The following is a 72,089-nucleotide window of genomic DNA, read 5'->3' as shown; positions in this document are numbered from 1 at the left end:
ACATATACAGCAGTGCTGATTGCATTGGGGTTCCTAACTATTTTTAAATACTTGCTTATAGTCCTTTTGGACCTAATTTTCATTGTCATTGATGGGGAGAAAAAAAAAACAGTTTTATGCATTTAAATGGCTGTACCACCAGAGCCTGGACTTCAGAGTATGCAAAGGTATGCACACAACTAAGTCATACATATTTTTACACAAATTGCAGAGATGCATTATTTGCAGGAGAGGAAGATTCAGAACATAAGAACATAGGAACATAAGAACATGCCATACTGGGTCAGACCAAGGGTCCATCAAGCCCAGTATCCTGTTTCCAACAGTGGCCAATCCAGGCCATAAGAACCTGGCAAGTACCCAAAACTTAAGTCTATTCCATGCTACTGTTGCCAGTAATAGCAGTGGCTATTTTCCAAGTCAACTTAATTAATAGCAGGTAATGGACTTCTCCTCCAAGAACTTATCCAATCATTTTTTAAACACAGCTATACTAACTGCACTAACCACATCTTCTGGCAGCAAATTCCAGAGTTTAATTGTGCGTTGAGTGAAAAATAACTTTCTCCGATTAGTTTTAAATGTGCCATACGCGCGTACCCCCCAAAAACCTGCCCCAAGCTCCCCCTACGCGCGCTGAGCCTATGTTGAATAGGCTCAGCAGCACGCGCAAGCCCCAGGACGTGTGTAAGTCCCGGGGCTTCCCTGGGGGGGTGTCAGGGGCATGTCGTGGTATCACATCATCAGGCGGCATTCTGGGGCGGAGCCATGGGCGTGGTTATGGCCCGGATGCGTTTCGGGGGTGTGGCAGGTGTAACTTTTATGATAAAGGTGGGGGGGGTTTAGATGTGGCTGGGGGGATGGGTTAGGTAGGGGAAGGGAGGGGAAGGTGGGGGGCACCAGAAAGAAAGTTCCCTCCAAGGCCGCTGCAATTTCGGAGTGGCCTCGGAGGGAACGGAGGCAGGCTGTGCGGCTCGCCGCACACAGGCTGCCAATTTTGCGCAGCCTTGCGCGCATCGACCCCGGATTTTAAAAGATACATGCGGCTACACACATATCTATTAAAATCCGGCGTACTCTTGTTTGAGCCGGGTGCGCGAACAAAAGTACGCGTGGGCGTACTTTTTTAAAATCTACCTCTAATTACCTCACGTAAAGTTTAACTTCCTTTTTGGAGGGGCTTATTTTAATATGCACATGCTTTTTAAAATCAAAAAGTATGCAGGCAAGTTCCAATTTCACCGTCTCTGCATTTTGTGGAAAAGTACATGTACAGAGTTACACGTCTTCTTTCATGTGACCTGAGCACAATAATTGCCATACTGTGTCAGACTAAAGTCCATGAAGCCTAGCATCCTGTCTCCGACAGTGGCCAATCCAAATCCCATAAAGCAGTACAGCCGTGTATGTGCATAGTACTTGGCCCAATGAGCGTCAAAGGCTTTGAAAATTCAGCCCTTATTGTACTCATTCTCTAATGATTGTTCAACCCTTGTCCTTGTTTCTTCTTGTGGTGAAACAGAGTTCACAGATGACACCAGAAAATCGGACCCTAGTGACTGAGTTTATCTTGCTGGGATTCTCCAACTTGTCACTGCCATTTCAACATTTTCTGTTCTCTCTGTTTCTGATGCTCTACATCCTCACCGTGCTGGGGAATGCGTTCATCTTTATGATTATTGCAGTGGATCCTCACCTCCATACTCCCATGTACTTCTTCCTCAGGAACCTGTCCTTCCTAGAAATCTGCTTAATCACCACCACCGTTCCCAAGATGCTGCTGATCCTGATATTCGAGGACAGGAGTATATCAGTGCTGGGCTGTGCCTTGCAATTGGCTTTCTTTCTATTCTTAGGTCTTGTGGAGTGTTTTTTTCTGACTGCCATGGCTTATGATCGCTATGTGGCCATCTGCAAGCCTTTGCATTACACAATAGGGATGTGAATCGTTTTTCAACGATTAAAATTATCGTCCGATAATGTTTATATCGTCTTAAATCGTTATAGAACACGATACAATAGAAATTCTAACGATTTATCGTTAAAAATCGTTAAATCGTGTTAGTGCGCACTAACTCCCCGTTAGTGCGCACTAACTCGATTTAGTGCGCACTAACTGAAAATGATACAAATAAACACTTTCCAGGTCACTGAAGGTCAGTTAGGAATGAATATGTGTTCCTATTGGCTGGCTGCCCTCTTATCTATTGATATTACCAAGGTTACCACTGAGGTGATGGTTGGGGGGATGGGAAATGGAACTGGAAACTAACGAACACCAACAGAAAATGAAACAAAGTGTTCACACTTCCCAGGTCAGTAAAGGTCACTTAGGAATGAATATGTATGTATGTATTCCTATTGGCTGGCTGTGCTCTTATCTATTGATGTTACCAATATGGTTGGGGGGATGTGAAATGGAAACAGTTGGAAGCTTGACAAAAAAAGTAATGTAATGATCAGCACTCACGTGACTAGAACTTGTTTGTTTATTATTTTTGTTAGCAGGCACCTGAAATGCTAGTGCATGTTGAATTTGCCAATCACTGTGCATTTTAGAAAGGTGGTCCTGGCTGGAACTGTACACAGTTCAAATATATGTAATTGATTGTTGGTAAGTGTATTTTTTAAGTAGCCACACTGGCACCAGTATGTTTACTTTTCCTCCTACTTAACTCACTAGCTCAGCTTTGTAAGAAGGGCTTCTCTGCTTGTGTGTTGTTTTTGTTTGGTGTGAGGAGAGCAGAAACATCAGATCTTTATTCAATCTACTACAGTCATCTCTTACAGTGCCCTATCCCTATTAATACCAGGAGTGTTGTGATCTTCCTGCACACAGTGCCCTAACCCTGATACCAGTCTGAGACAGCTCCCTCCCTGCATTACTAGTGAGAGGCTGGCTTCACAGACAGGGGGGAGCTGCCTGACCCTCACTCCTGACTTCCCCCATGTCCCAGCTAGTGAATGGTGTGTGGGTGAGGGGGGGGGAGGATGGTGAAGTCTGAGACAGCTCCCTCCCTGCATTACTAGTGAGAGGCTGGCTTCACAGACAGGGGGGAGCTGCCTGACCCTCACTCCTGACTTCCCCCATGTCCCAGCTAGTGAATGGTGTGTGGGTGAGGGGGGGGGGGGAGGATGGTGAAGTCTGAGACAGCTCCCTCCCTGCATTACTAGTGAGAGGCTGGCTTCGCAGACAGGGGGGAGCTGCCTGACCCTCACTCCTGACTTCCCCCATGTCCCAGCTAGTGAATGGTGTGTGGGTGAGGGGGGGGGGGGAGGATGGTGAAGTCTGAGACAGCTCCCTCCCTGCATTACTAGTGAGAGGCTGGCTTCACAGACAGGGGGGAGCTGCCTGACCCTCACTCCTGACTTCCCCCATGTCCCAGCTAGTGAATGGTGTGTGGGTGAGGGGGGGGGGGGGGAGGATGGTGAAGTCTGAGACAGCTCCCTCCCTGCATTACTAGTGAGAGGCTGGCTTCACAGACAGGGGGGAGCTGCCTGACCCTCACTCCTGACTTCCCCCATGTCCCAGCTAGTGAATGGTGTGTGGGTGAGGGGGGGGGGGGAGGATGGTGAAGTCTGAGACAGCTCCCTCCCTGCATTACTAGTGAGAGGCTGGCTTCACAGACAGGGGGGAGCTGCCTGACCCTCACTCCTGACTTCCCCCATGTCCCAGCTAGTGAATGGTGTGTGGGTGAGGGGGTGGGGGAGGATGGTGAAGTCTGAGACAGCTCCCTCCCTGCATTACTAGTGAGAGGCTGGCTTCGCAGACAGGGGGGAGCTGCCTGACCCTCACTCCTGACTTCCCCCATGTCCCAGCTAGTGAATGGTGTGTGGGTGAGGGGGGGGGGGAGGATGGTGAAGTCTGAGACAGCTCCCTCCCTGCATTACTAGTGAGAGGCTGGCTTCACAGACAGGGGGGAGCTGCCTGACCCTCACTCCTGACTTCCCCCATGTCCCAGCTAGTGAATGGTGTGTGGGTGAGGGGGGGGGGGAGGATGGTGAAGTCTGAGACAGCTCCCTCCCTGCATTACTAGTGAGAGGCTGGCTTCGCAGACAGGGGGGAGCTGCCTGACCCTCACTCCTGACTTCCCCCATGTCCCAGCTAGTGAATGGTGTGTGGGTGAGGGGGGGGGGGGAGGATGGTGAAGTCTGAGACAGCTCCCTCCCTGCATTACTAGTGAGAGGCTGGCTTCACAGACAGGGGGGAGCTGCCTGACCCTCACTCCTGACTTCCCCCATGTCCCAGCTAGTGAATGGTGTGTGGGTGAGGGGGGGGGGAGGATGGTGAAGTCTGAGACAGCTCCCTCCCTGCATTACTAGTGAGAGGCTGGCTTCACAGACAGGGGGGAGCTGCCTGTCCCTCACTCCTGACTTCCCCCATGTCCCAGCTAGTGAATGGTGTGTGGGTGAGGGGGGGGGGGTGGATGGTGAAGTCTGAGACAGCTCCCTCCCTGCATTACTAGTGAGAGGCTGGCTTCACAGACAGGGGGGAGCTGCCTGACCCTCACTCCTGACTTCCCCCATGTCCCAGCTAGTGAATGGTGTGTGGGTAAGGGGGGGGGGGGGGAGGATGGTGAAGTCTGAGACAGCTCCCTCCCTGCATTACTAGTGAGAGGCTGGCTTCACAGACAGGGGGGAGCTGCCTGACCCTCACTCCTCCGGGGTATTGTGATCTTCCTGCACACAGTGCCCTATCCCTGATACCAGGGGTGTTGTGATCTTCCTGCATGCAGTGCCCTATCCCTATTAATACCAGGAGTGTTGTGATCTTCCTGCATGCAGTGCCCTATCCCTGATATCGGGATGTGTGCAAGAAGATCACAACACCCCCGGTATCAGGAATAGGGCACTGTGTGCAGGAAGATCACAACACCCCCAGTATCAGGAATAGGGCACTGTGTGCAGGAAGATCACAACACCCCTGGTATTAGGGATAGGGCACTGTGTGCAGGAAGATCACAACACTCCTGGTATTAATAGGGATAGGGCACTGTGTGCAGGAAGATCACAATACCCCTGGTATCAGGGTTAGGGCACAAGTTCTAGTCACATTGACTGATCACATTACTTGTTTTGTCAAGCTACCAACTGTTTCCATTTCCCATCCCCCATATACTGTCAGTAGGAAACTTGGTAACATGAATAAATAAGAGGGCAGCCAATAGGAATACATATTCATTCCTAAACTGACCTTAACTGACCTGAAAAGTGTCAAATTGTATCATTTTCAGTTAGTGCGCACTAACTCCCAGTTAGTGCGCACTAACTCCCATTAGTGCGCACTAACTCGAGTTAGTGCGCACTAATCGGAAAAAAACGATTTTTAACGATTTTTTAACTAAAAAATCGTGCCTAAGACGATTTTCTTGCCCTGCCACACGATTTCTATCGTTAAGACGATATGGAAAACGATTCACATCCCTAGATGGAACCACGAATTTTGCTTTCTATCAGAAAATTCTAAAGGAGAATGTCAGGGCATCCATCCATGAACACAAGCTAAGATAAATGTGGGTCATGCAACAAGACAACAACCCTAAACATTCAAGTAAATCTCCTACAGAATGGCTGAAGAGGAAGAGATTTTGTGTTTTGGATTGGCCAAGTGAAAGTCCTACCATAAACACTATTGAAGTGTTAAGGCAAGAGCTGAAGCGAGCTATTCATACATGGCAGCCCTCACATGACACAGAGTAGAAACAGTTTTGCATGGAACAATGGACTACAATTTCTCAAGGGTGATATGAGAAGCAGATCAACAGTAACAGAATACATTTAATTGAAGTTATTGCTGCTCGAGAAGGTGTCACCAGTTACTGAATGAAGATCACATACAGTATTTTTTCACACGAGGTGATGCCCATGCTAAATCCCATAATCTACAGCCTCCAAAACAAGGAGGTGAAAGGAGCTCTGAGAAGGAGAATCAGCAGAAACCTGTTCACGATGAAGATAAAGCATTAGAGGGTTAAGGAGGCTGTCTTGATTATTATATATATGATGATCTGGGAAACTGTTTAGACAACATCACTGTGGTGTGACTTTCCTTCAATTTACAGTCAATGCACTGCAAAGTCCACAGCAACTTTAATAATACCAGAGGTCATAGCTATGTGTTATAGCCTCCCTGAAACTTCAACAGAGACAAATAAAGAAATAACAAAAAAAGATTGTATATGATCTTATTTTAAAAGCAAAATCTGTCATTTATAGTTTGTATTAACCCAAGTAATTAAATGTAAAGACATTCTGTTCTTAATGCATTTAAAGTTTTACACTTTATTGAACATCTTGGGCATGCATCAAAAACCTTTTGTGCACACCTTTGAATTTATTATTGCCAGTTATGGAACCTCCGATATATTGACACTTCTAGGGGCTTTTATTTATTTATTTAAAATATATATATACTGCATAAGCAGTAAAGTACAATAAAAGTGGTTTACAAAAGTAACACACATGACAAACTAACATCAAAATCCCATATAACACCAATACAACTCGGAAATAAAAAAAAACAACAACAACAACCTCCAAACCACACTTCCAAATTTCTCATTCTCCCTCAGCTATGCATTCCAACAACCAAGCAAAGAGAAACCACACATGCAAAACATTCTCACTGAAAGCAGCCACATACTTTTTTTCTGCTATTACTGCCAGTAAGGAAGGGGGCAAAATAGCGTGTATACTTTTTAAAATGGCAAAAGAAATACTACCACAATTACGTAACCTGGAAACTAAAAATACGGGCTTGAAGGATTTGAGAAATCCAATAATGCAGCAGGCAAGAGAAAGATGCAAGTGAACTCGCCTGTAGACAATAGCTACATAGCAAATTGCAAATGGCAGCCAGGAGAAACGTGACAACACCCAGGACAGAAAGGAATGTAACTGTACAATGCAGCCAGAAAATGCAATCCTTTAGTTTCCAGACAGGAAGACTGCCTGAAGATCTTGACAAATTCTATTCTTCCCTAAAGCATCTGAAGAAGAAACCTGCATGTAGTCTTGGAAGTCCATGCATGATGTGGTCTTTGGATGATTTTTACTTGGCTCCTGAAAAGGTATTAGAGTCTTCAGAGAATCCAGTTATCTCTAGCTCTGTACCCTCTGTCAACCTCTTCAGATGAATGACACCATAAAAGCCCAGAATCATTTTTCTTTAATCATAAGCCATAACATTCTTGACGTATTCAGGTTCTTCCACTTCTTAGTCATTCTTTGCCTTGCTTGGCAATGCTTTTGCTGTTTATGGTGGGAAAGCAAACAGCCCAAAGTTGATAATACAATATCACTGATAAGGCGGTACATGCAGTAGGTCATGATAGGATGTGCATTGGAAAGGATTTCAACAAATCTTATGTGGGTGGAGTTGGCATGCTGTCAACATTATGTCCCTTTAGCAATGCAGGCAAGGAAATAAAAGTTTTTATGACATATATTGCATTGAAACCAAAAATAGAATGTCCAGGTTTATTAGGATAAAGTTGATATATTATCCTTTTTCATTTTGAAAGTAGAAAGAGATAGAATGATTTCCATAGTAGGTCCTAAACTCTAATTCTCTGCCTGAGGCCTTGTGTATTTTACCAGACTGAAGGAGATTCAAACAGGAACTAAAAACATGGCTGTTCAGGAATGCAAATAATTTAACTTAGAGACATTGAAATATACAGAACCACAAAAACAAGAAGGACAAAAGTTATCATGTGAACCCTGAAGAATAAATTCAAATTCAAATTCAAATTCAAATTCAACGACTACCTATTCGATACAAAACCTGACATTTGTGCTATCACAGAAACCTGGTTAAAACCTTCCGACACAGCGCTAATCAATCAACTACCCATACAGGATTACGATGTTCTCTCTATTCCCAGACCCAAAAAAAGAGGAGGTGGACTTCTCCTCGCAGCCAAAAAAACACTGGGTCTGACTTTGCAGACTTCCAATAACATATCAAAGATTGAATTTGCCCTATTCAACTCAAAACATCTGACGATCGGCCTAATCTATGCTCCCCCCGGAATACTGGAAGCTGACCCATCCCCCATCATAGAACTTACAGCAAAACACCTAAATTACAGAAAACCTACCATCCTCATGGGAGATTTTAATCTGCACGTAGATATTCAACCTCATTCTACCAACTGTAAAACTCTTCTCTCCTCTCTCAACAATATGGGTTTCAGACAAATAGTGACTGAACCAACACACAAAGCAGGCCATACACTGGACCTTATCTTCATAAATGAAGGTATCACAACCCACACCACTCCAACTTGCACTCCAATACCTTGGTCAGACCATAGAATTATATCATCAGTTTTAAAAATTAAAGATCTTCCACCACAATCCATACTACCAATAACTATATCACTTAGGAAACAGTGCTCTGGAGACCAACTCAGTGAACACTTGGCCAAGGAACTTGAGCACCTTGACCTATCCGACATAAACTCAGCAACTTCATCATGGACCAACATCACTAAAAAGGTTGCAGATCAAATTTGCCCCATGACAATTAAATCTATAAATCCAAATAAAGACAACAGGAGACCCTGGTTCACACAGGAGCTAAAAAATCTTAAACACGAACTGAGATGCAAGGAACAAAATTGGCGAAAAAACCCATCTTCAACCACCCTCCTCACCTACAAATCATGCCTTAACTCTTACAGAAACAACATCAACACAACAAAGAGACTATTCTTCTCCAAAAAAAATCCACCACCTCATTTTTGATTCAAGAGCTCTTTTCTCCTATGTATCAACCCTCACAAAACCCCCGGCACCCATCATTCCAGACGATCAAGCACTCAATAAAGCAAACGAACTGGCAGACTTCTTCGACAACAAAATCACCTCACTCCTAGCCCCCCTCAAGGGACCATCTACACATCCAAAACACGTAATCAACCTCACCCCTCAATCTTCGAGTTCACCCGCTCAACAAACACCACTCTCAACCACTCAACAACCTCCACTCCCAACAGATCAACAACCATCGCACCCAAATGTCAATCATCACAACACTTCACTAACAGTGCTCAACACTTTTGAGCTCACATCCACTCTAGAAATAGAGAACATTCTCAAGAAGATAAAACCATCCTCCCATCCATCAGACCATATTCCATCCAACAAACTTAGTCTTATCACCAACACCATAGCCAAACCTTTAGCAGACATTATTAACTGCTCTTTCAACCAAGGACATGTCCCGAACCAACTCAAGTTAGCCATGCTCAAGCCGCTCCTCAAAAAACCCAACTTACCCACCTCAGACCCAGCTAACTTTAGACCCATAGCAAACCTCCCTTTGATTGCCAAAGTTATGGAGAAAGTTGTTAACAAACAACTTACAGAATATCTTGACGAAAACAATATCCTCACCTCAAACCAATTTGGCTTTCGTAAGACTATGAATACCGAATCATTATTAACATCATTATCAGACACTATTATTTTCAACCTAGAAAAGGGCCAACCTTGCCTTCTCGCTCTCCTGGATCTCTCATCAGCGTTTGATACTGTTAACCACTCATGCCTCTTGCAACGCCTAATAGACATCGGTATTACAGGAGTAGCTTTTAACTGGTTCAAATCATTTTTGGAGAACAGATCATACAAGGTCAAGATAAATAACAAAGAGTCCCACACCATCGAATCCAAAAGGGGGGTACCACAAGGATCATCCCTCTCCCCGACCCTTTTCAATATTTATCTGCTCCCACTCTGTCAACTTCTTACTAACCTTAAGCTAAGACATTACCTATACGCGGATGATATTCAAATCCTCATCCCTATAGAAGATTCCCTACACAAAGCCATATCATTCTGGAATAAATGTCTGTTAGCTATCAACAATCTACTCACCAGCATCAACTTGGTTCTAAACAAAAACAAAACTGAAATCCTCATCATTTCACCGGAAAACTATACCCTCTCCCCACTTTCTACCACTAACCAACATCCGGACACCGCAGGGCTCTCCACCTCGCAACAAGTTAGAGACCTGGGAGTCATCTTAGACAGCAAACTCTGCCTCAACAAATTCGTCAACAACACAACAAAAGAATGTTTCTTTAAACTTCAAACATTAAAGAAACTCAAACCTCTCCTCCTTTACAGAGACTTCCGCATGGTCTTACAAGCCATCATTCTCCCAAAGCTGGATTACTGTAACTCCCTCCTCCTAGGCCTTCCAGCATGTACCATCAAACCACTTCAGATGGTCCTGAATGCCTCTGCAAGAATTCTTTCAAATGCTAAAAAAAGAGATCATATCACCCCTATTCTCCACCATCTCCACTGGCTTCCGATTAAATACAGGATCCAGTTCAAATCTTTAATGATGATTCATAAGGCCTTACACAACATCGCACCTCTCAACCTAACATTTCAAATTCGATTACACACATCCGTGAAACCAACCAGAAGCGCCTATCAAAACAGACTAATCACACAACCGGCGAAATCCATTTTGAGGAAACGTGCATTATCCACAGCTGGCCCATCACTTTGGAACTCGCTCCCTCCAGACCTTCGTTTGGAAACATGCCACCCTACATTTAAAAAGAAACTTAAGACTTGGCTGTTCAAACAAGCTTTCCCCTAGAGCCAAGAACACGAAGAAAAGTATTTTCAAGCCCACAACGTTTTTTATTCAGATCTATTATTTTATTCAATCAGAAATTTACACATGCTGAATTCATACATACTACATACATATACTCATATTGACTTCATATTTTTCCATGTTATTCATTGATTTATTAACTGCTTGTTTATTAACGGTTAAATATCATACACTATTTGCTTCAATTAATTTATTCAATGTAAAAACTTTACTTACTTAGATTTGTTCAATGTAAAACTTCTTTTATTATGTTCTATGTTCTATGTAAACCGCTGTATTTTTTTTAGCGATAGTTACTGTTCTTTGTAAACCGGGGTGATATGTATACTATACAGGAACCTCCGGTATATAAATCATTTAAATAAATAAATAAATAAATAAATAAATGATGGAGTGCAAGATCCTCAAAACAACTCACTGACTAAGATGTGAAAACCTTCATTTCATACTTTTATTATCTGAACTCTCTGCCTTTTGTACTAGATAAATACTAATATTTTCTAGAAAACTGGATTTGCTAAATTTGATAGATAAATGCCTGCCTTTGCATACCACCTCTGTAACCAATCCATGTTGTCTGTTAAGTGTGTTATAATTATGAATGTCACTTTGTAAACCATTGTGATCTCTTTATGGAATGACGGTATAGAAAATGTCTAAATAAATAAATAAATAAATAAAGCTTGTGACTATGGATCACAGATCGGTATGAGAAGCACTGGAGGGCTGAGGATGGAAGGTTCATTTAGCCAGATAAAGCAGAAAGATCTTTGTTGATTTCAGTAAATAAATCTAATCATATCTTAAGTTTGAAAAAAAAAAACCCCTAATGGCTCAAAGGTCATGTATATCTCAATAAAAAAAATACAAATTAAATAAATAAATAAATAAATAAATCCCCTTTATACAGGATTTTAGACACTGGCCATCATTCAGAATCATACAGTATGTAATCAATTTCATTATAATGTGCATGCCGCTTGTTATTTCTCTTCTTGTTATTTATCATCAGCATCTGTAACAGGACGGAGGAAGAGCTTCAAGAGATGTCAGCTAGAACAAAAAAAGGGGATAGAGAAGCAAAAAAAAAAAGCTCTTTCCTACACTGTCAGAATCGTACTGTCTCACTCATATCTGCTGAAATCCACTCAAGTGTCCCTCCCTTTCCATAGGTGCCTCTCATGGAAAAGGGATAAAGGAAAAATTAAGTACAATCAAAATAGAATATATTCCCTGTTACAAGGCAGGAGTGCACTTTTATTCAGAAAGGGAGAAAACCTTGATGAGACAAGGGTTAAATATAATTTGACAAGATCACAAAAAAATTAAACCCAACTTGGGAATTGCATTTTAAAGAGCAACATCTAACTAACTAATGTAGTCTGAAGCTATGTTAAAGGTTTTTGACAACTTCTGTCTACACTTCATAAGTATTTGGCTCTTGGATGCAATCTACGTTGAGAGAGTATGGAGAAAACAATGCAGCGTATGCACTGGAGACTTTGAAATGGGAAATGTCATGGGATTGGTCGCCAAGGGCCCACAGTACAAAGTGCATTAACATCATCCATTAAAGCACGTCAGGGATGTGCATTTGTTTTCATTTGTTTTGGTAGTTTATGCACATAAAGGTTCATAGTTATAAATTCCTATTTTATCTGCATAGGAACACAAATGTTCAATCTTATATTTGTTTATTTATTATATTTATGAATCACCTTACTCCTCTACTCAAGACAATGTACACATTTTTAAAATTCTAATGCAGAAAGCTAAACAGTACAAAATACCATTTCTGCCTTATAATACCAAAATGAATGAAATAAAACAAATATAAGCTTCTGAAAAAAAGTATAAAATGAATGAACCAACCAAACCATAATGCTCTTGTTTATACATCCCTAATGTATATGAAAGAAATGTTCATTGCACATATGAAAAGCCAGTGGTAATGTATGTAGATGAGTTTCTATGCATTAGTGTGTTAATACAAACGTTATAACAAAAATGTAATTATACCTCCCCATGCATGCAGTTAACAGGTCTGCATTAACTTTAACATGTTTTAAGGAGTGTTATTTTGCTATGTGGAAATAGGTAATGAGCTCTTTTGCATAAATCTGATACATGTAAAGTATGAATACAGCATAGGCAACCGAAAATTAGAACTCCACCAGAGCCTAAAAGAGGTGTTACACTGATTCATATAAAACATGGACAACCGAAGCATTGATCTTCATCAGTGTCCCATGCAGACATTGCACTGATAGATCTAAAGGATTAATTAAGCATGAAGACCAGATCTTCATCACAGCCCTATGCAGGTGCCACACGATGCATGCAAAGTATGAACACAGCACAGAAAGATGAACAACAGGATCTTCATCGGAGCCCCAGGCAGGGCTCACTAATACATGTGGAGCATGGACTGCTGAAGAGCAGATCTTCATCGGTGCACAATGCAGATGCCACAGTGATACATGTAAAGCAGGAATACAGCATGAACTGAGTACCATGCAAGGATCATACCTAAAGCATGAATAAAGTGTCAACAACTGAGGAATGTGACTCAAAATAGGACATTTTATAAAGCTGAGATGTAGTCACAAAATCATTATTCAGAAAATGTTCAAGAATGTAGGCACTTTCGGAATATGCATTTCTTTTATTTTAAATAAAAAATGTGATGCCATATGCACCTTTTATTTTGTTTCATTTAAAAACAAAACAAACCAAAAGACTAGAGGATGGAAATGAGGAAAAGAGTGCATGGGAGTAACTTGCTGGTGTGGCTGTTACTACCCTTAATCAATAAACCTTCATGCTCTTGATGCAACTCCATCATTGCTCTCTGCATTAAGGGCAGGAGGAAAAGAGGAAAAGGGGAATTAGTTTCAGACAGCAACCAACAAGGACATTGAATTTTATGATCTGAGAAAACAAATAAGCATGAGGGTAACTTGCTGATGTGGCTGTTACTACCCTTAACCAATAAGCCTTATACTGGTGATGCAACTCCAACATTGCTCTCTGCTTCAATGGCAAGAGATAATGAGGAACAAGGGCCCTGGTTTTGATGGTTTTGGAAACTAGGTATGGGGGTAACTTGTTCGGCACGGCAGATGCCAGCCCCTGATGCTACCATTGAGGAGGAGGCCTGTATGGTGTGGCTGATGCTACCATAAGCTTGCTGGCCCTTTTCTGCCGTCATTTCTATGTTTCTAAAACAAAAAGCAATTTTGGAGATTTTTGGCTGTTTTGGAAAATCAAGCAAAAAAACAAACCAGGAGAGCCACTAAAACAGCAAAATTAAAGCACCCCCCCCCCCTCCCCCTGCCCACAACCACCTCCCTGGGCTTTCCCCATAAGCCTTTTACACCCCCTCCCAATGTATCTCTAATCCCATTCCTAGGACCTGCAAAATGGAAAAGGGGTAGACACGATTCCCGGTTGCTCCTGTGCCTCTGAGGCCCAGCTCAAAAGATGGCACTGGCCAGTGGCCAGTGGTCATTTTGTTGTGTGGCTCTACAACGTACGAACATGCAAGAACCTGGCGCCAGCTGAAGGACAGCCGGCGCCGATTTCAGACTGGCATCTGGTGAGGCAGGAGCAACTGGGATTGGGTCTGTGCCTTTCTACTTTGTCAGCCCAAGGAAGGGGATAAGAAACCTTTCAGGAGGTAGAGAAAGGTCCAGGAGGGGGAAATTTTCTGGTTTGCCACTGGGGCATGGTAAGGACCATTTCTTTTTGTTTTTTTCTTTCAGGAATTTATTATTATTATTATTATTATTATTATTATTATTATTATTACTAATGTCTATTTCAGTTTACTAAATGAAATGAACCAAAATATACATAGGGACGATAACTTTCAAATGGGTGCACGGGTGCACATATATGCAGGTTAGTTTCGCCGGGGGGGGGGGGGTAGGTACTCTCTGGATTAGGTATCCCCCCCCCCCCCGCCCCCTTGCAGAGGAAAGGATAGGTTCCAGGTTCAGGGCGGGAAAGGAACCCGGGAACGGTAATTCACTCTCCCAGGAGGTAACCCGGGTGGAAGCAGGCGCTCGACCCGGGAAGGTCGTGCTGAGGGAGAGGGTGTACAAAAGAGCGATAGATCATCAGGGTGACCTTAAGAGACCAGGACCAACTATTTAGCCTGATTAACATTAAGAAAACCCAGAAGGGAATAATGTTCCCGGGTTGTTTCCCTGAGCAAGGGAATAAGGTACGTCCCTGGGGGGCGAGGAGAAGGCAGCTCCTACTATAAGGACGTTTATTGCTGAAACTTTTGATTTAGAACTGCTGAGGTTATTGTAAATAATAAAGCTGATTCTGGGGGGAAAAAAAAAAAGTTCAAACGACCCCGTCCTCTGGCACCCTTCTAAATCCAAAGAGCGCTTTGTATGTTGTCATAGGTAGGCTTAAGCAAGAGAAACTGCAGCAGCTCAAGAGATAAAGTAATCGTATCAGCGGATGTGAACGTTTCAGACCGAGCTACTCTAACCTCACCCCCCCCGGCAACTGTCTCACTTCTTAGTCCTGACTCCTAATCAGGTCTTCTGAGCAAGAACGGCCGTTGGAGATATGTAATGCACGCTTGCTTTTGCTGCAGGCAAGATAACGTGCACGGCAAAACCAGGATGGGAAACCCCAATGCACAAGCTTTAAAAGCCACTGCAAAGATTATGAAGAGAAAAGGTACAGGGAAGCATGGCGTGGAGAGAGGCAGGGATAAGTAGAAAAAGGAGATGAGTTCGAGGGATAGAGGGGAAGGGGAGGGAGAAAGGAGGGACCGGATGGCATGAAAGAGTTGGTGGGGGGGGGAGGGGGAGGGGACGCAAATTGTCATAAAAGTTCCGCTCATTATCTTGACACCTGCGCCATAGGTCTCAAATGGTTAAAACTGAGCCGACCTGTGATGCTGTCACATTCCCCAAAGTTTCCATTAGGGACCGGTGTTGAAGGAGGAGCTGCATTCATTTCCAAAGCTGGCAAAATCTGGCAACCGGTTTTAACGAGAGAACGTCTTTTGAGAATGCAAAAAAAAAATAACAAAACTCACCAATTTGACCGCACTTAATAAAAGAAAGAGAGGTATTTTTTAAGGGGCAGTTTGTGAGTACAGCAAATTAGCCAGATTTCAATCTCCTCTTGTTTTGTTTTTTTTTTTAATTTGTTGTACTTCCTCAAAGTTTTGTTTTCCATGGTAGAAAATTTCACAGAACAATCCTATTTTGTGAAGGTGAAAAATCTCTGGTTTTTAACAAGTGGACTTTTCTTTCTTGCAATGAATCTATTTATAATTTCTGTTTGCATTTCCTAAGTCTCACAGCTTAAGGTCATCTACTTGGCACAGTCCCTATCAGCTCCATTAAAGAGTCCTGATAATGGAAGTGTTAATATAATGGCAAAGTACTTTGAACTTCTCCTTGAAGCTTCACTTCCTCTGTGGTAGTTGCAATGATGCTTCCTGTAAATGTTGAAAAAAGATGAAAGGGAAGTCAAAGTGTAATTTCACTCATTAAACTTTAAGCCAAGCTCACTAACGTCATAGGTTCACAATTAGATACCGATCTGAGAATATTGTTTCCTTATGATTGATTGTGACACAGGAGGCCTAAATTACATGAAACACGCTGGTGGGGGCCCGGATATCTGTCTCAGCTTAAAATTACAGATACACACACACATATATTCAAACACATGTTATGGCAAGGTGACATAAGAGATGGGAATGAGCGGTTTAAAAGTAGATATGATTCTCCCAATATCACAGGTAGGGCAGTTGATCTTTTATCTGTCACGGGTACAGCACATGCTTCAATCAAAAGTTTGCAAGTATGAATCCAAGGAAGTGCCCAGATGTAAAAAGAAAAGCACACTAGCAGTCCTGGAACAAGGCACGCACGAGTTCAGACACATGTACACACACGCGCACGAACAAATCCTCGTGCATTCTCACATGCATGCAGCCAAGCCACCAGCTCGTGGAAAAATGTAAATCTGAATCTTAAAACTATTGAAACAAAAAAAATAAAAATGATTTGGTGTATTTCCACGTTGTTAAATCACTTCAGCAAATTAAAAAAAAAAATTACTATTCTTTTAAACTAGGAGCAAATCAAAGCATCCCTGGGTCCTAAAACCTGTCACTGACTGAGCACTGGCTGAAAACTTTGGTTGATGTGATCTGCCAGTCTCCCTTAACTTTTTATTTTATTTTATTTTATTTTTTTACTCTGGGAGGCATAGGCTCTGCCAGTTGTTGAACTCAATTTCCTGTTGCAAGTGTTAGACCCGGCATCAAGAAATGGAAACCAGAAGTTGGAGGCTGCAGCATCTCGGAATTACACCATTTTCTAATCCAAGCTTCATATGGTTTATTTATTTATTTGCTAAGATTTGATATTTGCCTTGTCTTTAACCCAAGGTAGTTTCAGCAAGATATAAAAAAAAACAAATAAAATATATTACATAATATCCATTCCCCCTTCCCAACCAATTCCCTTCCTCAACAGCGATGATCAGTAAACCCAATCCTCCCCAAATATAACTTAATAAAATAATTTAAAACGTTTTATTGTAAAATCCCACTTTCTAATTCTGCATACCTCTAACCCTTCCTTCAATCAAGTATTGATTGAGAGGAAATTGGTATCTCTGCTCCCGACTGAATACCTACTTCGAATGATTTAACCTAAATCCCTTTGTGGATTTTTCACCTTCATGGATACATAGAGGACTTTGCATGATATTAATCTGCTAGATCAAATTCTTTGTGTCCGTTCTAAGTATTGTCCTTCTTTTCACTGCTTGGCAAATTTCTTTTGGATCACTTACCGTGTTTTAAAAGGTTGCAAGCACTATTTAACCCATTACAAAAGTAATCTTAAAAGAACTAACAGGAACCCTAGACAATCTTAACATTCTTTGTTATTTCCACAGTCTCTGGCTATCGGGCCCCTGACACGTGCAAACCGAAAGGAAATTATGGAACTGCAATGGTTTGGAAAAGGGTACAGGAAATTCTGATGAAATTACTGAGTCTTGGGAACATTTTAGGGTCACAGAGTTTTAACGAGATAGGGCCATTTCGATTTCTGTTAAATTGTTCAGAGCTTAATTAAGCACTGAAAAGTTTTGTTGGTTCGGCCTTACAGAAATTGGGTATGCTCTCTCATATATTCTTTTTCTGCAGTACATCTATCCCCCTTCTGGATTAAAGTACAAGAAATAATTTTGAATGTTTCAGATTTGACTGAAAATATTACTTTTTCAATTGTAATTTCAAAGTTTATCATCTTTCGGGATAAGTTATTTTATTTTATTTATTTTCAAATGTATTAATCACCTCTCCCATGGAAACTACAAAGTGCTGTACAAGTAAAACTTAATCAAAATAAGACAAATGATAAAAATACATCCAAAAATAACTAAAAGCTAATATAAAGCATAATTTATCCTCATGTAATAGAAACATGATGGCAGAAAAGACCATATGCTCAGGGCCGGCATGTCCCAATAGTCAAAGTGCCAGCCATTAGGGGGCGGCAAAGAGCAGCCATGTGGGACTGCGAGCGGAGCCCATCCCACTCGTGGCCAAGAGGAGTAGAGACAGCAGGCTGAAAGCAGAAGCGACTCAGTGGACTGCAAGCAGCAACCATCCTGCTTGTGACCGAGAAATGCAGACACTCGGTGGGCTCCTGCTCGCAGTCGAGAGAAGCAGAGTCTCAGCGGGCCACGTGTGCCACCTCTGTTTGTGTGTGTTTGTGAGTGAAAGGGATTATGTGTGCACAACAGAGAAATGGTGTTAGACAGAGAGAGGGAGGGAGCCTGTGTAAGAGTGTGTGTGAGAATGAGACAAGGAACCTATCTGTGTAAGAGAGGGGGTCTTCTGAGTGAAGGAGGTTTGGGCTAGAGCCAGAACCTGGACTGGGGGAGGGGGTGGGGGTGCAAGGCAGAAGATTCACCTAGGATGTCTAATACCCTTGCACCGGCCCTGCATATGGTCTAATTAGTCTGCCCAAGCAGAAGTTATTTGATTTACTTCTCTCTCACACTACTCAGTTAATACTTTTCAGCTACAAATCTTGTAGTCTTGTAAAAGTCAACTACTGATGGCCTACAGTATGCCTGATTTACAAATACTAACGTGTAGCAGATAAAAAGCATACTAATAATGGAAATAGCTCATGATCTGAAAGTCTGTGGATGTGTGTATGCTGGTTTTGTGCAGTCACATTGAACCTTTCATCGCGAATGTGAATATAAAATTGTGTGTTTTGTATTTACCGTATTTGTTTAAAACTTAATAATAGATCTTGGATTCAATAAATAAAAAAGCTTACTCCAGATGAACCTAACAATTCTGAACAATCCAGTGACATAAAAAGCCACCCAAAGATCAGCCAAGATGAGGGAATTTTGATTTTATTTTGTGATTTTTGCATGACCAGTCCATCTCTGGAGTACTATTTAAATTGATGTTCCCTTCAGTTTGGTGAGGCCAAGATGGCCACCATTAAAGCAACGTACACCAACTGCAAATAGAAAACATGTGAAAGCATGCCAAAGGTGGAGGGAGACCCTTCGCTGAGAGTGCGTACAGCAAAAAGAACACAAAGAGAGGATGAGAAGCAGGAACTGATGTTACTGCAGGAAGAGGCATATTGAGAGAATTGAGGATGCAGTATTGGGAGCACCATAAAAAGGCAGAGCATAGCTGCTAGTTACTAATGCAATTCAAGGGATGGCAAGAGCAGATCATAGAAACATAGAAACGATGGCAGAAGAAGACCAAACAGCCCATCCAGTCTGCCCAGCAAGTTTCGCACTTTTTAAATTTTTTTTCTCTCATACTCATCTGTTACTCTTGGCTCTTAGTAACCTTTCGGTTCTATTTCCCTTCCACCCCCGCCATTAATGTAGAGAGCAGTGTTGGAGCTGCATCTAAGTGAAATATCTAGCTTAATTAGTTAGGGGTAGTAACCGCTGCAATAAGCAAGCTACATCCATGCTTATTTGTTTACCCAGACTATGTAATTCAGTCCTTGTTGGTTGTTGTCTGTATATAGATCTACTTTTCTTCATTCCCCCTGCCGTTGAAGCAGAAAGCTATGCTGGATATGCGTGAAGTCTTTCTCCCCTGCCATTGAAGCAGAGAGCTATGCTGGATATGCATTGAAAGTGAAGTATCAGGCTTATTTGGTTTGGGGTAGTAACTGCCATAAAAAGCAAGTTACTCCCTGCTTTTTTGTGAATGCAAATCCTTTTTTCCACATTCATTCACATCCTCTAGACTTTATGGATCCACAGTGTTTATCCCACACCCCTTTAAAGTCCTTCACAGTTCTGGTCTTCACCACTTCCTCCAGAAGGGCATTCCAGGCATCCACCACCCTCTCCGTGAAGAAATACTTCTTGACATTGGTTCTGAGTCTTCCTCCCTGGAGCTTCAAATCATGACCCCTGGTTCTGCTGATTTTTTTCCGACGGAAAAGGTTTGTCGTTGTCTTTGGATCATTAAAACCTTTCAAGTATCTGAAAGTGTATATCGTATCACCTCTGCTCCTCCTTTCCTCCAGGGTGTACATATTAAATTCTTTAATCTCTCCTCATAAGTCATTCGATGAAGATCTTCCACCTTTTTGGTCGCCCTTCTCTGGACCGCCTCCATCTTGTCTCTGTCTCTTTGGAGATATGGTCTCCAGAACTGAACACAGTACTCCAGGTGAGGTCTCACCAAGGACCTGTACAAGGGGATAATCACTTCCCTTTTCTTACTCAATATTCCTCTCTCTATGCAGCCCAGTGTTCTTCTGGCTTTAGCTATCACTTTGTCACATTGTTTCACCGACTTCAGATCATTAGACACTATCACCCCAAGGTCTCTCTCCTGCTCAGTGCACATCAGCCTTTCTCCCCCCATCGAATACAATTCATTCGGATTTCCACTTCCCATATGCATGACTCTGCACTTCTTGGCATTGAATCTCAGCTGCCATATCTTCAACCACTCTTCCAGCTTCCTTAAATCCCGTCTCATTCTCTCCACTCCTTCCGGCGTGTCCACTCTGTTGCAGATCTTAGTGTCATCCACAAAAAGCAAACCTTACCTTCTATCCCATCCGCAATGACGCTCACAAAGATATTGAACAGGACCTCGATAGGAACATTTTAATAGTATTTGCCTGAAGTTTGAACAATTAGCAAGTCGCTTTTGAAGAGTGAGATGGAGAATCTTGTGGATAGCAAAATCTTCTTGAGTTTGGAGGGGGCAGGTCGAATATCTGGTTCCTCTATCCAGAGTGTAGCATGAAGCGTTGGCCAATGGCTGCAGCTGCTAGTGAACTTATTTCAGTGAAGTGGGAGTGGAAAAAAGCAGACAGATGTTATGTAGAGAAAGGGGAGGCTTTGGATGTGCCTGTTGAAATTTGGAGTTTTGCCAGGTCAGGTCACCTGCAGTGTACCCTAAGTGATGAAAGCAAGGCTGGGAAGGGGAAGTTTTCAGTGATCAAGGAGTGCTGTTGTCATGACCATAGTCTTGCCTATTGATTTGCCTATGGCTACTGCTGCCTTCACAGCTGGGCAATTCTCTTAGAACCAGCATGGAGAATTACCATGCTGGGTGTAGGGACCCACATCGGCCTTCATTGTGACCCAGCCTTGCTGCAAGCTAAGGCCCAAAGAAGCAACCCAGGACTTTAACATGGTTCCTGAGACTATTTCCTGTTCCTTTGAACCTATTAAATGTTTCTCCCAGGTTTCCCTCTTTGTTTTGACACACAGGACCTAGGGAGAGCAATTTTTTTAGGCTGAATGACAAAGTCAGCAAAACCATGTGTGAATCACACCAATTTTCAAAAGGGACTTAAGCGTATTTTGAAAATTATCCTAACAAATCTACATCCGATGTCCAGTGCAGAAAAAATGTTTTCCTGAAAACGTACGCACATACAGTTGAATTTTACAAAGTATACATGGAAGAAGGACTGGAGTAAAGGTTATTTGAAAATAAAGAAATTATTATGAAAAGTAATGTGTTTTGAACCTGAAACGGTCATCTGTTGTGCTACTTTGAAAACAATAAAAAATATCATTCCCTGTCCCATATCCTCTATACCCACAGTAGAGGGCTTTAATGTGGGTGTGACATTTTACCATAGGCTCCTTATCATATGCACATCAGCACGTTATCAAGCATAAAAAATAGGCACAGATGATTTATAAAGCGGGAGCTGAGAAAGGCGTAAATATCATAATCTAGTATAATTATCCCTATAAAACATGTAAGTGCTTTAGTGCTACCTATAGAAAGATTCATATCATTATTCTCAGGGGAATTCATTTTTTTTAATACATTCCATTCCTACTCTCTTTTCTGTTTTGCTTTTTGCTCAGTGGCTATTGTTTTGCTTTCATGTTTGCTTTGTGACTCTCCCATCATACTAATAACCATCACTTGGACCTCACCTATCTCTTCTCAGTCCAAGTCCTCTACACCTGCAGTAATAAATATCAATCTGCGCACCCCCCTCCCACTATCAATCCTCACCCCATGTCATCTGCACCAAAAGTAACGATGTTCATCCTGCCTTTATAATTCTTCTCCAATCTAATTTTCCCCTAAAGTAATAACCAGAACCCTGCCTCCTTCTCCTATTATTTCTCATGTCGTATCCTGTACACCAGGGATGGCCAACTCCAGTCCTCAAGAGCCACATACAGGCCAGATTTTCAGGATATCCAAATGAATAAGCATGAGATAGATTTGCATGGAATGGAGGAAGTGCACGCAAATTCATGCATATTCATGTGGATATCCTAAAAAAACTGGCCTGTTTGTGGCTCTCAAAGTCTGAAATTGGCCAACCCTGTTCTACATCCTCTATCACTCCTTTCACAATGTCCTCTATGTGCAAAGTAATAATCATAGACCTGCTGCCTCCTATCACCTCTCAATCCATGTCCTATACAACTACATTCATAGTGAAACAGACAAAGCTGTGGTTAAAAGGGGTATAAATGGGTAAAACTCTTATTTGTTTAGCTTCATTTTTGCTTGTCCTATTTTTAAGAAGGCTTGTTTCATCTCCATGTTTTATTTGCTCACTAAAAGGTGAATTTTAAGACCTGCGCGCAGGAGTGCATGTATGCGCATTTGCCAGCTCATGCACATGGACTCGGTGATTTTATAACATAGGTGCATATATGTGTAAATGGTATAACGTCAACTATACACACGAACATAAGCGCACAATTTTACATTGACGTGCTCATCTGCATGCAAATGCCATCTTGATTCCGTAAGTGAGGGAGATTTTAGTAGATACGCGCGCCAACGCAATTACCTGCTTATCCAGTTTATTCCCAGTTCGCCCCAGTAAAGGAGAGGACTTCCTCAACCCCCTAGCTACCTTGCCTTCCTTTTACCCTATCAGCCCAAACCCTTAAAACCCCTCTGATTAGCCTAGTTCTTTTTTGTTTCATGATTTACCCACGTCCGTAGCAGAAGTAAAGTTATGCGGATAGGGACCCCGGCGCATGCTGGTGTGCGTAAATACATATGCGCTGGTTTCATTCATATTTCCTGGAACGCCCATGCTCCACCCAGACCATGCCCATGCTCCTCCCCCTTTTATGAAAAAAATATTACTTGTACACTGGGAGATATGCCCTCTTAAAATCCACACGGCGCGCGCTGGGCCAATATACTCGTATATCTCCCATCTTTGGCACACGTAGGGCTTTTTAAAATGTACTCATACATTTTAGCATCGCTAAAATCATTTACCTTCTAGTAAAGCCATTTAGCACATGATAAATTGTTTTAGTGTACTGAAACACAGAAAGTAAATGATAATTTATTTGGGGGGGGGGGTGTTTGTGTAATTTTTGATTGATCAAGACAAAAAAATAAAATGACAATTGCTATTTCCAATGTCCAATGTCTATTTCCAATGTCTATTTCCAATGTCTATTTCCAATGCCACCAAGCCCTCCTCCACCACCAAGCCCTTACAAATGCTCCAGAATGCCATCGCCAGGGTCATCACCAACTCAAGGAAAGCTGATCACATTACCCCAATACTCAAAGAACTCCACTGGCTCCCCATCGCATCCCGAATTCTCTTCAAAATTCTAACCATAGTGCACAAGTCCATCCACTCGCACAATTCCAATTGGTTGGATGAACCCTTTCGTCCTATACGCACTGAACGACCCACTCGCACTGTCAACAAAGGCACCCTCTCCATTCCCCCTTTGAAAAAAGCCCACCTCTCCTCTACTAGGGACCGTGCACTATCCATTGCAGGCCCTAAACAATGGAACGCCCTCCCTACCACTCTCAGGCTAGAGCCATGTTACGCCAAGTTCAGAAAAAAACTTAAAACATGGCTCTTCCGACAAGCCTACCCTGATTAAGTACACCGACTTCTGCAAGTATCTTGCCTACGCCTTGTATATTCCTGTAAATAGTCCGTTGCAGTTTTTATTTATTGCTTTAATTCCTCCACCTCCTGCTCTTTGTATACTCCTCCTTGTTCGCCCTCCCTGTTCATTGTAATTTCTACCTTTAAAGTTACATTGTAAACCGGTATGATGTATGCATACTAATACCGGTATATAAAAGTTTTTAAATAAATAAATAAATAAATAAATAAATGTCATTTGTGAGAAGCCCCAAGATGTGCATGAATTCTACTTCTTTTTTTGAAAAATGAGTTTTTGACTGTCACTGGGCATAAAAGAAACATCATATTTGTGTGCGCTACGATTACATCATTTCTGGAGATTCACGTATAGACAGTACTATTCAGTGCTGAATGCGGGAATTTGTCCGGAATGCAAGAGCACACAAAAGTCTGATAAAATAAATAAATAAAATGCAATCTCTGGTGCAAAAAAAAAAAAGGAATTTGATTCTTGCAACTATTAGCTGTGACATAAAGAATGGACCTGGAGTTCTGTGAAATATGTGCAATGGATTAGTGGTGGCTTTCATATATTCCATTTTCTGTGCATGACAATAAAATTAAGGGTTTAGAATCAATAAAGTAAATAATGACATTAATTTGTATCTATAAGAGATACAAATACAAATACTATAAAATGAATTAAAACCAGAGGAATTTGCAGTCAACTAAGGGCCATTAATGTTTAGGAAAAGCAGGGAACAGCTTGGAGGTATCTGTATTCTTTATATAAATCCACGGAGGTCATCAAAATTAAGATTTCAGAGTGCTTGGAAAGCAAATATTCATGACCATGTGGGAGATTACAACTATTTGTACATTGGAGATTATGAAATTTACATTGGAGTGAGCTACCCTGATATGTGTTTTATTTCAACCATAAATATGCTAAAAAATCACTTAATTGGGTCCAAAAACCAAATTATGTTCAGCCAAGCCATCCAGGAAGTACTGCTGTTTATATTTTCTTCACAGGACGTGTTTGAATAGTGTCTATTAAATATTTTTATGTCCCTTCCTGGTACACTGGTAGAGCAGAGATTGAAAGGGCACGCCCTCATGTCTAGTTATAAATACCAGGTTTGCAGTTCTTTATCCTCCATGGCGAAGGAATTCACGACACCATGGGGGCCATACAGAAAGCCCTCTGGATGCTGCTGATGACCGGGGTCCTCCATGGGACAGGTAGTGTAGTGAAAAACTAGTGAATAAACAGGGCAGACCCATGGATGGGCGTAAGGTTGTCTGAGATTGTGTTTGCATGTATGGCTGTATATATGACTATGCACTACAGGAGACTGAAGAGAATGGAATAAAAAAGGAGCTTGTGATTCTGTGTCCTTTCACTTCTGAGTGTGTTACTGGAGGACAGGAATATCAAGGGGGTGGGGAGATAGAAGAATCTGCTTCGGTTCCAGGAGCTGCTTCTGCATGTTTCCAAGATGGGAAAGGTGTATCACCCCAGGTAGTGCAGACTCTCGGCAAGTCCAAAAATATCCCATGGGGCAAACTTGGAGACAGTTAATTACTGAACCAAAGGCAAGTGATTCCACCCCTCCCTGCCAAGTTGGAGGTGGGGCAAAGTTAAAATACAAGCCTATTCCAATCCAAGGATCATTTAAAAAGGACGTCAGTGCCCCTAGAGATGCTAATTTATGGCTAAGACATGACCTAGAGTAGGCAGAGGGTATAAGCAAACATCTGGTGCATTGCAAGGTCAAAGATGAAGGAAATGGCTGCCCAGTCTGCAGAGTTTGATAACAGAGTAACAACGCAAATGGATCATGGGACGTTAAGAACTTTAGGATGTTGGGGGAGAGGAGGAGGAGGGTTAAAATAATATTTAATGAGAAGTAATAATGTTCAGACTTTAGCAGTCATGCCACTGTACCACAAGCAGTTACAAAAAAAACCAATATTTTGATTCACGTGTTCTTATGTCTTGACAGATCTTGCCACGACTGTTGGAACATATGGTAATGATAAAACTTCCTTATGCATGTGTACGTTAGTCAGTCGCTTTGTCTGAGTGCCTGTGCATTTTATGCCTGTGAGTTGTGTGTGCATGTGTGTATGTGTGGGTGTCCAGGGCTGTGTTCGTATATGTGCCCTCCATTATCATTTCCTATCAGTTCATGTGTGCATGTGTCGCATGCTGTTCTGCATGGCCCACAGCTGTACATATTGTTATTATATCTCCCTGATTCATCAATTCTACTCACTGTGTAAAGTAGATATTTGTGTGTGTGTGTGAGTAAAGTCTGCCTGGGACTGTGTTCCTGTTGTTTCTGTGCTTCCCTAGTGCTTGCGTTGCTACCTCTTTCTGCATGTATAGGTGACTCTGTGTGTGTGTGTGTGTGCCTGTGTGTCTGTGTGTCTCGCTGCAATAAATTAGAGCAGTCTCCTTCAGCCCATCCATGCTCACAACATGGAGATGGTGCAGCAGTGACATCATGGGCTGCACCATCATGGAAATGCGGAGGTCACATTTAATGAATGGATGAATAGAAAAGCAGGGGGTGGGGATCAACCATTATGGGCTTTATTACACAACTGCTTACAGCTGGTGGTTAGGAGTACATCAGTACTCTGATATCATGTAGCAGCCTCCTGGGCCAGCCAAAGTTTAGCTTGATCTATGCAACCTTCAATGCCGCATCATGCAAAAAAAAATGCAGTTATTAAATTGACAAATGTTCTTTTTATTTTGTCTCTAGAAAGCGAGCCGGCTTCAGACAGAGCGGCAAATATTGGTAAACACTTTCTCAATCTTTGTTCACTTATAGAAGGCTGCCCAAGTCATGTGCTGTCTCATCTTCAGACCTCCTTACCCTCCCAGTCTGGAAGAGAGGAGGTGGGGACAGGGAGAGCAGCCAGTTCACTAAAACCGCGATTTGATTGTCCGAGTAAAAGGATGAGCTGGGTCTGATTTTATTAAAAGAAAAGCAGGTAAACACCTTCAATCTCACACACCCCCACCCCCCTCCAATACATAAATAGGGGCGGATTTTAAAAGGCGCGCAAATAGCCTACTTTTGTTTGCGCTCCAGGCGCAAACAAAAGTACGCTGGATTTTATCAGATACGCGCGGAGCCGCGCGTATCTGCTAAAAACCTGGATCGGCGCGCGCAAGGCTATGGATTTTGTATAGCCGGCGCGCGCCGAGCCGCGCAGCCTACCCCCGTTCCCTCCAAGGCCGCTCCGAAATCAGAGCGGCCTCGGAGGGAACTTTCCTTTGCCCTCCCCTCACCTTCCCCTCCCTTCCCCTACCTAACCCACCCGCCCGGCCCTGTCTAAACCCCCCCCTTACCTTTGTTGGGGGATTTACGCCTCCCTCTGGGAGGCGTAAAACCCCGCGCGCCAGCGGGCCTCCTGCACACCGGGCCGCAACCTGGGGGCGGGTACGGAGGGCGCAGCCATGCCCCCGGACCGCCCCGGGCCGTAGCAACGCCCCCGTACCCGCCCCCAAAACGCTGCCGACACGCCCCCGAAACGCCGCGACGACCAGGCCCGCCCCCGACACGCCCCCCTCGGAGAACCCCGGGACTTACACGAGTCCCGGGGCTCTGCGCGCGCCGGGAGGCCTATGTAAAATAGGCTTCCCGGCGCGCAGGGCCCTGCTCGCGTAAATCCGCCCGGTTTTGGGCAGATTTACACGAGCAGGGCTCTGAAAATCCGCCCCACAGTGCAGTAGGACCAGGACTGGATCTACCTGACCAGCTGGTCCTGCCACTGTTCTTTTCTTAGGTTTGAGCACTGAGAAGTCCCCAAAAAAACTTTCATGAACTTTAAGAACTTTAAGAAGAAGAGAATGGGCACTTTTTTGAAGGAGTTAATAAACATGTGGATAAAGGTGAAACGGTAGATATAGTATACTTGGATTTTCAGAAGGCGTTTGACAAAGTTCCTCATGAGAGGCTTCTAGGAAAAGTAAAAAGTCATGGGATAGGATATTCAGCAGCATAGCCTTACCACTGAATATTCCCTTGTAACTTAGCCAGATAAGTCATATATGGCTAAGTTACTTAACTGGCTAGCGCTCATTGTCAGGCCCTAGGTTTCCAAGTAAACAGGAATGTGTGCAAATGAAGTCAATTGTTCACTCCACAGCTGAACGGACTCGCAAGTCAGAAACAAATGTCAAATATAATCCTTCTGGAAGATGAATTAAAACTTTTCTTCAGATATATGAAAACAAAAATGCAGGTTTAAATTATTCTTGAACTGATAGTGATGTTTCATCTCATATCTGTGTGTATGCTTCTGCTGTGCATGGGAGTGGAAGGAAGAGGTATTGGTTAAACTCATTCACCCATAGCCTTCCATCCTGAATGGAAACTGCTTCAACTTTTCTTCTCACCACTGATAAACCAAAGGGGGCCTGGAATCTGGGTGCCATGGCTTTTCATTAGCAGTCTCCATTGAGCCTCCAATCCTATGATTAAGGGACATGGACAATGGATCCCTTCAAATTATTGTGCAGTCTTAACTATACTGTGGTCAACAGGACTTATATCCTCCCTCCCCAACCAGGAGGGCTGTAAGCACTATCTCTGTAGACCTTTCAAGACCTGCTGACCTGAAGGAATCTGAACCCACCTCTCAGTGACAACTTGTTGTTCAAGGACATTGTCCTTTCCTTGATCCTCATCATCCTTGACTTTTCTATTGCTTTGACATATTTTATCACCATCTTAAGATACTATCCTCATTTAAATTTTAGGACTCTACTCTTTTGGGGTTTTTTTTTTCTTACTCTTCTCACCATTGTTTTAGTGTAATCTCTGGTGCATCGTCCTCCACTGTTTTTCCCACTATCAGTTGGTGTGCCTCGGGGCCCTAACATTGCTTCCTCCTCTCTATACTTGTTCCCTTGGTGCTTGGATCTCCTTCTATGGCTTTCAATACCTTCTTTATGTCAATGACTCTCAGCTCTGCCTCTCTGCACCAGAAATTTCACAAAGTGTCCAGTCCTAAATCTCAGCCTGCTTACCTGACATTGCCATTTGGTTATTCTACCACCATTGCCTTAAAGTTAACAAGGCCAAAATGTAAACCCTTATCATTTCCCTCAAACTCACTCCACCCCCACCCCCCACACACACACCTTAATCTTTCATTCTATCTCTGTAGATAACACTGTCATCCTCCTGCTCTCTTCATATCATAACCTTGGGGTAAACTTGGAGTCCTCTGTATGCACAATCAAAATAGTGCTAAAACATGTCATTCTATCTCTTTAACTGACAAAACCCATCCCTTTGTTTCTGAGCATGCTACCAAAAACCTTATCTACTTTCCTATCACCTCCCAATTAGACTACAGAAGGCTGCTACTAGTGGGTCTCTCACTGAACCATCTTTCTCTACTGCTGTCTACTCAAAGTTCAACTGCATAGCATATCCTCCTCCAATATCACTGACCATGTAGACTCTCCCTTCTCAAGACACTACATTAGCTCGCAAACTATTTCTACATACAGCTATAGCTTCTGTTACTTAATTATGAATGTATTCTCTCTGCTGCTCCTCAATACTTCTCTCACTTAACCCTGCTTCTTAAACTCCATTCATTTGGTAATTCACCCTTATCTGTGTTCTTCTCCTTCAATATCTAACTCCAGCTCCACACTTTCCACTTTGCTGTATCCTAGGCCTAGAATGGACTTTCCCGATTTTGTGCATTGTTTTCCATCTCAAACCTAGCCTAAAATGCCAACATTTTGAAACGTGTTTTAATCTTACATGTTGGTTCTCTCTGATGTCGCTAGTGTCGATTTTGTGTACTCTTTTATAAGTACATTTTCTGTAATCTCTTTTATGTTCTAATCTGTATGTATATCTTTCCTGAATCATAAGCTCCATCGAACAGGAACTGTGTCTTATCCGTCTCTTTACAATGCTGCATGTGTCTAATAGTGTTGTGAGAAGTAGTACTATGGACTAATTCTGTCTCTTCTAACCATCTTTCAGAAAGGGACACATTTACTAATACAGTCTTTTCCTTTTTCTGTTGACAGTTCATCTCACCACATCCGTATATCCTGAACCTATAGGTAATGACTGTTGTTAATAGACAGCACTGCCCTTGCATGTAGTAGCACTATAAGATGATTAATCACATGGTTGTACTGAACTTGCCAAGAACAGATTAGAGTCTTAGATTCAACCACATGGTAGTTTAGTGATTTGGTCAAAGATATATGGTAATTAAGTACCAGAAGTAAGCTTGGATATTAGGTCTCCTAAAGTTTGACTACTCCATAGTATAAGCAATAGGTTATAGAAAGAGTACAACTGGGCATGATCAGCTCCAATGCCAGACAACTGAAAACCCCTAAATCCTTCTAAACTGTGCAGGGAGCACCAATACTTTCATGGTGTGAACTGCATGGGGGCGACAGCACCCAAAGACTATGGGACCTGATGCAGTTCAAACCGCGAAACAACTGGGGCGTGCCTTGCAAAGAGAAAAGTGTCAGAAGTCTATTATGCAGCTGAGAAGAAGCAGTGGGCCCATGAATTGAGCAAGAGATTTCAAGGAAAGTTGCAAGTTTTTCTCGCACAGTACAATGCCATGATCAAGCCACATGTGCAATCATGTGTTCTACTGTAAGCTTCTGTCCCAGGCAAGTTTTATAAATAGTCACTCAGCTCTATAATTGCAGAGGGCAAGCAATGCAGATAATGTTACCAGGACCAGGCAGAGAAGCAAGCAAAACAAAAAAAGGTGCCCTCTCTGGCTGAAGAGAAATACATTTTGCCACTTTCAAGGGAAAGGATAATTTATTCAACAGTTGTGGATTTTCAGAACATTATGCCAGAGGATACAGCCATGGCAAAAACTTAAAGGGACCAATTTAATGCTCACACAAAAACAGTACAAAAAGCCTGAAAATTAGTTTACTTGGATAGTTTAGAAATGACACATTTTTAATTACAGCTTTAATTTCCTTACAACTTCTAGAAGAGGGAAGTTCTAAAAAAAAAAAAAAAAAGGTAAATAAAACTGTGCATGGAAAATACAGTGTGGCCTTTGCGCCTGTGCACTGAATTTATTCAGGCAAAGGTTTGGCAGCACTCTTTGCACACACATTCATTTTCATGTTTTTTCTCCATTGGAGATGTTGCCTATCATGTTACAAAAAGAGAATTTGCATATGGAGGCAGCAGGTTCCTTTGTCTCTTAAGTGGACAAGGAACTGTTTTCATCTAGAAAGCTAATGTACCTCTTTGTCAGATGTTCTAAACATTAGTCTTACAAAAGTTATCTCAACTTCTTGTATTAGGCCACACACATCTAGTGGACCATTGCTTTAACTGCTAATTGAATTACCTAAAAGGGTTTTTGCATGTGCTCATGGCAGCTTTTAAAATCGCAGCACATGCATGGCATTTTGACATCTAACCGTGCAATATGAATGATCACTGGGATCAGTTAATCATTTAATAAATCAGAACAAGAAGTTAGACATCTAAGTGGAATCAGATAGCTAAATGTTGATGTTCAGGGAAGTGAGCAGTTTTAGACATCTAAATTGCTCAAGCCTTACCATACGAAATATTTATATATCTAACTAGCTATGCAATATAGACATCTAGTCTAAAATTCTGATTGATTTCTAGATTTCTAAAATTGTCTGGTAATCTTTCCTTGTTCTATGTGAAGAAACTCATTTCCCTAAACGTCCTACTTAGCACCTCTACCAAGGTCGTTAAAAATGTATCCTCGAATGTTCAGCAGTTGATATTAGTGTTTTTCAACATGACAAGGTCCATTATGAACAGATATATTCAGATGATTTACCTTCATAGCGATACCATATTTTTCAATCAAACTGAAAGGAGAGATGGGTAAAGGGAGACAAACAATTGATTTTTCTTGTGACTTTTGCAGATGTTTCAGCTAGACTGGTAAACGGATGGAACAGATGTTCTGGACGCGTGGAAGTCTACTATAATTATGCCTGGGGAACAGTTTGTCGTCACGGATGGAGTTTTATGAATGCTCAGGTCCTGTGCCGCCAGCTGGGCTGTGGTGGCGTTTACTACTCAGATTACTCTTTCGGTTCAGGCTATGGAAGCATCCTCCTAGATGATGTGAACTGCAGGGGCTATGAATCCAACCTGGGGAGGTGCTCTCACCGTGGCTGGTACAACCACGACTGTGGCCACAGTGAAGACGTGGGTGTCGTCTGCACAGGTAATTTTAAAAATCGCCCATGCATTTTGCACCTCCCGTTTGTGCGGGCAGCTGAATAAGGGCAAACTAACGGATACACTTGAATGCACACGTGCTGTTTCCTTCCTTGACCTAAACAGGCCCACAGAAATGCCTCTTGTTAAGTCAGTTAAAAGTAAGCATGTAATTGATGCCCACAAGTACTTTTATCTGGGCAGACCAAGAGAAGGAAATCATCACATAGTCCAATGGCTTTGAAAGTTGGACTCCCCCCATCCTATCTGTAGGCAACTTAGTAGGCATAGAGCATTATTCCTTCAAAACAAAGGGATGTCAGTAGAATGCTGGATTTGTTTTAGAAGAGAATGGAATATGGGGCTATGATGGAGTAGTCAGATTCTAGCAAAAAAAGTGCTGACCTTGAGTTGACCATCATATTGGTGTGTTGTTTTTTTTCATTGTACTATAGATTTAGCTATAAACACACAGTTTATATGGGGGTATTTTCCTACTTTTCCCTGGATTTCCACACAAAGCTGCTAGGCAATTCGCTGCAGATCAGAGTGGATGGTCTTCCAGTCTTCCTCAGGAGCAGACTTCCCTGTAGACAAAGCAATTAATTGGCCTATGGGCAGATCAGGGAACATGACTGCTCTACCTGTCTTGGCACTGTCAACAATAAACTCCAGCAGCAGAGCAGGGCTCCAGCATTGCAGAAAAACTTCATCCTCAGACTGGTGGTTACTTTCTAGAGGGACCCCCATTCCCACCCAGCAGTGACCTCAGAGAGCAATGGGCATCCAAAGAGATACATCTGTCACTGGTCTTCCTTCAGCCTAATCAACTATGTTACTTGCATTACAGTCATCTATCAGGACAGTGCTGTATTTGGTTAGGTCAAATAAAGTCCATGATTTTGTGGTGTTCCCACTAGGGGTGTGCATTCGTTTTGAACTTAAATGTAAAACGCAACTTTTTTTTTTTTTTAACTTAAAAAAGTGATGAGGTGAAAACGATCGGATTTCCAACTTATTCAACATAGCTATGTTGAATAAGTTGGAAATCGCGATTGTTGATCCTAAATAAAAATTTAAACCCCTCACCCTCCTTAATCCCCCCCCCCCCCAAGACTTACCAAAACTCCCTGGTGGTACAGCAGGGACACCATTTCTGAACTCCTTTGCGAGGAGCACGTGACGTCGGCGTCACGTCCGAGTGAGGGGTCAGGAGGCCCCCCCAAGCTGGCCAAAAGTTCCTTTTGGGTGCAACGAGGGTCCCGGAGTGATCGCGCGGGGAATCACGTGACGCCGCGTCACTCCGACGTGACGCCGACGTCACGTGCTCCTCGCAAAGGAGTTCAGAAATGGCATCCTGACTCCCTGCTGTACCACCAGGGAGTTTTGGTAAGTCTTGGGGGGGGATTAAGGAGGGTGAGGGGTTTAAATTTTTATTTGCACGTATGGACATAGACTCAACTTATGGAATTCTCCATATGTCCATATTGACCGCAAATGGGACCCCCTTTCGACTTATGGACTTATGAACATAAACTTTTGCTCTGCACATCCCTAGTTCCCACCTTCTTCTAATTTGCTTAAGGAAAGTTCTGAAAGTTTCTGTAATACAATTAAACAACCCCCAAATATGGTGATCAGTTAAGTCTTTGGAAGAGCATATTTCCTTAGCACAGTGGTTTTCAACCCTGTTAGGTTCATCTAACTAGTTTATTTTCAGGATATCCCTAATTGATATGCATGAGACAGATTTGCATATATTGCCAATCCTGTAAATTCAAATCTCTCTCATGCATATTCAAAGTTGCTATGCTAAAACTTGGACTGGTCAGGTAGGCCTCCAAATCAGGGTTAAGAAACCGTGTCTTAAAGTTACCTATTAGAATTGTAGGAATAGCGAAATTCATCTGCAAAATGTTCCTTAATTTCTATGTTCATTAAGTAAAATATCCCTTCCACTGATCTGAGGGTGAGACAGAACTTTTTAGACAAAAACAGGTCACAATATAGTGCAAACAAAAATCTGCAATTTGGTCTGCCAGCCTAGGTTTGAAACCTCTCATGAACTGAATTTCCTAGAATTTTGAGCCTGGAAAAAAAAATCCACAGCAAAAATCATGCAAGCAAAACAATTACATCCTAAAAAGTACTAGATTGAATTGAGAAACTATCCCACAAGGCTTGTCATACAAAGATTTTTCTTGCCTGATTTTTCTGTGGAACTTGTTTTGCTTTCCAGAAGTTGCAGGAATTGTTTGGGCAAAAGGCACAACATTTCATAATTTGTGAAGTTTTGCTAGAGATTAAAATCAGCACCTTGGAAGCGTACCCCTTTGTTGTGTTAAAGATAAGGGGGACATTTTGCATAAGCCACCTGACTGACAACGTGCACATGTACATTTCAGTCCACAAAAATATTCCCTGATCTTCCCTAAACAATACTCCGAGAAATATGTATATCTCGTAGTATTATTTGGTTATCCAGAAATCAAAGAAAAATATAATTTACTAAGCCATAATGAGTGTCATGTACTTTGGAAAAGAAAACAGAGACGTTCTGAAATGGAGGATACCAACATCTCGTCAAGTGGTATAATTTTATCGGTCATCACAATTATTTTCTCCTTACTGTTTCATATAGAGGAAATGTACTCTATATTCCATTGATGTGATCCAATCCATGGACAAATGAATGAAAAGATCATATGGCTTCAGTTTCTATATAACAGAGACATGAGCATGGACAGCAAGACAGATCAGTAAATGATCAATATAATGGATGGGGGGGAGGAAGGGGGAGGAAATTGTGGCATGTAATATGTATTTTTATTATTATTATTATTACCATAAAAGAGAATAAATCAGCATAACTGCTTCTTATCAATCATATCATTGACCTATTTCAAAAATTGTAACTAACCTTCGATAATTTACCTTTTATCAGGTGATTATTTCAATGGAACTACAACTACAGGTAATAATAATTGATTTTAAATGTGACAGCCTGTTTATGTTTCACTTTCTTTCTGTAGGATTGTATGAGGGTGAGAGGTAACATGGAAACAGAGTAGATTATGAAAGATGACCAATTAGGCCCACCCCAATTTGCCTACTTATTCTGGTCTACACTGTTAAGGATATCATATATCCCAGCTGCCAGCCATAGCAGCTTGAAATACTTGTAGGATATCACTCCTTATTCAAGTCATCATCATTATTATCATTGTCATCATTTATTTATGACATGCCTCTCCAGCCAGGAAGTTCAAGGTGTGCTGCCAATAGAAATAATAACATAAAGGTAGATGTTCCAAATATTAATGGATTTCTAAACCAGATATTTAGCAGCATAGGCTGAATCAAATTTCAGAATGTTTGTCTGACATCATCAACTGGATGTCCCACTGCCACCTTAAACGTGGCATGACCAAGACAGAATTTCTTATTTTTCCTGCCAAACCCACATCCCCTCGGGCCCCTCTTTCTATCTCTGGGGATAATACAGACATCCCCACTGCCTATAACCTTGGGGGGATCATCTTGGACTCCTCTCTGTTTTTCTCTATTCACATCCAGCTTAGTATAGCCGACCAAAACAGTCCATCCAGTCTTGATGCCCAACAAGTTGTCTAGGGTAGTAACAGCCTCTCCATGCCTGTTACACTCATGCATTCTGTTAAGAGTTGTAATTGCTGCTTCATGTTACCAAGGAAGGTAAAATAGGTTAACCCATTTCTTCCTTTCTATTCTCTAGCCTCTAGGGATTTGCAGTAGGGATGTGCAGAGGGATGGCATACGTTGCATTCGTAATTCGTATTCATTGGGGGGCAGATACGTTGCATTCAGCAAGGGGGGCCCTCGATAAGTTCATGCGTTCTTTCTTATTCATTTCCTAGCTAAAATTGAATTAACTACAACCCCCCACCCTCCTGACACCCCCCCCCCCCAAGACTTACCAAAACTCCCTGGTGGTCCAGCAGGGGGTCCGAGAGCCATCTCCTGCTGTTGGCTGCTGTTGGCTGCCGGTATTCAAAATGGTGCCGATAGCCTTTGACCTTACTATGTCACAGGGGCTACTGGTACCATTGGTCGGCCCCTGTGACATAGTGATGGCAAAGGCAATCAGTGCCATTTTGATTACTGGCAGCCGACGGCCCGAGTGCAGGAGGTCACTCCCGGACCGCCGCTGGACCACCAGGGACTTTTGGCAAGTCTTGGGGGCCCTCCTGACCCCCACAAAACTTGTGCACCCCCCTGCACGCGCCGACCCTGGATTTTATAACATTTTATAAGTGTGAATTATTATAGGGAGGGGCGTTAGGGAACTAAGAGCAAGTATGACAGAGTTTATGTGTTTTAAGTACAGTGAATAGTTATTTGAGTAACTGAATGCTATGTTACAGAGGTAATTATCTAGAAAATTTGATAGCATGGAGTGTAGGGAATTACAGAAGAGTAAAAACAGGGGAGATTGAACAGAGATTTGGAAGCAGGGGGAGGGGGTTTTATAGAAGAGTAAAAACAGAATTTTTAAAGGATGGTCTGGGGGGGCAGTAATGTCTAGGTATAAGACTAAAGGGAAAGGAGGGGCTGGGGAGGCCTAAAAAGAGGATGGGGGGAGGGGACGACAATGCAAGAAGGAGCTGTAGAGGGAGAGAGGCCTCAGGGGACCTGAATTGAGTTGGCAACCATAACAAGATGTGGGCAAGATGTAAGAGTATAAGAGTCTGCCTGTTTAGGTGAATGCCTGTTTAAATAGCCAGGTCTTTAATTTCTGCTTGAATTTCTTTGGGCAGAGTTCCTGGCGTAGACTCGCTGGCATAGAGTTCCAAAGCACAGGACTGGCTATGGACAGTGAGCGAGCTTTTGTGGATGCAAGGTTTTAGAGTTTGGGAGAAGGGGTGCGTAGGGTTGCCAGGTATTGATTTCTGGTTTTGAAGGATTTGGAGTGGATGGATGGTGTTTTTGGGGAGACCTAGCAGGAAGGAGTTGCAATAGTCGATTTTCGAGAAAATGGTTGCTTGCAGTACTGTGCAAAAATCAGTAAGATGAAGGAGGGGTTTTAATTTTTTCAAGGTATGTAATTTGAAAAAGCACTCTTTAAGAGTAGAATTGATTAATTTTTTGAAGTTCATATGGTTGTCCAGGGTGACACCAAGGTCTCTAACATGCTGAGTGAACGAGATAGATGTGGGGAGCATGTGGTGTGGGGAGTTGTCAGTGCTATTTTGTGGTGACTTCCTGAGTTGGTGGTCATGCACCCTTTTTGGCCATATTCAAATCTAGTCTCAAAACCCACATCGTTGAGGATGCTTTCAATTTCAACTGACTCTCCTTGATGTTAGTCTTATTGATTATCTAAAACACATTGTTTTGTGTGTGCGTCTTGACTGAATTATTAGCTCCCCAGAGCATGGACTCTCTGTTATGTGAATATGTACAGAATTGCACTTGTCCAACCATTTCACAGAAAGGGCAATGGTTACTAACACTTTCTTTCTTTTTCTGTTGACAGAATATCCTAGTACACACCCACATCCTGTACCTATAGGTAATACAATTTATTTATCAGACAGCATATTTCTTTATAAGATGATTAATTACATTGTCCCTACCAAGAATGGTTTAGAGTCCAAGATTCAAACCATCATAATTAAGTGGTTTGATCAAAGTAATGCAGTAACTGAATGGTAGTAATAGTCTTGGAAACTAGATCTCCTATGTTATGAACAATAAAGAATCTAATTGGCCAATGCTAGTTAGTTTTATTTTGTGGTACAAGCAGTTTTCTCTCTAAGTTTTTTTCAGTGATCCCCAACTTTTTCTCCCCACAGACGCACTCTCATCATTTCACAGTTTGAACAGCAAGGGGTCGGGGTTCAAACCATGAAATAGCTGAAATGTGCCCAGCGGAGAGAAGGATGGCTGGTGGTCCCCAGGCCCACAACCCATTTGTAAATGGGAAGTTTTCAGAAATCCAAGCAATAAATAAATTAAATGTATTTTAATGTTGCCTATCTTACAAAGAGGTTCTAGGCAACATAATAATTCTACTGCGGCTAGCAAACAAAAAAAATAAACAAATATTACATCAATCAAGTCGTCATTAAACACAGACATTTTTAGAGAGAACATTGGGTATATACATTCAGCAAGATGCTGCAAGTTAAGATCCAGGTGTTCTAGCATTTTATAATGCCACCACGAAGCCTCATCTACAACCAACCGAGAGGGTCTGTCCCCAAGTAAGCTTTATAAAAAGTCATTACATTCTGTGATTGCGGAGGGCAAGCACAGCTAATAATGCTTCTCAGATCACACAGAGAAACTTTTAATTCTAGAACGACAAGGAAAACAAAAGGTTAAACAAAATATATTTTACCACTTGCAGGAGGAAAGAATTGTAGGATCAAGCATTGTGGACATGCAAGACCCTATTTATTAATCAATTTTCCCATAGCCACACAAGAGGAGAAAACCTTCCGCAAATAGGGTCCATCGAAACGTTTGGCCAGAGGATACAGCCATTGCAAAAAATGTAAATGGTCAGATTTGTGTCAAGCAAAAACGGTGCGAAAAACCTGCAAATGAGTTTACTTGGGTAGTTTTGAAATGCAGCATCTTTTTCTTAAGGCTTTAATTTCCCTACAACTTCTGGAAGTGTACAAGTCCTACAAAAAATGTAGAAAAAAAAATGTAAAGAAAGCACTGTGAGGCCTTTATTACTTTACTTTTTACTGTATCACTTTTTGTACATGGAAGCATCTGGTTCTACTGCTTCTTAGATAGACAAGGGATGGTGTGGTTCAGATCAACACCCCTATAGTGCTAATGTAATGACAATAGCATCGATGAATTTAAGGATATAGATTTTGATTAGGATTACAGAGCAGTATTTTGGATTCTGTATCTGCTTTGGTTTATTTTTAATGGCTTGCACCAGAAAAAAATGCACAGCATTCCAAATCATCCCTGTACACGACAAAGTTCAGTAAAAGGATTTATTTTTTACAACCCCAAACTGCTGTGTTTTGTTTTTTTTCTTTCTTTTTTTGTACTGATTTGGACTTTGTTACAAAACCTCCAAGCAGCTTAAGGGTCTTTGACTCCCCCCGGGCAGGAAAGAACCCTGAAGCATGGGAGAAAACATGGCCACAGCAGAACAAGGGTTACACTAGCAATGGTGTCTTCTATGGCTAAAGGGCATTGTATCTGATAGATTGCCTCATACTTTCTTTGAAGTATACCGAATTCCCAGTTATAGTGCTCGAGACATGTCATCTCTTTGGAAACTGTGGGATACTTGTGACCTGGATTAGATACTGTCAGAGACAGTATGCTGGTCTTAAATGTTCTTATGTCATAAGCTATAAGTATTCAGGAACAATCAGGACACATTAGCAGGAATAGACCAGATTAGGCAGGATTGGTCCATATGAACAGAGAACAAATAGATGTTCAATCAAATTAATAAGAGAGATATATAAGGAGAGCAAAGATTCAAATCAATTTCTTTTCTTGTGACTTCTACAGATGTTCCAGCCAGACTGGTGAATGGATGGAGCAGATGTGCTGGACGCGTGGAAGTCTATTACAACTATGGCTGGGGAACAGTCTGCGATGATGGATGGAGTATGATTAATGCTCAGGTCCTCTGCCGCCAGTTGGGATGCGGTGGTGTTTATTCCCATTTATACTCTTTTGGTCCTGGCAATGGAAGCATACTTCTGGATGACGTGTACTGCACAGGCTATGAAACCAACTTGGGGAGGTGCTCTCACCGTGGCTGGTACAACCACGACTGTAGCCATAATGAAGATACAGGTGTCATCTGTTCAGGTAATTTAGAAAATCGCCCATGCATTTTGCACCTTCCGTTTGTGCGGGCAGCTGAATAAGGGCAAACTAACATGGATACACTTGAATGCACACGTGCTGTTTCCTTCCTTGACCTAAACAGGCCCACAGAAATGCCTCTTGTTAAGTCAGTTAAAAGTAAGCATGTAATTGATGCCCACAAGCACTTTTATCTGGGCAGACCAAGAGAAGGAAATCATCACATAGTCCAATGACTTTGAAAGTTGTACTCCCCCCATCCTATCTGTAGGCAACTTAGTAGGCATAGATCATTATTCCTGGAAAACAAAGGGATGTCAGTAGAATGCTGGATTTGTTTTAGAAGAGAATGGAATATGGGGCTATGATGGAGAAGTCAGATTCTATCAAAAAAAGTGCTGACCTTGAGTTGACCATCATATTGGTGGGTTTTTTTTTTATTGCACTGTAGATTTAGCTATAAACGCACAGGGGTACATTTTGAAAGACAGCACGCACGCTAACAAAAGTACGCTGTATTTTATAAGATACGCATGTAGCCACGCGTATCTTATAAAATCCGGGGTCGGCGCGCGCAAGGGGGTGCACATTTGTGCAACTTGCGCGCGCTGAGCCCTGCCCGTTCGCTTCCCATCCCTAACCCCCCCCCCTGGCCCCATCTAACCCCCCCCCCCCCCACCTCTGTTTCACAAGTTACGCCTGCTCGTAGCAGTCGTAAATTTGCCCGCGCCAGGCTGGCTGTCGCGCACCATGTTCCGGTCCGGGTGCTGGTCCGGAGGCCGCGGCCTCGCCCCCATAATGCCCCTGGGCCGAAACCACACCCATGGCACCTCCCCTGGAAGACATGCTGACCGTGTCACGCCCCACGACACGCCCCCACGACACGCCCACCCCAAGAAAGCCCCGAGACTTACACGCATGCCGGAAGCCTATGCAATTTAGGCTCGGCATGCGCAGGGCCGTTTTAGAAGGGTTACGCGCGTACCTTATGCGAGTAACCCTTAAAAATCCGGCCCACAGTTTTTATGGGGTCTTTTCCTACTTTTCCTTTGATTTCCACATAAAGCTGCTAGGCAATTAGTTGCAGGTCAGAGTGGATGGTCTTCCAGTCTTCCTCAGGATCAGACTTTCCTGTAGACAAAGCAATTAATTGGCCTATGGGCAGACTAGGAAACGTGACTGCTCTACCTGTCTTAGCACTGTCAGCAATAAACTCCAACAGCAGAGCAGGGCTCCAGCATTGCAGGAAAACGTCATCCTCAGACTGGTGGTTACTTTCTAGAGGGACCCCCATTCCCACCCAGCCGTGATCTCAGAGAGCAATGGGCATCCAAAGAGATACATCTGTCACTGGTCTTCCTTCAGCCTAATCAACTATGTTACTTGCATTCAAGTCATCTCTCAGGACAGTGCTGTATTTGGTTAGGTCAAATGAAGTCCATGATTTTCTGGTGTTCCCACCTTCTTCTAATCTGCTTAAGGAAAGTTCTGAAAGTTTCTGTAATACAATTAAACAACCCCCAAATATGGTGATCAGTTAAGTCTTTGGAAGAGCATATTTCCTTAGCACAGTGGTTTTCAACCCTGTTAGAGAGGTTCATCTAACTAGTTTATTTTCAGGATAATCCTAATTGATATGCTTGAGAGAGATTTGCATATATTGTCAATCCTGTAAATTCAAATCTGTCTCATGCATATTCATAGTTGCTATGCTAAAAACTAGACTGGTCAGGTAGGCCTCCAGATCAGGGTTAAGAAACCGTGTCTTAAAGTTACCTATTAGAATTGTAGGAATAGCGAAATTCATCTGCAAAATGTTCCTTAATTTCTATGTTCATTAAGTAAAATATCCCTTCCACTGATCTGAGGGTGAGACAGAACTTTTTAGACAAAAAGAGGTCAAAATATAGTGCAAACAAAAATCTGCAATTTGCTCTGCTGGCCTAGGTTTGAAACCTCTCATGGACTAAATGTCCTAGAATTTTGAGCCTGGAAAAAAAAAATCCACAGCAAAAATCATGCAAGCAAAAGAATTACATCCTAAAAAGTGCTAGATTGAATTGAGAAACGGTCCCACAAGGCTTTCATGCAAAGATTTTCCTTGCCTGATTTTTCTGTGGAATTTGTTTTGCTTTCCAGAAGTTGTTATTTATTATATACTGACATTTGTTCTGAGATATCATATCAGCCCAACATTGGTTTACTGTAGGTATTTCCCTATCCCCAGAGGGCTCACAATCTAAGTTTGTACCGGAGGCAATGGAGGGTAAAGTGACTTACCCAAGGTCACAAGGAGTGACAGTGGGACTCAAACCCTGGCCTGCTGGTTTATAGCCCACTACTCTAACCACTAGGATATTCCTCCTCCCTAAGTACTCTCTATTCTATTGATGTGATCCAAGTTGCAGGAATTGTTTGGGCAAAAGGCACAACATGATATAATTTGTGAAGTTTTGCTAGAGATTTAAATCAGCACCTTAGAAGCGTACCCCTTTGTTGTATTAAAGATAAGGGGGACATTTTGCATAAGCCACCTGACTGACAGCGTGCAGATGTACATTTCAGTCCACACAAATATTCCCTGATCTTCAAACAGTCATAGCAAAGACAATCCTAAATCCTAAATATGCATATCTCATAGAATTATTTGGTTATCCAGAAATCAAAGAAAAATATAAGTTACTAAGCCAAAATGAGTGTCATGTACTTTGGAAAAGATAACAGAAAAGTTCCGAAATGGAGGATACCGACATCTTGTCAAGTGGTATAATTTTATCAGTCATCACAATTATTTTCTCCTTACTGTTTCATACAGAGGAAATGTACTCTATATTCCATTGATGTGATCCAATCCATAGGCAAATGAATGAAAAGATCATATGGCTTCACTTTCTATATAACAGAGACATGAGCATGGACAGCAAGACAGATCAGTAAATGATCAATATAATGGATGGGGGGGAGGAAGGGGGAGGAAATTGTGGCATGTAATATGTATTTTTATTATTATTATTACCATAAAAGAGAATAAATCAGCATAACTGCTTCTTATCAATCATATCATTGACCTACCTCAAAAATTGTAACTAACCTTCGATAATTTGCCTTTTATCAGGTGGTTATTTCAATGGAACTACAACTACAGGTAACAATAATTGATTTTAAATGTGACAGCCTGTTTATGTTTCACTTTTTTTTCTGTAGGATTGTATGAGGGTGAGGGGTAACATGGGAACAGAGTAGATTATGAAAGATGATCAATGATGACCAATTGGCCCACCCCATTTTGCCCAGTTATTCTGGTCTACACTGTTAAGGATATCATATATCCCAGCTGCCAGCCATAGCAGCTTGACCACTTGTAGGATATCACTCCTTATCCAAGTCATCATCATTATTATCATCGTCATCATTTATTTATGACATGCCTCTCCAGCCAGGAAGTTCAAGGTGTGCTGCCAATAGAAATAATAACATAAAGGTAGATGTTCCAAATATTAATGGATTTCTAAACCAGATATTTAGCAGCATAGGCTGAATCAAATTTCAGAATGTTTGTCTGACATCATCAACTGGATGTCCTCTGCCACCTTAAACGTGGCATGACCAAGACAAAATTTCTTATTTTTCCTGACAAACCCACATCCCCTTGGGCCCCTCTATCTATCTCTGTGGATAATACAGACAACCCCACTGCCTGTAACCTTGGGAGGATCATCTCTCTGTTTTTCTCTACTCACATCCAGCTTAGTATAGCAATATAGTAAATGTCGGCAGATAAAGACCAAAACAGTCCATCCAGTCTTGATGCCCAACAAGTTGTCTAGGTTAGTAACAGCCTCTCCATGCCTGTTACCCCCATGCATTCTGTTAAGGGTTGTAACTTGTAATTGCTGCTTCATGTTACCACGGAAGTTAAAATAAGTTAACTAATTTCTTCCTTTCTATTCTCTAGCCTCTAGGGATTTGCAGTGTTTATCCCATGCTCTTTTGAATCCCATTACCATTCTTGTCTTCCTGCTGAAATATGTAATTTTTCTTCTATAACTGCCTAAATCCATGGCTTCTTTTCTGTGCTTACTAACAAAATCCTTATCCACTCTCTATTCACTTCCAGCTTAGGTTACTGCAACCTGCAACTCATGGGTTTCTGACTGAACTATCTCTCTCAACTACAGTCTATTCAAACTTCAGCTGCATGAGTTATCTTCCTCCAATATTGCTGTGATTATGTAACTGCTCTTCAGGTCACTACATTGGCTTCCCATCTGCTTCTGCATATAGTTCAGTATCTACTCCTTACCTATAAATTAAAACACTTTGCACCACCTCATTACATCTTCTCTCTTTTCTCTCCCTATACTAGTGTTTCCCAAAACTTTCCTTAAGGCACACTTATCCAGTCAGATCAGGATTATCACAATGATTATGCAAGAGATAGATTTGCACAAACTGAGTATCCAAAGTATACTAATCATCTAATAGACAACATTGAATCAACCCTTCTTTAGGTGTCCAATTTCGCAAATTTTCACAACTAGAAACACAGGTTCAATCAAAATGGCAGCATTGGTGCAAACGCCGAAACATTGACCACTGATGTTCATTATGAGTGGACAGCACTGGTCCTGAGTGTTGTGAAAGATAAGTAGTTGTTGGTTATTGACTCTTTGTGGTGAAGTTCATTTCTCTCTTAGCATGGAAATTGTTAAGCAATAATAATTAAAAAATTAAATAGAACAAAGAAAAAATGTTTTCAATAAAAACTAGCTACATTAACGAAAAAGTGAATAAAAAGTAATTACAGTGCACTACTATGAACAAAATGGTAAATGATCTGACTGTCAGTGCTTCTGTCTGAATCCTGTTTGTATCCCATTGTGGAAAAGCAAAGGGGATTACCTTGATAGCACTCCTTTGGTTTCTGGTACCTTTTCTTCTTTATTTGGTAGAAGTTAATTGTGATTACAATATTTGTATCTTATGATTTTATGTTGCCCATGTTTGGTATCAGAGACTATTTACCATGTTTGCCACAGTTTGACAATCATCTCATGCATATTTATTAAGGATATCCTGAAAACCCGACTGGGAAATACTGCTCTATACCCTTTGTTCTTTAGGCAAGTCTTTTTTATCTGTGCCCTGCTCTTTAATCGCCTATAACATTCTTTCCATCTTACTGTCATAAGCCCAGAATATTTATTTTTTATTTATTTAAAAGTTTTTATATACCGATATTCACTGTGAGTATCACATCGGTTTACATTAAACATGAACTTAGCTTATAAATGCTTTACAGAGAACTCTTGATATATGCGAGTAATATGAACTATTTATAAATGCGAAGGAACATAACCTTGACTTAACTTAAAGCTCTTTATATAGAACATTTTATAAGTGCAAATTATTATAAGGGGGGTGTTAGGTAACTAAGAGCAAGGATGATAGAGTTTATGTGTTTTAAGTACAGTGAATAGTTATTTGAGTAACTGATTACTACGTTACAGAGGTAATTATCTGGAAAATTTGATAGCATGGAATGTAGGGAATTACAGAAGAGTAAAAACAGGGGAGATTGAATAGAGATTTGGAAGCAGGGAGAGGGGGTTTTACAGAAGAGTAAAAACAGAATTTTTAAAGGACGGTCTGGTGATGGAAAGGGGGGTGAGGGGGCAATAATGTCTAGGTATAAGACTAAAGGGAAAGGAGAGGTCGGGGAGGCCTAAAAGAGGATGGAGGGAGGGGGGGAACAATGCAAGAAGGAGATGAAGAGGGAGAGAGGCCTCAGGGGACCTGAATTGAGTGGGCAACCATAACAAGATGTGGGCAAGATGTAAGAGTAAAAGAGTCTGCCTGTTTAGGTGAATGCCTGTTTAAATAGCCAGGTCTTTAATTTCTGCTTAAATTTCTTTGGGCAGAGTTCCTGGCGTAGACTCGCTGGCATAGAGTTCCAAAGCGCAGGGCCAGCTATGGACAGTGAGCGAACTTTTGTGGATGCAAGGTGGTAGAGTTTGGGAGAGGGGGTGCGTAGGGTTGCCAGGTATTGATTTCTGGTTGGTCTTGACAAGGTATGGAATATTAATGAATCCTTGACCCAATTCATGTCGGGCTTATGGAGGGCTTTGTGGATAATGGATAGGGTTTTGTATTGGATACGGTCTGCAATGGGGAACCAGTGTAAATCCTTGAGGACGGGTGATATGTGTTCATTTTTTTGATTGTTAGTGAGGATGTGGGCGGTAGCATTCTGAAGGATTTGGAGTGGGTGGATGGTGTTTTTGGGGAGACCTAAGAGGAGAGAGTTGCAATAGTCAATTTTTGGGAAAATGGTTGCTTGCAGTACTGTGCGAAAATCAGTAAGATGAAGGAGGGGTTTTAATTTTTTCAAGGTATGGAATTTGAAAAAGCACTCTAAGAGTGGAATTGATTAATTTTTTGAAGTTCATATGGTTGTCCAGGGTGACACCAAGGTCTCTAACATGCTGAGTGAACGAGATAGATGTGGGGAGCATGTGGTGTGGGGAGTTGTCAGTGCTATTTTGTGGTGACTTCCTGAGTTGGTGGTCATGCACCCTTTTTGGCCATATTCAAATCTAGCCTCAAAACCCACATCTTTGAGGATGCTTTCAATTTCAACTGATTCTCATTGATGTTAGTCTTATTGATCATCTAAAATACATTGTTTTGTGTGTGCGTCTTGACTGAATTATTAGCTCCCCAGAGCATGGACTCTCTGTTATGTGAATATGTACAGAATTGCACTTGTCCAACCATTTCACAGAAAGGGCAATGGTTACTAACACTTTCTTTCTTTTTCTGTTGACAGAATATCCTAGTACACACCCACATCCTGTACCTATAGGTAATACAATTTATTTATCAGACAGCATATTTCTTTATAAGATAATTAATTACACTGTCCCTACTAAGAATGGTTTAGAGTCCAAGATTCAAACCATCATAATTAAGTGGTTTGATCAAAGTAATGCAGTAACTGAATGGTAGTGATAGTTTTGGAAACTAGATCTCCTGTGTTATGAGCAATAAAGAATCTAATTGGCCAATGCCAGTTAGTTTTATTTTGTGGTACAAGCAGTGCTCTCTCTAAGTTTTTCAGTGATCCCCAACTTTTTCTCCCCACAGACGCACTCTCATCATTTCACAGTTTTAACGGCAAGGGGTCAGGGTTCAAACCATGAAATAGTTGAAATGTGCCCAGTGGAGAGAAGGATGGCAGGTGGTCCCAGGCCCACAACCCATTTGTGAACAGGAAGTTTTAGAAATCAAAGCAATAAATAAATTAAATGCATTTCAATGTTGCCTATCCTACAAAGAGGCTTTAGGCAACATAATAATTCTACTGTGGCTATCAAAAAAAAAATAAACAAATATTACATCAATCAAGTCATCATTAAACACAGACATGTTTAGAGAGAACATTGGGTGTATACATTCAGCAAGATGCTGCAAGTTAAGATCCAGGTGTTCTAGCATTTTATAATGCCACCACGAAGCCTCATCTACAACCAACCGAGAGTGTCCCCAAGTAAGCTTTATAAAAAGTCATTACATTCTGTGATTGCAGAGGGCAAGTACAGCTAATAATGCTTCTCAGATCACACAGAGAATTTTTAAATTCTAGAACGACAAGGAAAACAAAAGGTTAAACAAAATGGGGTAGATTTTCAAATAGCGCGAATTGGCCTACTTTTGCTGGCGCATCAGGCGCAAGCAAAAGTACACTGGATTTTAGTAGATACGCGTGGAGCCGCGCGTATCTGCTAAAAAACCTGGATTGGCGCACGCAAGGCTATTGATTTTGTATAGCCGGCGCGTGCCGAGCCGCGCAGCCTACCCCCGTTCCCTCCGAGGCAGCTCCGAAATCGGAGCGGCCTCGGAGGGAATCCTCTAACGCCCTCCCCTCACCTTCCCCTCCCTTCCTCTACCTAACCCACCCTCCCGGCCCTGTCTAAACCCCCCCCCCTTACCTTTGTTGGGGGATTTACGCCTCCCGGAGGGAGAAGTAAATCCCCGCGCACCAGCGGGCCTCTTGCGCACCAGGCCGCGACCTGGGGGCGGGTACGGAGGGCGCGGCCACGCCCCCGGACCCGCCCCCAAAACGCCCCCGACACGCCCCGAAAACGCCGCTGCGCTCGGTCCCGCCCCCACACGCCCCCGACATGCCCCCCTCCGAAAACCCCGAGACTTACGCGAGTCCCGGGGCTCTGCGCGCACCGGTAGGCCTATGTAAAATAGGCTCACCGGCGCGCAGGGCCCTGCTCGCCTAAATCCGCCCGGATTTGGGCGGATTTAGGCGAGCAGGGCTCTGAAAATCCGCCCCAATATATTTTACCACTTGCAGGAGGAAAGAATTGTAGGATCAAGCATTGTGGACATGCAAGACCCTATTTATTAATCAATTTTCCTATAGCCACACAAGAGGAGAAAACCTTCCGCAAATAGGGTCCATCGAAACGTTTGGCCAGAGGATACAGCCATTGCAAAAAATGTAATGGTCAGATTTGTGTCAAGCAAAAATGGTGCGAAAAACCTGCAAATTAGTTTACTTGGGTAGTTTTGAAATGCAGCATCTTTTTCTTAAGGCTTTAATTTCCCTACAACTTCTGGAAGTGTACAAGTCCTACAAAAAAATGTAGAAAAAAAAATGTAAAGAAAGCACTGTGAGGCCTTTATTAAGGCAAAGATCCGGTATCACTTGTTGTACATGGAAGCATCTGGTTCCACTGTTTCTTAGATAGACAAGGGATTGTGGTTCAGATCAACACCCCTATAGTGCTAATGTAATGACAATAGCATCGATGAATTTAAGGATATAGATTTTGATTAGGATTACAGAGCAGTATTTTGGATTCTGTATCTGCTTTGGTTTATTTTTAATGGCTTGCACCAGAAAAAAATGCACAGTATTCCAAATCATCCCTGTACACGACAAAGTTCAGTAAAAGGATTTTATTTTTTACAACCCCAAACTGGTGTGTTTTGTTTTTTTCTTTCTTTTTTTGTACTAATTTGGACTTTGTTAGAAAACCTACAAGCAGCTTAAGGGTCTTTGACTCCCCCCGGGCAGGAAAGAACCCTGAAGCATGGGAGAAAACATGGCCACAGCAGAACAAGGGTTACCCTAGCAATGGTGTCTTCTATGGATAAAGTGCATTGTATCTGATAGATTGCCTCATACTTTCTTTGAAGTATACCGAATTCCCAGTTATAGTGCTCGAGACATGTCATCTCTTTGGAAACTGTGGGATACTTGTGACCTGGATTAGATACTGTCAGAGACAGTATGCTGGTCTTAAATGTTCTTATGTCATAAGCTATAAGTATTCAGGAACAATCAGGACACATTAGCAGGAATAGACCAGATTAAGCAAGATTGGTCCATATGAACATAGAACAAATAGATGTTCAATCAAATTAATAAGAGAGATATATAAGGAGAGCAAAGATTCAAATCAATTCCTTTTCTTGTGACTTCTACAGATGTTCCAGCCAGACTGGTGAATGGATGGAGCAGATGTGCTGGACGCGTGGAAGTCTATTACAACTATGGCTGGGGAACAGTCTGCGATGATGGATGGAGTATGACTAATGCTCAGGTCCTCTGCCGCCAATTGGGATGCGGTGGTGTTCATTCCCATTTATACTCTTTTGGTCCTGGCAATGGAAGCATACTTCTGGATGACGTGTACTGCACAGGCTATGAAACCAACCTGGGGAGGTGCTCTCACCGTGGCTGGTACAACCACGACTGTGGCCATAATGAAGATATAGGTGTCATCTGTTCAGGTAACATCTAATGTCTCAGCCACAAGAGGTATAACAAAATTATCACCTAAGGTCTGAAGACAGTTGTGTTGCTTAAAGCCAGATAACACACTGGTAAAAATAGAAGTCAGTGGGTATGATTTATAAAAAGCATTTCAAATAAGGGCAAAATGGGTGCAAACTAGTTATCAATTAGGCCCAGTGGATTTCCCAACTCAGTTATATTAAAAATCATTGACAAAGCACTAACATTTCATATAAATACAGTCGCACATAAATGGTCAACAATTCACTTACAAAGAATATACAATGACAGTTTTATTTATAGCTAACTTTTAAATTAATCATGAAGCTATTGTCATTTTTTCTACTAATTCTCTATGAGAGGTCATTCTCCTAATGTAACGGAGAGGGAAATTATCAGAAGCCTTTCACCTATGTGAATACCAGTTAACCCAGGTAAATTGGCTGACTGAAAATTGTCTAGACCTTACCCAGCTAGAAATTTGTGCAGGGATCGATGACATGCGTATTTTGAGTTGGGTAGAAAGTAGACAATCCTGGGGGTGTGATTAGGTACATTTCAAATAAGCCGCCTAACTCATACAGTACTCATGTACTTTTCAGTCTGATGATCAAACACAAACTTCCCAAATAGACTGTTTATGCAGATACAAATTATCAGTCATCTTCAATGGGAGCGTAAAGTATGCGAGATGACTCAACACATACATTTTTGAAACTTTAATGTTTGCACATCTATTTTTTTTTCTGCCAACCAAGTTCCCCCTCACTATATCTCTTTCACAGGAGCTAAAAGTACGTTTTCTGTGAAACAACACGTTTTACAGAAAATCCACTTAAGAGAATCCACTTAAGAGAATTCAGCCTCCACTCACATAATCCCTGATTTTATTCATGTTGTTCCAAGCTAAGGCTTTCAAAATTGGCTCTAATATGATTGGCTGTAGGATACTATGTCTTGCAACCTCAGCTTGGAAAACCTTTCCGCATTTGTAAGTGCATTCATCTCTTGTATTAACATTGTTTCCCTTCATATCATTTCCTACAAAAATGTGCATATCCTCTGTGAGGTTGAGTGCTCCAAATATTGACAGACATGTTCTGGTTATTTGATTTCCCCACATGAGTAATTAGTAGGGATGTGAATCGTTTTTGACGATTTAAAATATCGTCCTATATATTTTAAATCGTCAAAAATCGTTAGAGGCGATATATAATAGGAATTCCCCCGATTTATCGTCAAAAATCGTAAATCGGGGGAAGGGGGAGGGGAAGGGGGAAGGCGGAAAAACCGGCACACTAAAACAACCCTAAAACCCACCCCGCCGGCGTCATTTCTACAATGCACCGGAGGCCCGAGAGTAAAAGATCACACCGGGCCCCCCCCCCCTCTGGACCCCAGTAATTTAAGGCATTTTTGGGGGGTTCGAGAGGGTGGGGGATTTATTTTAAAGGGTCGGGGTTTTAGGGTTGTTTTAGTGTGCCAGTTTTCCCGGCACACTAAAACACGATTTAAACGATATTTACAAACCTAAAACCGCGACGATCCGATTCCCTCCCCCCCCCCCAGCCAAAATCGATCGTTAAGACGATCGATGACACGATTCACATCTCTAGTAATTAGGTGACTACTTTGATGATTTACAATGAAAGGTACAAGGGACTGCTGACACCATTGGGCACTGGGAAGGAAGTTCTCTAAAACCAGAACTGGCCCAAGTCATCTGGCAGCTCTGTTTAGCGATCAAACCACCCAAGTCTAATTCTCTAATTAGTGTCAGCGAGTTGCACCTTGAGTGAACATACAACATAATAATCCTGGCTGCTCTAAACAGTTGTCCACAGAATCTTTGTTTAGGATCAACCTGTATTCATAAGACATGGATATTTAGAATTATTTCACATAGTTACTTTCAAGGGCTAACATCAGATGATAATTTTCTTTTTTCTTTATTGCAGACCATTTCTACACTACCACACCATTCCCATGGATTAATGGTAATAATAATATTTCCATATGCATTCCTATAAGAGAATGAATCTGCATTGTATACCAGTGAAGGTCTTCCATGCTTGGATATTTTAAGGGTTTGCCTGTATGTATGGCTTTATATATGTGTCGATGTGTGTCTGGGAAACGTATTTCTTTAGGAGAGCATGTGTGAATTTCTATGTGAACGTGTGACTCTGGCAGTGTGGATGGTAGCAACATTCAGGGGCAGGAGAGGATGCCCAGTCATCGGTGTAAAGCATCCACCCACTGGCTGGTCCAAGAATGCCCTTTTGACAGGCTCCAAAGGGAATTGCGGTCTGTGTCCATTATCCAGCAGGTCTGTCACTGTCTTGTATAGGCTAGATAGGACTGGGGAATAAAATGAAGTAAGAACTCTGGCTAGCTCCAGTTGAAAATTTGTGTTACTTTAGTCCAATTAAGTAGACTCTAATTGACCCGGATCAACAACAATGGTAGCAATGGTTGCATTTGAATATGATGCTTTAAAAGGTTATTTTTAAAACCGACTCCAGATTTTAGTGCCGATATGAAGGTAATTTTACCCATAGTGAGGGAGGTGGGATTGGGGAAGGGGGTTAAAAGTACACATGTACTTTCACCCGATAAAAGTATTCACACAAAAAGCAGGTGCAAAGAGGCATCATAATTTCTCCTAGGCAATTGTCATTCTAGGCATTCTGAAAGTCATCTCTCTTAATGGAAAGTTCTGAATGTTTTCACCTATTCTACTGTCCCCTTTTATGTTGCATCAGGAACAACAAGCTACACCTGTGGGGGTTTGCTGACTGGCTCTGGATCATTCTCCAGTCCTTTTTACCCCAGCAATTACCCCAACAATGCCCGATGTACCTGGGAGATACAAGTCAGCAACAATTATCGCATTGAACTCAACTTTTACGATTTGCGGTGAGTGAGGTTTTTTTGTTTCCACCATGATCACTGGTCCATTTGAGCATAAAAAGCAAGTTACATAGACCCATTGAGGCAACTAGCTGCTCACGTGGAGACGATATTCTCTGAGACACTGACTGGTTGCTGTCACCAAGACACTCTTCTTCCTAGCTTAATAGATGAGCTATCCTGGTTCATCCAGGTCAGAACACGCCTCCACTCATGCAATCTTTTACAGATTCAGGTGCACTCTACATGGCCTGTGTAATAATGTGTGATGCTCATGAAAAGTCCACTTTGAAAATGTTAATAATATCTTGGTCCTCCATGACACTAATTTATAAGCAATAAAAGTAGCACTTACCTGCATGTAAATGAGGAATCACTATATATATATATATAGAATTGATTCTTTATGAGGGTCAATTGTGGTATGTAGCCTGCCACCTGCTATATACCTGGGCCCAGTAAAGGCAAAAAATGTAACACCTTCCTTAAACAAGGCATTACATTTCCACCATTCATGCTGCAGACCCCAATACCCCATGCTTACTGATCCTTTCACTTTGAGGCAGTTTGCACAGGGAATTACCTCACCCCTTGAACCCCAAGAAAGTGCCCGCTCTGCAGTTTCCCTAAACACAAGTAACTCCCTCAATAGTCAATAAAAAAAAAATCCCACGACATATAGGCATCACCCTTCCACAGAACTTCATCCCCTCCCATGGGCTGGAATCTCTCCAATCAGCATCATCCCACCACACAGACAGTCCCTCCCCCTGATATTTATTTATTTATTTATTGTTAATTTTTATATACCGACATTCTTATATAATATACAAATCATACCGGTTTACATTAAAACAGGAGATACAGGAAAAAAGTTACCTTTGTCAAATACATTTAAAATTAATAACAATGAAAATTGTTAACAAGGGATAACAACTATGAAAAAAGAGAAAGGTAAACAAAAGTAGAAGAAACATAGAAGTTAAAAAGAAAAAAAAAACAAAAAAAGGTAGCACCAAGGGTTGCACGAAGGGGTGCACAAAAGGGAGTGCCCCTTTGTCACCCCCCCTTCGGCATGTGACGCCAGGTGGAATGGCGCCATTTACCGGCTCGACGCTGGGCTGGATGACATCACAAGGGGGCGGGTCTCATGCTCACTGTTTTTCTTCATAGCGATCTCCATTCGCATTTTAAAGCTGATTTTTTTAATTTTTTTTTTATAGTCACTTATTACCCCTCCAATAGCAAAAAATCTAATCTAAACTCTTACACCTATATTCTACCTTTTCAATCCTATAGGAAAGTGCAAAGCAGTTTACAGCATAGTATAATTCACATTTCTTAAATACATATTATTACAAATCATAGAAAATACAAAAACTCTTCATAAATCTAAATAAAGTTAAAAAAAAAATAATAATACTAAGACAATAATAAAATCCTAACAATTGACTAAATTATGCTCCCTTCGCTCTCAAAGGAATGAAGTGACTGGGACACAATTTATGAAACAAGAAAAACCGAAAGCTAAACAATAATCAAGATGGTTATGCACAATCCACAAGACCTTCTAGCCTAGAGGACACCCCCTTAGCTATACTGCCTCCCTAAAAAAGGACAGCATAGATGGCCCAAACATCCTCTAAAGATTTACTTCAAGTTCTCCAAGGGGCAATCCCTTTGGGATGCCCCTTTGGAGACAGTCCATTGTCTCGTGACAGGCTAGCTCTTCAGCACAGCTTGCGATGATGTCAACGAGGGGAATAAGCATGGCCTCAATGTCTGGGCTGCCAAGGAAAGAAAGGCATGAACACGTCCCAGGAGGAGCAGATAGAGAAAACCTCCCCCAGACACAAGTGCATTTCAGAGAGGCAGGATTTTCAGCCTCCTTCCCTGACCTAGTATGCCCATAGGAACACCTCTAATTATGCATCGTTTCACATCATATATTCCTTTAGTCATATGGAGGGGGAGACAATTTCAAACAGTCAATTTGATTTGGTGTGTTACTATTACCCATGTAAATGGCTTTTTAAAATTGTCCCGTCCCCCAAAACATAAAGTTATAACAACCAAAAGTCTAAAAAATGAGCAGTAGTGGAATTAAATTGGGGTAATGAATAATACCGGAATAATGGGAAATATTCAGATTTGTGAAACCTTCACAGTTTCCCTTCCAACTTCTCCTTTGCAGGCTGGAGTATTCCAACAACTGTGTGTACGATTTCATTGAAATCTACGATGGACCTCTCCAAGCATCATCTTCTCGGAAAAGGATATGCCAGAATTTAAATTCCACATTCACCTCTTCTTCAAATTTCATAACCGTTCTCTTCTCCAGTGATGGAAGTGTTACAAATACAGGATTCCGTGCTTACTTTTATTCTGTTGCACCTCCCTACGATAAAGCTGGTAAGTGGAGATCTTCTTTACCAATCAGAAGTTCATTTAAAGTAGTTACTAAACATTACAAGACAAGCAATGTCTCTTGTAATGTTTATCACTACTAATTCTTCAAGGTCCAATGTCTTTCCATTATTTGAGAGAAATGTGGCAATCTACACAGTATGTCCGTCATGAAATCAATTAAAAAAATGTGAGAAAGCACAGAAGGATGATGTAGGTACAGTATATTGTCTACTGTCTGTTGCATGAACTATTCACTGGGTAGTATGTTATTTTATATCACGGAACGGGCAGCTATCATAGGAGATTTGTGTGAGTGGAGCTTGGAAATATCACTGGATTCATTCCTTAAGGAAACTTCCTCTCAGCTGGCAAATGGCCTTGTATCACTCAGGCACATAGTCTTGTAGAGGGGGAGAAAGTGAAGAACAAACTAATTAAGTATAAAAGGAATGGAGTTGCTTGCCTTGTATGTAGCCTACATAACATAGTAACATAGTAAATGATGGCAGACAAAAATCAAATGATCAATCCGATCTGTCCTGCATTAAATGTCTACACTGATAACGAGAGACTTGTTCATTTATAGAAAGGATGAGGAGCAACTTAAACTAAGAGAAAGGGTCCCCACAGAGGTGATCATTTGTGTGAAACAAAATAGTTTACAGCAGTATTACTCCAGTACATCAGATAATAGTCGCTGGTAGCGTACCTTTTCATGTTTGGCAGTGAGTTAGCTATCGAGTTTAACAGGGAGAAGGTTTATGTCTATTCAAAGAAAAAAAGTTATTTCTCTTGCATGCACTTGAAAAGAATGTTACTGACTGAAGCATTTTTAACCCCAAAGCTGACTACATGTACTGTGTGCAAATGTGTGTTTTGCGATGGGTCTCTGCAACTTGCCATCCATGCTCATATGGACCAGTGATCATGGTGGAAACAAAAACGATACCTCAATTTGTGTGGCATCAAAGGACGAGAAATGGTGGGGGAAGGGAGGGCAGAGGCCACGTGGAGTCCACGTGGAGTCCCCAGTGCTCTGAATCTATTCTTGCTCCCTGCAGTTGACATTGTCAGTGACAAAATGCACTTTGGTGATCCAAAGAGAATCCAGGGCATTTCTCACTGCATTCTATGCTGGTAGAGAAAAACATGCTCTCTCATTAGCCCTTCAAAAGGCAGGAAATCTATTCTTGCGCTCTGCGATATGATGATGCTTTCTGATGAACTAATGCAAAGGTTCCAGCTCTGGCATATCCTGGTATCTTATGCCTCTTCCAACAGCTTGCTTACCTCAAGGGGCCGGTGATGTCAGAATAAAGTAAACACCCTTTTAAATTAAAGGTTTATAATAATTTAGTGAATGCCCATCGTCTGCGAATACGTCGCTGATAACACACTGAACTTTTTCCCTTCTCTAGTCTCGCTCACGTGCTCCGCTGATGTTATGCAGGCGGCGGTAAACAGAGCCTACCTGCAGTCGTTGGGTTACTCTGCCTGGAGCTTGTCCTCAAATGATCCCAGCTGCTACCCCCAGGTCACAGGAACCCATGTTACTTTTAACATCAGGTACAACAGCTGCGGCACAGTAAGAGAGGTAAGGCATTCCATGTCTGCATGTCTGGGGTCACTTTTAAACCCCTGCAGGCCTGCAAGGACATTTTAAAAGGGGAAACTCTCTGTGCAGCTTATCCTTCTAAAATCTGGGGCTGGCCAAGGCAGTGGGCGCATTTGTACCCACTCGGACTTTGCAGCAAGTGCAAAAGGGTTTATACTGTGAATGACACGCGAGCGTTTTGGAAAGCAAAATTCATTCGGATGGTTGGCTGGCTCCCGTCCCCAAGCCCTTTTTAACATGGATAAAAGCATCGGTAGAGGGGGAGTTCAGTGTTCAGCCCTCAGCTCTTCCTGAGTGATTGCTTAGTTATCCCATTACAATCTTTTGAAAATTGTTCTCCCCCCCAGGACTGCAGAATGATATAACATGGCACAGGGAGAAATATTGGAAGATTGCTACTTCTTCAGGTGTTAGCATGATCTGGCAGCAGCAGTTACTCCTATGCTCCATCGCATGGTATAGGCAGATCAGAAAGCGATTGGATAGGAGAGGCTAAGACAGCACATTAATACCAGCACTGATGGGAACACCTGGGCTTATACATTTCTCAGGATTTTTTTTTTTTGGGGGGGGGGGATGAGGGGGACTTTGAGATACAGGAGGGGTGTTCAGGCCTACCTTTCTCCACACCTGAGCTTCTGGTCCAGTCAGAACCTGCTCCCACTGCCCTTCAACCATGCCAGTTTTGACAGCATGGGCGATGTAGGGTTGGGTTTTGTTTGGTACAGAGCAAACAGAAGCTTTAATAACTGGGGATGAATTTGATCACTTCTACTAATCCTTTCAGAAATCCGATCCCGGCCAACTCACCCATTGCGAGTATGCAAGAAAACACATTTCAGCTTCTTTTTTAATACGTTGCGATAATCAGTTTATTGAACCAAGATAAGTAATATTCATAGCTGGGTGTGAGCTTTCAAAACCACATACATCCTTTCCTCAAATGTACTCTTGACTAATGATTAATAGGGCTAGGCTGCCTATTTGAAATTTTCCCTCTCTGCCAGGGCAACCAAAAGTAAGTTTTTGCCACACTGGAAAGGAGGCAGGGTTAGGATGGTTTAATTTTCAACTCCTCATGGGAACTTTTCCTCACAGATGTTACACCTGTGGAAAAACAGGTGAGACATCTGCGGTTAGTCTCCTCTGGCCTGTATTTTCAAAGGCAAATACCACTGGATTTTTCCTTTGAAAATGAGCTTGCTGGTCTATAGGTACAAAGTATCTATGGTACCTACAATCTCTCTGGCTACTTTCAAAACTGACTCCTTAAAATGTCAGACAAACCGCAGAAAATCCAATATGGCAACTAGAACTCAGTACTTTGTATTGGATTTCTCCATGAGGTGAAGGCACTTAAGCCAAGTTTAACAAAGGCATGCTAATTTTATTAACTTTATGGCTAATATTGCTTTCTGTGATTGGTTCTTTCAGGTAGATGGTAGTACCATAGTCTATTCCAACACACTTCGGGCTTACCCACCTGCAAGTCTCATTACCAGGCAGAAGAAACTGAATGTGGACATCCGCTGTAGGATTTTCCAGAACACCTCATTAGATATCATCTACATCACAAATGATACTGTTGAAATCAGTGAAATTCAATATGGCCGATACAATGTGAGCCTCTCTTTCTACCGCTCTTCGTCCTTCCTGAATCGGGTCTACGAGCGGCCATATTACGTGGATCTGAACCAGAACCTGTATGTCCAGGCCCAGTTGTACAGCTCAGACTTGAACCTGTTGCTGTTCCTGGATACGTGTGTAGCATCTCCGAATGCTGCGGACTTTGCAACCAGGACATATGACTTAATCAGGAATGGGTAAGATCATGCAGACGTTACACTTGCAAACATGTGGTGAAGATACACGGTGTGAAAATGCCCCTGGTATTTTTCCATTCCCTGTGCCGCATGATACAGAGAAACAGAAGGGAATGGAAATAGCAGGGGATTCACTTTATTCCCTGCAGCATAATACAGTGAGATAGAAGTGCCTGGGAATTTACTCCTTATGGTGTGTAAATAGTGAGTCAGAAGGGCTAAAAATGCTTGGGGGAAGGCTTTTATTCCTTTCGCCATGATACATAGAATATGGTAGATGATGACAGTAAAGGACCATTGAACTCAGCCATTCTGTCACAGTTTTTCCGGTCCACACTGCCTTTTTTTTTTCACTAAAAAAGTTTTTTTTTCTTATCTTATTAAAATCCTTTCCTCCATCTTTATCCTATCTTCCCTACAATAAGGCAGAAGGGATAGAAATATCTGAGGATGGCTTTTGTTCCCTGCAGCAATGACATAATGAGTTAGAAGGGGCGGAGATGTCTGGGGGATACACTTTATTCCCTACACTGTATGATACATTGAGATAGAAGAGATGGGGATGGCGGGTGTGCGATACACTGATGTAGCATGGACAAAAACAGCTGGGATAGTCTTTATTCCCTATGATGTGTGCTATGGTGAGGCAGAAGGAATAGAAACACCTGAGGATGGACTTTATCCCCTGCAGGGGGATACATCCATGGCACCTTGGAAAAGGAGCTTTCATTACTGGCCAGATGGCTTCGGTTTCACAAAGCTTTTTAGGAGGGAGAAGCTCGTCTAGTTCAGATAGCACCAGTTTGGGCCATTTCAGGAAATGGTTTATGGGTTAATTTGTTGCAGATAACTACTTCCATTTTACACTGACGTGAATCTCTTGTGGTGGTCAAAATAAAGCGAGACAGTGAGATGAAGGAAGAATGCAGTATTTTATTGTTCCAGCAATTTAAAACCATTGCGAAATAAAGACAAAATCTGTTCATTTGCAAGCATCTCGGCAGTGAAAGGGTTAACGACAGTAGACGTGGCATCTTAAAATAGATTGATGTGGGATAGAAATATCATCTGAAATCTCTTGGTTTCCTTTAATGGAATAGTTTTTACTGTTTTCTCTTTTTTTTTCTTTTCTTAGATGCATCAGGGACTCAACGTTTTACTCTTACAGCTCCCCGTCTTCCAGCATGGTTCGGTTCAGGTTTAACTCCTTCACGTTCGTGAACCGCTATCCGATTGTATTCCTGCAGTGCAGGATGGTGGTCTGCAGGGCCTCAGATTACTCGTCCCGCTGTTACCGGGGCTGCCTGAGGAGACGCAAGAGAGATACCAGCCCCTACCTCAAGGAACTGAACGTCGTCCTGGGGCCCATTCAGTTCAAGGGTGGCAAGGACGGGGTCAAGGAAGAAGCTTGAAGCCCCCTGCCAGTTTCAAACATCACATACAAAGTGTCCCCGCTCATGTGCCATGTCTCTCTGCAGGAGTGCACCCAGCAAGCATCGCTACTAAACTTCTGAGCCCGAATGAGATGTTGCTTATAGGTCTCCATGCCTGTGCAGTCTTTGACCTCTCCGCAGAGGCTGACAACTAGAATGTCAATCATTGTCAAACTGTGATGGTGAGTTTTAGATAACTTACCGGTAGATTTTAAAAATGCTGTGTGTGTAAAAAAAATGGGGGTAATGCGCATGGCCGAGCCTTGCGCGCACCGTGCACATTTTCAAGGGGGCCCGGCCAAGCGCATAACTCCTGTTACGTGCAGAAGTGCCAGTCCCAAGGAAAGGGGTGGTCCGGGCGCGGGGAGGGGTGGGGCTGGAGGCGGCCGGTACAAGACAGGGTTTAGGGGGTGGGGAGGAGAGGGGTAGAGGGAGGGAGTATGAGTAGGAGGGTCGGGAAGTTCCCTCCCAGTTTGATCCTTAATTGGAGCGGACTGGAACGGAACTGGGAGAGGCCCAATCTTGCCGCTGCACGTACTTTTCTAAAATTAGGCCACCCCCCCCCTGCGTGTGTCACCCGCACATGTGCGTGGCCCACAGATTTTATAACATGTGTGCGCCGGCGCACACATGTTATAAAATCAGCGCATCCATGTGTGCATGCTGGGAAGCGTGCGCACTTGGACGCACACGTGCACCTTTTAAAATCTACCCCTTAATGGCAATTTTATGTTTCATTTTGTTTTGTTTTTAGCGTTTCCTTTGGGAAAAGAAATGTGTTTATTTTGCAGCTTAATGAATTACCATTACTGCTATTGATACTATTACTATTACTAATTTTAGTAATACTACCACTGCTACTACTAGCACTGCCAATGTTACTACTACTACTATAACTATGAATACTACAATTGCTGTTACTACTAATTTTATTATTACTAGTTCTATTACTATCACTTTTATTACAAGTACTGTTAATGCTACTAATATCGCTACTACTATTGCTGCACGTACAGTTTCTGCTACTAATAGCACTTTTAATAATACAACTTCTGCAATGTTATATTAATGCTTCATTTACTGCTATAAATAAATACATAATTAATGCAGTTGATGCTACTACTATAACTACTGAACTACTGCTGCTAAAGCTGATATCTCTACTACAGCTGATATTACTACTCTTACTATATAGGCTGCTGCTGCTACTAGTACTGATGCTTCTATTAGTAATGCTAATACTAGCACTACTGCTACTGCTAATGTACTGCTACTAATATTCTTTCCAGTGATACTACTGCTAGTAATAGTAATGCATATAATAGATAATCATCTTTGGTTGTTTATTAAATTAGTCATAATGATGTTTGAGGAAATATATTCCACTTTTGCAGTGCTCATTTCAATCTGTCATAAATAGTGGTACAATGAAACAAGACATCAATCTGTGACAAATGCAGATTAAAGATGTCAATAGACTATAGAGCTAGTTTACGTGCACTGCGTTGACTGTGTAAGTCAGTGGGTCAGCAATGTCCTGACAGTTGTATTGAAGTGTTGCCAAGAGCAAGTAACATGAAATGCAGTTTCTGAAAAGTCTCCTTTTCCAGTGTGAAAGCAGGCCAGTCACCCTTTCTAACTGGTAGTGACCTACTCAGAATTACACATTGATAACTCTCATTGGCAAGCACTGTCAACTTGTGCCTTCTGAATGTGTAACTCCTGGGCTGGCATCTTATCACAGGACCCTCCCAATGTTTGTGAAGTCATTCTCCTTTCCAAATTGTGATTGTTGTAATAGTTGAAAAATTAAAATAAAAAATATTTTAAAAAATAGAGCTTAAGCTGATATTTCTCATCTCCTGATATTAAGCCAGTCTGACAGTCCAGAAAACTTCTATATATGAACATACTTATGAATAAATTTTACTAACAGCATATTACTTCAGGCTCCTAATGTAAGAGATGTTATCTTCCATGAACCTAATAAACAGAAGTAAACTTCCAGCTCAAGAGCACCCTTTCATGTTCTCTGAAAAAGGAAGAGCTTCTCCAGCTGCTTAGGATCCCTTCCATAGCCTTCAACCAACAGAAGAATACTCCTGGGTGCCTGTGCTCCTTTCTGACCAACAGAAGAGCTCTCCTGGGTGCCTATCCTCCTTTCCAATCAACAGAAGAGCTCTCCTGGGTGCCTATACTCATTTCCAACCAACGTAAGAGCTCTCCTGGGTGCCTATGCTAGGGGGCACTCCATGAAGTTAGCATGTGGCACATTTAAAACTAATCGGAGAAAGTTCTTTTTCACTCAAAGCACAATTAAACTCTGGAATTTGTTGCCAGAGGATGTGGTCACTGCAGTTAGTATAGCTGTGTTTAAAAAGGATTGGATACATTCTTGGAGAAGTCCATTACCTACTATTAATTAAGTTGACAGCCACTACTATTACTAGCAACAGTAACATGGAATAGACTAAACTTAGTTTTTGGGTACTTGCCAGGTTCTTATGGCCTGGATTGGGCACTGTTGGAAACAGGATGCTGGGCTTGATGGACCCTTGGTCTGACCCAGTATGGCATGTTCTTATGTTCTTTCCAACCAACGGAAGAGCTCTGCTGCCAACAGAAGAGCACTCTTGGTTGTCTATGCTCCTTTCCAACCAACAGAAGAGCTTTCCTGGGTGCCTATGCTCCTTCCCAACCAACGGAAGAGGTCTCCTGGGTGCCTATGCTCTTTTCCAACCAATGGAAGAGCTCTCCTGGGTGTCTATGCTCCTTTCCAACCAACGGAAGAGCTCTTCTGGGTGTCTATGCTCCTTTCCAACCAATGGAAGAGCTCTTTTAGATGCCTCCACTGCTTTCAATAGTTTATGATCAATGGGAGAGCTGTCCCAAGTGCTTTTCTACAACTTCAGACAAATCGCTTTCCCAGCTGCCTGTGCTCCCTTTCACAATCTCTGACTAACTAATCTCTCCAATCTGTAGATTTACGCCATAATTTCCCTGAATTTTGTTGAAATCCATCTGTGGCTAATTTAATGGTGAATTATTGGCATATCTCTGCTAAAGGTTAATTGAAGACAATGAGTGGTTAATAGGGAACCATAGCGGGAGATTATTTGATAATATTTGCTGTTTTAACCACTGCAACATTCCTACCTTCAAATACCACAGGCACCATGAGTATAAGTTTAAACTGGACCCTAGCATACATATATATTGTATAAAAGTATAGCATGCTAGCTATCACTTTCTTTTAAGATCCCACTTTATAATGAAATCAAAAAAGCACAAAAGAATCATGAAAAAACTGGAACAAGTCTAAGATCCCCACATCACTTTTTCATACGTGCTCCATTTCAGACCAAAAATGCTATAAAACTGAAACTTTTATCACTGCCAGTTTGACAGTAATGAAACATGAAAAAACTAGTGTTGTATAGTACACAATAGTTTAGATTATTTTTGTAGGGCTTCATCTTGAGACACAGAGGTAAAGAATCATAGATTTTATGTTCAATTTACTTCCTCTACTCTGCTTTAACTTTTCAGCATTCTGCATTTTGGCACCTAGCTTAAAATCAATCCATTAAGCCAAATTCAGATATGAGCTAGTTTCTTGTTTGTTTCATTGAGATGCACGCATAGAGTTAACAGTTATATGAACGCACCTATGGACATACAGGTGAGCAATTTTCAATAGCCAACGTGGCCACAAACCATGCACATACAAAAGTGCCCCACATGCATTTATACCCACAATTTTCCACAGAAATTCAATCAAAGGTAAAACAGCATGAGTGCATTTGAATATCTAAATTGCATGTGCGACATTTATTCCCTTGACCTATGTGCACAAACTGGAAATGCCCCTTTAAAATCCAGATAAAAGTATACACACCATGAAAGCCCATGTGCACTTTTAGCCATTCAAAGTGGAACAATATTCAAACGGGGCAGTCTACTTGGGAAAATGTCTAATTGCCTGGGTAAATCACTTTAAAAATTGTCCTCACATTCTTTGAGTAAATTCAGTAAGGTTATTAGGTAAAATACACGAAAGAGAAAGAAAAAAAATCAATATCTGATTAATTTCTTTAAAGTTCTAAAATTAAGGGTTAACAAGCAAGTTATAGGCTATACTTTTACGTTGGTCTAACAAGGGTTTTCTGTCTGATAAAGGGTGAAATCCAATTTCCTTATTAAATCTGTATTTCTAATATATTTATCACTGATGATGAAATTATCACCTTCAACTTGTTTCATGGTCCTTATTTCTACAAATTCAATGGACTAAGATAGCATCTACAATACTTTGCTCATGAACATAACAGAGAGAGAGAAACCTTTTAGTCCAAACTTATTAGCAACTGTAAACATTTTTGAAGGTCACACTTTTTTCAAAATCCCTGCAATTCAGTTCAAATAATAAAGTATTCCCTACATCATTCTTGTTTAGGAACCTGACTGTGAAATCCATCACATTTGCATAAGAAAGGTCTCATGTGTCTGCTTCGTAACTACCAATCTTCTGCTCAAGGCTTTTCTCAAAGACTCTTTCACCTCCTTGTTTCTGAGGCTATAAATGATGGGGTTCAAAAGAGGAGTTACCACAGAATAGATAACAGAAACCACCTTGTCAGACTGTAAGGCTTGTCTTCCAGTAGGCCTTACATACATATAGATCACTGTTCCATAATATATAATGACCACTGTCAGGTGGGACCCACAGGTGGAGAATGCCTTCTGTCGACCAGATACAGAAGAGATTCTAAGTATGGTGAAGAGTATATGGGCATAGGAGACTATTGTGAAAAGAAGGCAGCTGAAGACAATTATCCAAGTCAGGCTGAAAAAATACTTCTTCAACAAAGTTGTATCTGTGCATGAGAGATTCAGCAAGGGGGCCACATCACAAAAGAAGTGATTAATTTGATTTGGGCCACAGAATGAAAGTCTACTCAGAGAAAATATGGGTAACAAGGAATATATGATGCAAGTGACCCAAGACCCAAAAGCGAGCAGGCAGCAGAGCCAAGGAACCATAATGATTGTATAACGCAAGGGGTTACATATGGCTAAGTATCGATCATAAGCCATCACTGCCAGCAGATAATTTTCTATGGCACCCAATAGAAAAAAGAAATAGCACTGGGCAATACAACCACTGATGGAAATAGTTTTCTCCTGTACCAGGAAGTCTCTCAGCATTTTAGGGATGGTGACTGAGGTGTACCAGATCTCCATGAAGGAGAAGTTGCTCAGAAAGAAGTACATAGGGGTGTGGAGGCGGGGCTCCACTATTGTTATGGCCATGATTGCAACATTGCCAATAATTGTTATTATGTAAATAACTAAAAAGAGCAGGAAAAGGAAGATACCCAGAACCCCATCAATTGGGAATCCAATGAGATGGATCTCAATCACAGTGGAGTGGTTGTTGTTTCTTTCCATGCTTAATGGGAAAGAAATGAACAAGGTAGATATTTCATCAAAAGAATGGATACATTTGTGCTCACAAATAGAAATGAAGCCAAGATATCGAATCACTATGAATGTATTGATAATTTTCCAAAGACAGATGAAATGTGCATGAAAGAATCTTTAGCTAGTGATGGTATGAAGAGAAAAACATGAGATACAGAGAGAGAGAAGAGAATAAAGTAATGATAAAGAAAAGTGAGAAAGATGAGGGATAGAACGTAAAACAGGAGAGAAAGAAAAATGCTGATTGGTGACACAGAAGGGGAACAAATTGGACAGATCTGAACTAACAGAATATAAAGTGAAAGAGGAACAGCATTTTATACTAAGAACCACACAATCATGAAAATGTGTTTGGCAAATACATTAGATGTGGCTTTCCTTTCAAATATACAATAAATAAGTTAGCAGTATTTTTTTTACAGAAATTAGTGAGTACATTAAGTAGACATCTCCTTAAGAATATTCCTTAATTCTTGCCCAAAAAAAATATGTTGAGTTAGAAAATAGAGATCACGTCGGATTTCACCTGCTAGGAGTGAAAGAAGTCTTTCAAAACTAATAACAAGTAGAAAAACCATCACACTGTGAGACCTACATTTATATTTTTTTTTTTCAATCCTTGTTCTAGAGAGTGAAACGATGATTGTGGTTGTCTGCTTGGTCCTCAATGGCCATGAGTATTATTTTTGCATTTGAAACATCAATTGTAATGCCCTCTCATTATGTGCTGTCTTCTCGATCTCTTTGATTTTGTCCACTCCTGATTGAGAATATTTAAAGGTCTCCTCTGGAGGTAAAACCCATTGGGTAAACTTGAGACCCCATGATAACACCTGTGTGTGAAAATGCAGTTTTATGATTGAAAATCTTTTTTTTTTAAATTTTACTGAGTTACTGCACAGAGAACATAGAATGTAAAACATAGGTTCATCTATCAGATATCATACGTCAATAAGAGAAGTTCTTTAAGGTATACGTACCTACGGTAATTTATCTGATATAGGCTTGTTTATGTGATAAGCAATTTGCCTTTATATTCTCTTTCCTGTTCATCTAATTAGACTCAGAGGAAAACAGTTTTCACTGTGTCTTCAGAACAAAGACCCATGTAGCCTCTTTCTCCACAATCAATGCTAGCAGAACTTCATAATAGATGCCCCAAGGGGTTGAACCTGAACAGTATCTTTAATTGACCCCCATAGGCAATCATTGTTTGTTTGATTTGTATTCATTGATTGATAACATGAATGTGAAACATGGAGATGAAACACAATGGCATCTGCCACCTATCTGATCCTAAAAGCACACACGAAGCAATGCTTTTAAATACCACAGGCAATGTAGCAATGGAGGGTATCACAACCTGCAAGAATTTCAGTTGAATTCAGAGCATTAGTATCCATCTATAGGAGTACTGTCTGAAATGCATCCTATGGAACTTGTGTATGATGTCTGGAAGCAAAGTTTTCCCTGCCTTGATTTAGATTATCGCTAATGAAAAACACTACTATTCAATTTACTTACTCAAGTTAAGATACGGTTCTGAGTGATCTTGACCAGGTATTCAAATAAAACTTTTGCTAATTGAAAGCTCTCATTATTATATAAAAATTCATTGGAAATAGAAATGCTAAATCACTTACCGGTAGGTGTCACGGGTCTCAAGCAAATTGACAAAAAGAGGTTAATATACATTTTTTTTAATCATATCAGAAATGTGGTGATTGAAGTTCAGGATCGGGTCTATTCCAATAAACTGGGTACTAAACATCTGCAGTTGATGCCAGTTGAGCCCTGTTCTTTATTAAAGTGCTCATTTTTAAATTTCCTACATCTTTCTTTTATCAAATATTTTTATTGAACAATACGTTTGCTCTTATGTTCTTATGTTCTCTTAAGAACATAAGAAAATGCCATACTGGGTCAGATCAAGAGTCCATCAAGCCCAGCATCCTGTTTCCAACAGTGGCCAATCCAGACCATAAGAACCTGGCAAGTACCCAAAAACTAAGTCTATTCCATGTTACCGTTGCTAGTAATAACGTGGTTATTATCTAAGTCAATTTAATTAATAGCAGGTAATGGACTTCTCCTCCAAGAACTTATCCAATCCTTTTTTAAACACAGCTATACTAACTGCACTAACCACATCCTCTGGCAACAAATTCCAGAGTTTAATTGTGCGTTGAGTAAAAAAGAACTTTCTCCGATTAGTTTTAAATGTGCCCCATGCTAACTTCATGGAGTGCCCCCTAGTCTTTCTACTATCCGAAAGAGTAAATAACCGATTCACATTAACCCGTTCTAGACCTCTCATGATTTTAAACACCTCTATCACATCCCCCCTCAGTCGTCTCTTCTCCAAGCTGAAAAGTCCTAACCTCTTTAGTTTTTCCTCATAGGGGAGCTGTTCCATTCCCCTTATAATTTTGGTAGCCCTTCTCTGTACCTTCTCCATCGCAATTATATCTTTTTTGAGATGCGGCGACCAGAATTGTACACAGTATTCAAGGTGCGGTCTCACCATGGAGCGCTACAGAGGCAGTATGACATTTTCCGTTTTATTCACCATTCCCTTTCTAATAATTCCCAACATTCTGTTTGCTTTTTTGACTGCCGCAGCACACTGTACCGATGATTTCAACGTGTTATCCACCATGACACCTAGATCTCTTTCTTGGGTTGTAGCACCTAATATGGAACCCAATATTATGTAATTATAGCATGGGTTATTTTTCCCTTTATGCATCACCTTGCACTTATCCACATTAAATTTCATCTGCCATTTGGATGCCCAATTTTTCAGTCTCACAAGGTCTTCCTGCAATTTATCACAATCTGCTTGTGATTTAACTACTCTGAACAATTTTGTGTCATCTGCAAATTTGATTATCTCACTCGTCGTATTTCTTTCCAGATCATTTATAAATATATTGAAAAGTAAGGGTCCCAATACAAATCCCTGAGGCACTCCACTGTCCACTCCCTTCCACTGAGAAAATTGCCCATTTAATCCTACTCTCTGTTTCCTGCCAGTTTGCAATCCACGAAAGGACATCGCCACCTATCCCATGACTTTTTACTTTTCCTAGAAGCCTCTCATGAGGAACTTTGTCAAACGCCTTCTGAAAATCCAAGTATACTATATCTACCGGTTCACCTTTATCCACATGTTTATTAACTCCTTCAAAAAAGTGAAGCAGAGTTGTGAGGCAAGACTTGCCCTGGGTAAAGCCATGCTGACTTTGTTCCATTAAACCATGTCTTTCTATATGTTCTGTGATTTTGATGTTTAGAACACTTTCTACTATTTTTCCTGGCACTGAAGTCAGGCTAACCGGTCTGTAGTTTCCCGGATCGCCCCTGGAGCCCTTTTTAAATTTTGGGGTTACATTTGCTATCCTCCAGTCTTCAGGTACAATGGATGATTTTAATGATAAGTTACAAATTTTTACTAATAGGTCTGAAATTTCATTTTTTAGTTCCTTCAGAACTCTGGGGTGTATACCATCCGGTCCAGGTGATTTACTACTCTTCAGTTTGTCAATCAGGCCTACCACATCTTCTAGGTTCACCGTGATTTGATTCAGTCCATCTGAATCACTGCCCATGAAAACCTTCTCCATTACAGGTACCGCCCCAACATCCTCTTCAGTAAACACCGAAGCAAAGAAATCATTTAATCTTTCCACGATGGCCTTATCTTCTCTAAGTGCCCCTTTAACCCCTCGATCATCTAACGGTCCAACTGACTCCCTCACAGGCTTTCTGCTTCGGATATATTTTAAAAAGTTTTTACTGTGAGTTTTTGCCTCTACAGCCAACTTCTTTTCAAATTCTCTCTTAGCCTGTCTTATCAATGTCTTACATTTAACTTGCCAATGTTTATGCTTTACCCTATTTTCTTCTGTTGGATCCTTCTTCCAATTTTTGAATGAAGATCTTTTGGCTAAAATAGCTTCTTTCACCTCCCCTTTTAACCATGCCGGTAATCGTTTTGCCTTCTTTCCACCTTTCTTAATGTGTGGAATACATCTGGACTGTGCTTCCAGAATGGTATTTTTTAACAATGACCACGCCTCTTGGACATTTTTTACTTTTGTAGCTGCTCCTTTCAGTTTTTTTCTAACAATTTTTCTCATTTTATCAAAGTTTCCCTTTTGAAAGTTTAGCACGAAAGCCTTGGATTTGCACACTGTTCCTTTTCCAGTCATTAAATCAAATTTGATCATATTATGATCACTATTGCCAAGCGGCCCCACCACCGTTACCTCTCTCACCAAGTCCTCTGCTCCACTGAGAATTAGATCTAAAAATGCTCCCTCTCTCGTTGGTTCCTGAACAAATTCCAGAGTTTAATTGTGCATTGAGTGAAAAAGAACTTTTTCCGATTGAGGTGTGCTTTATTTACAGTCGGTCTATTTCTGACCACAAACACTATGAGTTTTACCCAAGGGGCTTCTGCCTGCATGCCATCATGACTAAATCTTGGGAGCTTACCTAATGTAAACACATCCCCACAATTACTGGGATTATAGCTGGGGGCTTGAACCCAGAATCTTATTCACCAGATGAATTGTTTCACATACACACACACTCTGACTCAGTATATTTATTTATTATTTATTTTTAATTTTTATATACCGAAGTTCTAGTAGGGACTACAAATCACTCCGGTTTACATAAAACGAAGAACTGCTCAACAGATAGCGGAGCTTTACATGGAACCGTATAACATATGGAACAGTATAACTGGTTGACAATTTAACATAGTGCTAAATAAAGTGATAATATTTTAACTGGTAATAAATAAAGAAATATAATATTTTATATAAGAAGTATAACTATTTAACTATTTAACGTATATTACAGTTCTAGGTATTTCTAATAGTTTTATTTAAGCAATAAGAAGATAGAAATGACAATAACCAAAATCAGATAATACTAAAGAGCATTTGTACATTTGTGTGTGTGTGTATATATATATATATATATATATATATATATGTGTGTGTGTGTGTGTGTGTACCAGTACTGAAATAGAAAAAAATCTAGAAATTAATAGGTAATGTGCATAATGTGTCAAGTGAAACAGATTTAATTTGAGATTCAGCCACCCAAGAGCGGATGAAGTTGACTGGCCATATGATCCTTTTCTCTTGAGCCACTAGGCTTACCAAAATGAATACAATGTTGATCAGCTGGTTAGAGTAGCACAAAAGAGATATGTTAAGCTATCATGTAGCCATGGACACACTAGAAAGTTAAAACCACCTCTGCTCTAGAAATCGAAACCACTTTAAAAAGCTTAAACCCTCCTCACACCCCTATGACACCCTTCCCTTCAAAGCCCTGTTGGACATCCCAAACATAATCGCCAAATCCCTAGCACAAATAATCAACTGCTCACTCACCACTGGCATAGTTCCTGACACACTAAAACTTGCCGTAGTCAAACCCATCCTAAAAAAACCCATCCTTGACACCTCAGACCTTGCCAAATACCGATCCATCTCCAACCTTCCCTTCCTCGCCAAAGTCATGGAAAAAGTGGTCAATGCCCAACTCCCGGACCCCCGCTGGACCACTAGGGACTTTTGGAAAGTCTTGGGGGGACCCTCCTGACCCCCACAAGACTTGCCAAATGTCCAGCGGGGGTCTGGGAGCGACCTCCTGCCCTCCAGCCATTGGATGCCAGTACTCAAAATGGTGCCGATCGCCTTGCCCTCACTATGTCACAGGGGCTACCGGTGCCATTGGTCAGCCCCTGGCACATGGTAGGAGCACAAGATGGAAATGAGTTCAAAACAAAGCTAAAAAAATACCCAGTTTATTGGGGTAAAGTTAATGTTAAATCCTTTTTCCTTTTTGAAATTTGAAGCATGCAAATTTTGATTCCAGCTTGCTTTGAGAAGCACTGGATAGGTAATTAGGAGGGGGCACCATTTACCCTAATTCAAGGCTTTGAACAATTTCCAGTCTTCGAGGAAAAAAAAAAAGAATAAGATCTTATGTTTTAAAAACAAAGGGCCGGATTTTAATAGCTACGCGTGGGCGTAGATTTGTGCGCACAACCCGGCGTGTACAAATCTACGCATGATTTTATAACATGCGCACGCAGCCGCGTGCATATTATAAAATCTGGGGTCGGCGTGCGCAAGGGGGTGCACACTTGTGCACCTTGCGTGCGCCGACCCCTAGGGGAGCCCCGATATCTTTCCCCGTTCCCTCCGAGGCTGCTCCAAAATCGGAGCGGCCTTGGAGGGAACTTTCCTTCTGTCCCCTCCCCCACCTTCCCCTCCCTTCCCCTATCTAACCCGCCCCCAGCCCTACTTAAATCCCCCCTCCTTTATTTTGCTATTTATGCCTGCCTGTGCTGGAGGCCTCGGTCCTGCCCCTGGACTGGTGCCCCGCCCATGCCCTGCCCCCTTCCCGCCCCTT

General features: G+C 41.5%; 2 protein-coding genes across 3 annotated transcripts; one reads left to right on the top strand and one right to left on the bottom strand.

Moving 5' to 3' along the window:
* Positions 1–24,815: 24,815 nt before the first annotated feature.
* Positions 24,816–60,498, top strand: LOC115078340 (deleted in malignant brain tumors 1 protein-like). 2 transcript variants are annotated; one of them, XM_029581234.1, is made up of 17 exons: positions 24,816–25,311; positions 26,076–26,102; positions 26,844–26,879; positions 30,146–30,181; positions 32,023–32,328; positions 35,266–35,295; positions 37,837–37,872; positions 39,855–40,160; positions 43,273–43,302; positions 46,987–47,022; positions 49,662–49,967; positions 51,930–51,968; positions 52,737–52,890; positions 55,079–55,296; positions 56,712–56,887; positions 58,343–58,731; positions 59,867–60,498. In XM_029581234.1, the coding sequence occupies exons 1-17, from the start codon at positions 25,251–25,253 to the stop codon at positions 60,141–60,143; spliced, it is 2,463 nt and encodes an 820-aa protein (XP_029437094.1). In that variant the 5' UTR covers positions 24,816–25,250; the 3' UTR covers positions 60,144–60,498. The 2 variants fall into 2 exon arrangements, with proteins under 2 accessions (XP_029437094.1, XP_029437095.1); XM_029581235.1 differs by lacking the exon at positions 30,146–30,181.
* Positions 60,499–62,745: 2,247 nt separating this feature from the next.
* Positions 62,746–65,615, bottom strand: LOC115077256 (olfactory receptor 6M1-like). The gene is made up of 2 exons (XM_029579540.1): positions 64,683–65,615; positions 62,746–62,772 (listed from the first exon to the last, which is right to left on the bottom strand). The coding sequence occupies exons 1-2, from the start codon at positions 65,613–65,615 to the stop codon at positions 62,746–62,748; spliced, it is 960 nt and encodes a 319-aa protein (XP_029435400.1).
* Between the last annotated feature and the right edge of the window lie 6,474 nt (positions 65,616–72,089).

The sequence above is a fragment of the Rhinatrema bivittatum genome, chromosome 16, assembly GCF_901001135.1.
Source record: "Rhinatrema bivittatum chromosome 16, aRhiBiv1.1, whole genome shotgun sequence".
NCBI classification, from domain to species: Eukaryota; Metazoa; Chordata; class Amphibia; order Gymnophiona; family Rhinatrematidae; genus Rhinatrema; species Rhinatrema bivittatum.
This window is presented reverse-complemented; position numbering and strand designations above follow the sequence as displayed.

Excerpts from the sequence above, each read along its gene's own strand:
- LOC115078340 (XM_029581234.1), top strand. The coding sequence starts at position 25,251 with ATGGGGGCCATACAGAAAGCCCTCTGGATGCTGCTGATGACCGGGGTC. Across the intron at positions 32,329-35,265 it reads CGTGGGTGTCGTCTGCACAG|GTGATTATTTCAATGGAACT; the intron begins GTAATTTTAAAA and ends ACCTTTTATCAG. Across the intron at positions 43,303-46,986 it reads CAATGGAACTACAACTACAG|AATATCCTAGTACACACCCA; the intron begins GTAACAATAATT and ends TTCTGTTGACAG.
- LOC115077256 (XM_029579540.1), bottom strand. The coding sequence starts at position 65,615 with ATGGAAAGAAACAACAACCACTCCACTGTGATTGAGATCCATCTCATT. Across the intron at positions 62,773-64,682 it reads CCTTGAGCAGAAGATTGGTA|CTCTTCCGTTGGTTGGAAAG; the intron begins GTTACGAAGCAG and ends TTGGCAGCAGAG.